This window comes from Poromitra crassiceps (genome assembly GCF_964638095.1).
Source record: "Poromitra crassiceps genome assembly, chromosome: 5".
NCBI lineage: Eukaryota > Metazoa > Chordata > Actinopteri > Beryciformes > Melamphaidae > Poromitra > Poromitra crassiceps.
In genome coordinates this window covers 52,745,041-52,807,540 of record NC_139642.1, presented here as the reverse complement: position 1 = coordinate 52,807,540, position 62,500 = coordinate 52,745,041, and the positions used below count along the sequence as shown (strand labels likewise).

The window sequence follows — 62,500 nt, the reverse complement described above, 5'->3', positions numbered from 1 at the left end:
CTTCAGTGTGCTACAGTGCTGTAGTGATGACGCAAAGCTACCTATGATGCAAAGCAACTAAACATACGTACGGTTAGAAAAGTGGGCTTGCTACTGAAAGGTCGCTGGTTTGAATCCCTGGATCATCTTGCCCAGTGTGAGCCTGTGGTCGTACTGGGCAACTCCCAGGTCTGAGTGCGTGTAATCCGTGTATCCATCCCTGCCTCTGTGCCTAATCGCCCAGGAGACTGCTGTAAACAAAGAGTTCTTTGTCAGGTTGCCTGGTTAAATACAATGATGACAAATACAATTTGCATAAGTGTTATAATGCACCGTAGTAACACAGAGGCAAAAGGGCTACCAAAGGCAAATTGATCAAAGAACATCTTTGCCAAATAGTCATAATAGTATTTTAATGTAACTCAAGAAACAATAAAATTAGCGCACAGCTTGCCGGTCTGTCTCGTAGGCCATATATCTTGTGCAGGCACAGATGTCCAGACAGACGCAAGCAATTAACATGCACGCACGTACGCTCAAAAAGTTAGTCTCACGCATAACTGCATTGCATAACCAATTTTTGCAATCACATGGTTGACTAACAGCAGTTCCTTATCCTAATTTATGAAATGCAAAATCAGTCATTAAACCATGTCTCTCAATGGATATTGAAAGTGTCTCCTGATCGTGAACAGCACATCAGCTTATCTGGGTTTTCTCTTTTGAAATCCCAAGGGAGCCCAGAGGGTGCCTGCTCAGTGTATCTTTTCCTCTAAATCAGCGCATAAAGCTCTATGCCAGCTTAACCTATAGCTGTTTTTAACACAGACCAACCGACTAGATTCTGGGGACTCGGCTTCAGGAGAGGTTTAGCAGAAACAACATGCTTATCAGAGTCCGCTTTGGCAGCACTCAGGGCTGTTTTTGTGAAAAATGTTGGACTCTTGACAGCTATAATCCTCACATTCAGCTCTATTGGCTAACTTCCCCCGCTCTGTGTGCGATTAAAATGTCTTCCTGAAGCACCTGACAGAGAGAGAACGGATCACTGCCAGGCAAAAGAGAAAGAGGGAAAGCTGATTACAAAACTAAAAATATCATATACACCTATTTTTCCGTATTTAGTTTATATTTTATAAATATTTTAATGATTTGATTTGCTTTGACTAGTTTCAAAAGTAAGATATGCAAACAAAGATCAAAGCATATAGAGTAAGGCCAAAATGGAGAGAAAACTGTTAGTCCTGAACTTGACAATCCCTGAGTGGAGAAATGATCCTGGTCTTTGGCTCTCGTCTTTGGTTGCTTGTTAAAGCAACAGAGGAGAGCCAGTCTAAATATAGGTTCTCTTTATTATACTTGACCTGGGGAATATAAATAAGCACATTCAAATGGGAGGCAGTAGGAAATGAGCGATAGATAGGTGTGTGTGTGTGTGTGTGTGTGTGTGTGTGTGTGTGTGTGTGTGTGCACGTGCACGCGCGCGTGTGTGTGCGTGCGTGTGTATGTGTGTGTGCGCGCGTGTGTGCGTGCATGTGTGTGCATGTGCGCGCACACGCATGTGTGTGCGTGCGTGTGCGTGTGTGTGTGTGGATATAGTGCAGACAGACAGATTGAAGGATATGGGGTCTTATCCCCTTGGGGAAGCCAACACCCATGAGAAGCCCTTCCACAGACAAAACAAGCTCTGTTGTGGAACAGATACAAAGTGTCCTGCATGCGTGAATCTTAAATCAATAAAGAAAAGAAGGGCCATGTTTGATGTTTTACTCAATTGGGCCATTATGTCATTATATAATGACACAACAAAGGAAGGAGGTATTATCGCACACGTTTTTCCAGTGGCCAGCTCTTAGGCAGTTTGGAATGGCTATTCATGGTTAACATTCCTTTGCGTTGCTGATTTTATTCAATTAACTGATTCTCGCCTTCGCGCAGCCAGCAGCCTCTTGGGGAATAACCGGACACGCCAGATGTTTTGTTACACAGAACCATCGTCGGGAACTCGTCCTCGGAAACTGTTCGGCAGGCACTTTCAAGAAATACTTGGCAGGTGATTGGATGAACGATCTGTCTATCACAGGCTAACTTCAACCACTTAGGACCGCCTCCTCCTTCCTCGGATGCTGATTGGTCTGCACCACTGGTGGAGTCGAGTCAAAAGCGTATCTGGCAGCATGGCCAGATGGATTTCTCGCGTGATCGTGATCTCTCTATCGGGACAAGGTTACTTGGGGACAAGGTTACTTGGGGACAGGTTAGAGAGACTTTCCTTCAATTAGAGACCCTGGATTTATGCCCCAGCGACAGCCAGCATCCACCCTGCTGAAGTGTCCTTGAGCAAGACACTGAATCCTGAACCCTGACCTCTGACCTCCCTGGAATGGGCAAGAGCGAAAAGAGAATTTCCTTACATTAAGTATTGCATTGTTTATTACTAGCTATAGATAGATGCCCAACTAATGTTACAACAGCAACAACAACCAACTTCACGATCAGTGTTGCACTTTTCAAAACAAATGTCACAGAAGCGATTTACAACATAGGGAAAGGTCAAATGTCCTCAAGTGCAAAGTAGAAGTGAAATAAATACAATCAAGGTGGATACAGGTTTAAATTATAAGAACCAAGAGGGCGACACAACTGTTGCCAAAAAACGTATTCTGAAGGAATGGAAGTCCTCCTCTTCACCTTGTTTTCAACTGTGGTTGGCGGACATGACCTCTGTTATACGGATGGAGAGACTTAGGTTCCTGAGGACCAATTCACTTAAAAGGTTTTCAACCATTTGGGAGCCGTTTCTAGCCTACCTCGATGAGGTTAGGGGTGACGGGTGACTCGCCCGGCAGGTCTCTCATGGACCCCTTGGTGTGGGATCTCAGGCACAATATCTCTCACCAGCACATAAGCACGTTATGCGGCTGGTAGTCCTACAGTACGTTGTAATGTTGAATTCCGATGATATATGTACCCTATGTTTTCTTCCCTCTCTGTGTCTGAGCGTGTTTCTTTGTCCTGTCTGTGCATTGTTATGAAAAATATAAAATAAAATATAAAAAAAACAAAAAACAAGAGGGAGTGTTACTCCATGCACTTGCACAACTTGGTTATATAGGTGTAGTGCCGGTAGAACGCGTTGGAACGGCGTTCCCATACTTCTCCAACGGGTGTTTTGTGTGTGTCAGTGTGTGTGTGCATGTCGAGCCAATAAAACGAGTGAAACTTGGCAACGTTGTCATTCGTCCTATATTTAAGGTGGGCTGAATTATTCACACAGCATCAACTCGCGGCTTGAAGAAAGAAGGAAACATTCCACCTTAACTATAAGGTGGGCTGAATGATTCACACAGCATCAACTCGCGGCTTGAAGAAAGAAGGAAACATTCCACCTTAACTATATTTAAGGTGGGCTGAATGATTCACACAGCATCAACTCGTGGCTTGAAGGAAAAGGAAACATTCCACCTTAACTAACTACAGCGCGGGGGAAACCTCAGTTTAATAAAAGCTATACTGAAACAGCTACTGGCTTTTTCAGCATCAAAATATTTTTTTCCCCCCCAGTAGCCTACCTCACTTTAACAAGTAAAGATGAAAAAGGCAGCCAAACATCCTTTCATTTTTCGGACAAGCTGTTAAAAAGGTACGTTTACAAGCATGAAGAAACTGTTAAAAGCGTGTTTCTTTTCAACGCGGTTGAATCAAAAGTTAGCGTTAATCACCCCATTGCAATTTGCATCCAGAAAATCACACAAGTTGCACAAGGCATTGATCATCATTTGGCACGGCGGCCGGCATTTTTTGAATTTTGTGGTGAATTAATTCACCACAAAATTCTGTGGAAATGTAGTGGGAGTAAAATTAATTCACCACAAAATTCAAAAAATGCCGGCCGCCGTGCCAAATGATGATCAATGCCTTGAGCAACTTGTGTGATCGCTGGTTGAGAGATTGTTTAGCTGTTTGTGTTGATAACTGACTCTGCTGAGTCTGCTCTGCTCTGCCCATATAGCCTACGTCTTTTAGTTTCAGAGCTGCAAATGTCATGGGCTACAGACACAATTAGTTAAGTCGTGTGTCAGTGACAGTGGTTTGCAGCACTTGAGGAATCCCTGAGTTTGCTCGTTTAATTCGTTGATATAAGCGATTTTAATTAATGAATAGGCTACGTGAACGTTAGCGTGTGTGCGTGCGCGGGGGGGGGGGCTTTGTTGGGACCTGTGCGTGTGCAGGTGTTCCCTATATAGGTGCGTTCCCCCACTTCTCTAGATAGCACTACACCTCTGCTTGGCTACATAGGGTAAACTAGTGTCCTAGTAGAGAGACAGTGGCGTCAGCGGAGGACCAAAATTCGCGACTCATTAGCCAATGAACAGCCAGGAAAGGGTCTCGCACTACTTTTGAATGCTAAAATAAAGACAATGTACAATTTGATTCAAGAAAAAAAAAACTTTCAAAGTACAACACAAACTGTCCATTTTGCTGCAACTCGACAGTGCTGCTTAATCCAGGACCTTACTTCCTGGAACTCTTGAGAGTAAAAAACGGGTCCATTGGAGTGAATGGAGATGTCGCGACTCTTCTATATACACGGCTCTGGGGTAAACTATCAAATCCTTCTTTACGGCGCCTGTCTTCTACTATCTTCAGTCAGTGTGGGCCAAAGTTTCCCATGCCCACCTGACATCATGCCAACCTGAGGCCTGGCTAAGTGGAAGATAAACAGCCCAGGCCGACATGGGAGGAGGAAACCATTTAGTTGCTAGCCTGAAAGCCCCTACATCGCTGCCACATCTGCACAAACAATACTTAGCTAGGCCGTGGAACCTGTTCTACTTAGAGGGAACTACTCACAGCAGGAAAAACTGTTTGGGCTTTTAGATGCATACTAGATTGAGGGGGAGCCTGATAAGTGGGCATGCGAAGACATTTTAAGTGGCAAATGATGAAGAAATACATGATAAGTTGCCATGAAAGAGATGTACTTTTGTTTTGTGCTGTGGTTTCACAAGAAGACGTGGAAACATGAAGGGGTGAAATGAGGACAATGTTAAGAGGTGGGCAGGAGCAATGAATGGCTCCTTTGGATTGGATTTCACCATAGTGCCAATCTGTCTGTTGGACCAGTCATACACCCTACACAAAACATAATGTCAATGTGTCTGTTGGACCAGTCATACACCCTACACAAAACATAATGTCAATGTGTCTGTTGGACCAGTCATACACCCTACACAAAACTGGGGGGTCAAATATTGGATTACAGCCCCCCACTTTTTTTCATTTTCCGTTTTTGCTCCAAGTGAAATGTTTTATGGTCACTCACTCACGATTCAGTAGGTCGCTGGTTGTCTTGGTTCCTGCCTTAAAACTCATTATATTTAAAGGATCTTTCTAAATGTCTATGGAGAAAATGAATGGGGAATTCTCTTCCGGGACTGGAGACGTCACGTGACTGTTGAGCTCTATAGTAAATGGAGAATTCACTGACGTTGTGAGAAGGACGTCACAGTATGTGAGAACCTAGGCTAGACTTTATAATAGCACGTCTGTTGCCTGCATGTTGTGTAGAGTTTTAATCCATTTGTTCGTTCAGCCAGACAATACAGTGACTAGAGAGTAGAACAATATTCAATAATGACCTTGCCTTTGGTCCCTTCTTTGATGCAACGCACGACACTATGTCTATGACATCATCAGTGGGTATGATGACATCATCAGTTGATGGATGGTGGATTGTGGGACTGTGAAATCACCGCCCTATTATATTAGTAAAAGATATTACATTAGGTGCTACAATTGGGTAATTACGTGATGTGGTTACACGATCCTACTGGTGGAAGTGCACGGTCACAATCTGGCCCTCTGGTGGTGAGGGGGAAAATGGTGACGCTCCCACTCATCAAAGTTGCCCATGCCTGATCTAACCTGTTCTTCCAGCCCAAAGTCAGTTTACACCTACCGCTCTTCTAAGAGCAGAAAGCTTTAACTGTAATATATTCCATTATTAGCCCCTGCCTCTATTATTCAACTTGCTCCCATATGACATTTTTTATAATTATTATTACAATCTTCCATTACATAGGGAAACCCTACCTGGGCCAAGCCTGGGATGGACCATCGCCCTCCAGCTTCATTAAAGGGAACTGCAGCCACTCAGCATGGCAGCGTTAAAGAACTCAGCAGGCAGCCTAGTAGGGAGGATTACAGGCAGTTGTTGTGGGGTGGGCGGGGGGGGGGGGGGGCATTGTGCATCAAGATAACAAGCAGCATCCCCCCTTAAAAATATTCATTAACAACTAGTGTTAATTAGCAGTTCCACCTGATGATGGAGGGGTGGAGCCAAAGTCACCTGCGCCCCAGCAGCCTGCAAGTTCAAAGCACAACTAAATAATCAGATGCACATATTGGGATCAGAACTGTGTTGACTTCAGTGCAACATTTGACCACTAATTATTTAACTAACAGCACTTGAAGAAATACATACAATTCTTTCAGCGTAATCTAATGGGATTATTTGATTACTTTCTTATAAGAAAAAGAAAGATACACAGCTGCTTGAAGTAATAGTCCATTTGTATTTAACCTTATACAAAGTCAGTTTGCGCTTGTCATTTAGCCTGTGTGCGTAATAACAAGAATAAGGCTTTGGTCTTCTCATGTCACATACCAAAATCGACATCATGGGCATTCAAAGAAGATCAAATAGTGCAAATTGTTTGACTAATCCCCAAATCTAAAAGTTTCCAATTTGGTGTAAAGCACAAATCTTTACAGATTATAAAGTCAAATCCCCAGAGGTTGGGACATTGATGAATGATGTATACGAAGCTTGCAGTAAGTGTGTTGATAAATAGACAGAATGTCTTACCTTGGTATTTTTAGCAGGAGAGCCTCAGGATTGCCTCTGGTCATCCAACACGTCCAACGCATCCAACACGTCCAACACCTCCAACACGTTCAACACCTCCAAAACGTTCAAAATGTTGCATATCAACGCAGCCTTTTCCCCAATCAGGCAAATCATGCATACCTGGCTTACAACAGGTCACATTCTGCTCTGCCTGGCTTAAGACACAAACACACACTCAAGCATGCATACACACACACACACACACACACACACACACACACACACTCAAGCATGCACGCACGCACGCACACACACACACATACACACACACACACACACACACACACACACAGCTTTAGCAAGGAGCATGGATCCTTGCCCTAATCCAAGACTCCTTGATGCATAATAAAGAGGGTGACAGAGTAAGAGAGTATACACACACACATGCACGCGCACACACACACACACACACACACACACACACACACACACACACACACACACACACACACACACAGATAAGTAATACGCAGTCACAAAAATGTTAGACAGGAACATTTAGACAGAGTAGGCAAAGGCAAGATATATGTTTATGTGTGTGTGAGAGAGACAGAGAGAGAGAGAGGCAGAGAGAGAGAGAAAGAGGGAGAGAAAGATTACTGAAGCAGTGTTTCAGTCTGTCTACCCATTTACAGCCACCTGCAACCCACTGGCCCAAAGGCACTTCTGCCAAGTAGGCCTACTACAGTCAGTCTACTTAGCCTCGCTGTGTGTGTGTGTGTGTGTGTGTGTGTGTGTGTGTGTGTGTGAGAGAGAGAGACAAAGGAGCAAGTAAGGGGCAGAGATGTAAAGGAGGGAGAACAACACAACATAGTCATTGCTGACATAACATAGGCTACTAACATTCCAATCAGCATTACTGGGTTAATCCTTGTTGCAACCCTCAAATCCACACATGCACGCGCATGCACACACACACACACACACACACACACACACACACACACACACAGCCAATAGCTATCTTAGTGAGGACCCTAACCCATATAAATCTTAACCCTAAGTAAAGCCAACTCTACCCTAACCCCTCGTTCACACCATACGCCAATCCCACGCTGAAGCTACGCAGCAGCGCTAGGGCAGTTTCATTTCGGCGTCCTTGTTAACAGGCGAGACCGTTCACACCAGCCGCACGCCACGCCACGCTGAAGCTACACTGCAGCGTTAGTTTTGGCTTCTGTTCTATTTTTCAAGCATGCAGCACGCTGCACCCGAGCTGCCAGGCATGAAGTCAATGAAGGCAAGTTGTGAGTGGGGGGAGGGCAGTCCGAGCGAGGTGCTGAGGAAAAGAGTGTGCTTCTGGTGTGACCGGTATAGCGTGGCACTCAGCTTCAGCGCTGCTTCTGAATAGCGCCTTGTGTGAACACAGGGTAACCCTTAAAACCAAGTATTAACCTTCAAACAGCCTTTGAAGGTGTGTGAGAAAGTGAGGACCAGCCAAAATGTCCTCACTTCCCAGGTATAAAACTTGAATTGGTCCTCACTACGATATCTGTACAAGCGCGCGCACACACACACACACACACACACACACACACACACACAAAGTGAAGAGTGGGGGAGGAGAGGGGAAAAGTGGAAAGGGAGAATGAGACCAGGTGTATGAACAGTCCTGAGGTTAACATCAGGCTAATTCCTCTTGTCAAACAGAAACAGCTGGACATGGAAACTATCATGAGACTCAACTCTGACGTCAGGACTTGGGAATGAGGTCAAACAGGTTCATAAATGAACCATTCTGCTTTATTCTGCATGATCCATACCTTGATAGGTGTTCTTTTTCCTTCACAGGCTGCAAGATAAGCATCGCAGATGATGGAATCACCCTTTGCTCTTAAAATCTGAAAGTAAACCATATTAGAATATAAAGTAGGATAATACAGTATGCCCTTACAGGAGTCCACTTATTTAGTCACTGTTGAGGAATTCAGAAATGTTTGGCTTACTTGACTTAAGCCCTTTGCTCCTCTAGGGAGCATAGGCCATTGATAAATGTCCTCTACCTCACTCGGTTGTTCTCTTCTCCAGCTGTTTGTGGGGCTCTTCAGGGCTTGTGTGTCGGGTGATGTTTGTGGCAGGTTTTCTGAGGATGGGTCCAATCCAACTCCACTTTCTCCTTCGAATTTGTCAAGTCAATGGGATCCTGGCTGGCTTGGTCCACATTGCTTAGCTTACTTTGTCTCTCCACCACATGTTTTAGTACTGTCCTGACTCTGAGGCAGGTGTTAGTGAATGCTTGCAGCCTGTTTGTTGTGTGTTTTGTTGTTCTCCATGTCTCTGATCCATACAGTATCACATGCTTCATGTGAAGATGTGTATTTTGGTGTTGATTGAGATGCTCTGAGCTCCAGACCTTCCTGAGCATGTTAAACACCAGCCTTATTGATCCTGTTTTTATCCCGGGATGTGTCACTCCGGTGGTGGTGTCCCCAACACTGAATGCTCAGTAGCCTACAGTATAACCTGATGGAGAAAATAATTATTATAGATAACTTTTTGGAACACCATTCCGTTCAGGTCCACGTTTTATTATTCTCGGTTGGAGTGGTCCAGTGGATACGTTAAGGCTAGCCGTGGCTAACAATTTAAGCTATAGCCTGGCTTAAAATTAAGCCAACCCTTCAGAATTCTACCTAAATGGTATGGGGGTTAACACATCCCCACACACACACACACACACACACACACAAGAAATATTCTCTACTCAGTAGTATTAGCAAATAGCCTAATCATCATAGGTGACTTCTTCAGCAGCTTGGCAATGAACTTGCTTGCTTTGACCAGGGCCTAAATCAGAATGTTGCCTTACAGTTCCTCAGTTCTGATTGGCTGAGCAATGTTGCCATATTGTAAACTACCAAACAAGCACACATATGAACAAAATAATTAAAATGTTAAAGGCCACAAGAAAATTGCCACTCATAGTGATTGACAGAAGAAACACATTTGCAGTCTTTCTGTTTTAATGGCCATAATTATAAAAGCAAAACAGCCTACTTATTCATCCTTGTTGTTATGGTAGGCCTTGAGTGTCAGCTAGCCTACAATCCAATCTGACGCTCTACTTAAATGAGAGCGTGGCTGTTCAAAGAAGCAGAGCATGCTCTTTCTGTATGAATTAGCTAGCAGCTAGCAGTTAGCTAACTGTTACACAGACAAACAGCACACTGTTCTCTCTCAGCTCCTCTCCTCCCTTCTCTTCCTCTGTTTTCAATCATTAAGCAGTTCATCATCATCTCTTGGCGCTCTGCTGCTCCGTCTTCTGAGAATGCGCTCTCCCGAGAGTGTAGTAGGCTACTCCGAATAGAACGCAGCGCTCTCAATTTACAAACGGTCCAGTTTGTGCCAGAGTGCGCTCTGGGCGCTCAGAGTGACATTTGAACACACCTAGACCTAGGCCTATAAAAAAAAAACATAATAATAAAAAAGGCCTACAAAGGGCATAGGTAGCCTAGGTCTAAATGATCATTCTAAAATAATAAAACAATGTGGCCATTTTGGTCTATTTTCCATATTTATTAATGTATTATTATTATTATCATCACCATCATCACTAGGCTACTTTGGAAATACAATACAATGATAAATGAGGAATTGCAATAGCCTAATTAATTTGTACAGGAGAGATAAAATGCCACAAACTTGTCTTGCCTGAAAATAATCTAAATCATGACAGGCAGAACTATATTGCTTGCACAAATTGTTGAATGCATTTCTCCTAACTATAGATTTTGGGGGATGTTCGAGGAGAATATACTTGCAAATTGTAATTGATGCGAGAAAGAAGGCCCTTGAGCATGAAGCATTTACTACACATACAAACTTATCAAAATGAATAGCCTAGGCCTACTTGAGAAACTAAATTACTCATTGTAGCCTACACTTTTCTAAAGGGCCTCAATGATTCAATAGCATTGAATGATTAGAATGATTCAATAATGAGAACATGGATCTATGCCAGTGTTTCCAGAGCAGGCATGGTTCAAGATCCAGGTCAAATAGTTCCTTTGGCCCAAGTAAGACTCTGATTTATAATAATTACCAAAGACAAATACGATAAGAAATCATTTCCTTCCCTCCTTATATTATGAAATAAAACAGGACATTTGCCAGCTAAGCTCTATTGATTGATTACTAAGCACTCCTGCCTCGAAATCTCACACCAATAAAAGAAAATACCATTCCTCTGAGAAAGGAATTCTAAGGAAACTGTTGGGCGTGTTATCAATCAACCTACCAATCTGTCATCAGTCAAATCCCAGAGCACCATCCACTTTAGCTATTGGACCAATCTGTCATCAGTCAAATCCCAGAGCACCATCCACTTTAGCTATTGGTTTGCCAATTTTTCCAAATTTCAATTCCACATTTTACAGTATGTCCCATCGCTCTCTGGGTCCCTCCTCACTGCTGTGGCAAATGTGCTATTCTCTTTAAATCTAGGAGCTGGCGACAGTTCCTCTGGAGGTGTCAGGAGACTGAGCCAACAACCTTTATCCTTCTTTGTATGTTAGATAGAGCACTGCAACCATTTGACAAACTATGGAAATTGGGGGGGGGGGGTACAAGAAGGGAGAGGGAGGAAGAGGAAGGCAGGCTGTAGCTGAAGGGAGAGTTAAGGGAAGAAGAGGAAGGCAGGCTGTAGCTGAAGGGAGAGTTAAGGGAAGAAGAGGAAGGCAGGCTGCAGCTGAAGGGAGAGTTAAGGGAGGAAGAGGAAGGCAGGCTGCAGCTGAAGAGACAAAGAAAATTGATAAAAATGGGTGGAAAGGGAAAATCCAATCCAAATATAGGCTTATCCAAATGTGTCTCCCTTTCATATCCGTCTGTGAGAGATATTTGGCTGGGGTATACAGAGAGCTATACAGCCTATAGCTCGACCATAGAATCATCACTCTGTATGGGACATAATGCTTGTACCCTGGCACGCACCGATCGACACCAGGAGTCCATGTCCACTCCCAGTCCTACTCATAGGCTGTTCACATTACAGGCAAATCTGATTTGCTGCTAAAGTCATTAATCATCATTATCTTGATTGGTTTCGCAAATCTGATTTGGGAGTGTGTCTACTCTGCACTGCCACAAATCTGATTTGGGCAAGTGTTCAAGTCAGATCTGTGTGTCCAAACCTCATTATGTGGCTTGGGACAAGTGACACAAATCAGACTTGGAGCATCCAGACCAATCTGGATAGAATCATTAATAGGTCATTAAAGTTCACAAATCAGATTTGGCCTCCTAGTCTGAACATGGCCTTAGGGGACATTGACACCAAAAGCGTTTTTTTTTCAGTCAGAACGCTATGAAAATCATATTAAGAGCGTTTCCATTGTGCACAAAACAGCACACGGAGCATTTTTTTTCTGCTCCGTTTTGTTTTCACCTGTAGTCACGTGCAGTAGGCCTACGGATCAGAACACAACGACCACAAGGACGGTAGCCAGCTAGTTTTGTCTGTTTGATGTTGTTCACTCACTGTCAACATGAAAGCCAGATTATTGCCAATTCTGGCAGCAGCGGAGGTTGAAAATCCCTCGGGAGGAGAAAAGCTAGGAGTGGAAATGACGAGCAGCGCGCTTTTGGTCTGAATGTCCCCTTAGTCTCCGTCGTGGGGCTGACGTCCGCTTCTGTACCTGATTGTCGTGGCATTGAACTGGGCCTTCTCGGTGTGAATGACTGGGATGCATAAAAAAAATGTCAAATGTGGCTTTCACTAGTGTGCAGTGTAGATATAGCCTTCACTGGCATTGCGTATGACATCACTGCTGATGTCATAACATCTCAGCTCTGATGTCATATTGCCATCTGGTTGGTTACGACCTCATCGGGTCAGAAACGTCACATGATGTCATAGGTCCCATTGTGACATCACTCTCAATAGGTCCAGGGATAGCTTCCAGGGAGCTGGCTGGAGCCAGAGGCCCAGAATATGCCCCTGGGGGTGGCCATCCAGTCCCGAATCAGCATTGGTGCAGAAACCTTTCTAACAAGTCTCACTTCTTTCTCTCTGCTCCTCTAAACACTTGTTGGCTGTGTGGAACATCGTATGTTTTCATACAGAACTGTCAATGACTTCTGTATGCATTGAAAAGAACTCAACAGATTGAAGCTATTTGAATGCACAGTACAACAGCTCATCATGGATTGGATTGCAGTTAAGAAAGCCAAGGGGGGTCAAAGTACTTTGAATTGCACCGTCACCCCCTATTAAAACATGAGGTTTGAACTCCTTTCCTTACTGCTTTTAGGGTTAGCCTGTCGTGAGGTGATACAAACAAGACATCTATGAAAACAGACGTGTGCACCCATGCCCATACGTACACATGCCCACTTACTGTCTGGCGGACCCTGGGCTGCCAGCAGCCAGAGGAAGGGATGGGGAGATGGTGTGTTATTGGAGATTCTGGAGTGTTATTCTAAGTGTAAATCACATCACACTGCCGTTCTGCTGGCGCCCAAGAGGAGAAACTGGTGAAAGAGTTGGGGGGCACAAAACAAGGACATGAACTCTAAGCAAACCTGACAAAAAGCTGAGCGCCGCACAGGAGAGCAGCTGCACTGATAAGCCTTTTATTTGTTCAGTATACAACTCACGTCTACAGCTCAGAGTCTAAGTTTGAGTGTTTACTCGCTTGCCTGTTTGTGTTGCTGCCTTTTAAATTCAACTGCCCACTTTGATTGGCCTCGTCCTCACAACACAAAAAGTGTCTTTGTTATGCAATAAAGTTAACTCACCTTTTAAATTAATTGGGCCCAGGTTCAGATTCAGTGACAAATGTCCATTTTATGGCACTATAAAATGTTGATGAAAGCAAGAATACACACAAATAAAGCAACTCTGCAGAAAAAAGTGCGAGAGTAGAAGCTCCAACCATGGCAAGAAATAAACAGAGACAAGAGATAAAGGTAGTCCAGTAAAAAAGAAAACAAAAACTTTATTATTTTATCTAGAAGAACAGGCTGTTTGGAAGGGGGGCGGGGGGGTATTGTTGGAGAGGTAAAAACCAACCACGGAATATGGCGGAGTCAAATAGACCAGGGGGTGCTTCTGGTTCTGAGACCTGGGATCCTGCAGTTATGCCAGCGCTCCCATTGGGTCCCAGGCGGGCAGTACCACGGGCTCCTGCTGCATCACGTCCAGGACGTCTTCGGAGAGGTACTTCTTGTCTACCACCACCTCGTACACGTACTCAGAGAACCAGTCGTCGGTCATGATCAGGTAGCCTGAAGAGATGGACAGGGGAGACGACAAACCAACAGTCAAGAGTACAGTATAGAGACCTAAATCACTGCATTGCCCACCGTGTGAGCATGCTCGCGCAGGACACAGGAACCTAAAGAAAATGGCACAATTTGGAAACCAATCAAATTCGGAGCTGTGGGACCACAGGGTCTGGTGCTTTTAGCACTTTTTGACCTGAGTGAGCTTAAGGTAGCATGAGAGATATATATATATATATATATATATATATATATATATATATATATATATATATATATATATATATATATATATATATATATATATATATATATCCCTCATGCTACCTCCATGCGGGAAAGATGTTTTGGAGTGACAGCTTTGCAAATCAAGCGTGAATTACCGGTAGGTATAAATTGAATCCAGGCACAATCAGCAGAAACGGAAATGGGACCTTCCCAAATGACTGAGTACAGCCTGTATTATACAACAGTATATAGAACAGATGAAAATGACTCCGGATGAGTTCACTGAAGCTGCTTCAGGCAATAGTGTGTAATCAGGCCCATTACAAATCCAACAATGATCAGGCTAATATTCCGGCTTGATGATGGCTGCCAGAAGTCGGTCTACTGAGCACTACAACAAATCTATATTTCATCTCTGGGTACAGTATTAGAATCTGCTATTTTTAAAAGATGACGATGACTTAAGTTAATAAATTAGTTTGATAAAGAAAAAACACAGATACTTTGAATCAATTGTTTTGGACATACTGCACATCATATTCTTAATATGATGAATAAACTTGTCGGACTAAATACACATGGTCATGTACACTCACTGAGCACTTTATTAGGAACACCTGTACACTTTCATATTCATGCAATTATCCATTCAGCCAATCATGTGGCAGCAGTGCAATGCATATGACCATGCAGATACAGGTCAGCAGCTTCAGGTCATGTTCACGTCAAACATCAGAAAGGGGGGGGGGGATGTGATCTCAGTGACTTTGACTGTGGCATGGCTTTTGGTGCCAGACGGGCTGCTTTGAATATTTCTGAAACTGCTGATCTCCTGGGTTCTTCACGCACAACAGTCTCTAGAGTTTACACACAGAATGGTGGAAAAACAAAAAAAACATCCAGTGAACGGCGGTTCTGCAGATGGAAACGTCTTGATGATGACAGAGGTCAGATGAGAATGACCAGACTGGTTGGAGCTGACAGAAAGTAACTCAGATACTGCGGTGAGCAGAAAACCATCTCAGAATGCCACACATTGAACCTTGAGGCGGATGCCACTGGTAGCCGGTTTACATTGAGCTAAAACAGTTAAACTTGATACTAGTAGTGCTCGGTGAGTGTATGTCTCGCACTCTGACCTACAGACGGTTTTCACAGAATTGTGTTGCTAGGAACCTAGGTTATGTCCCGTCAGTTATTGTACCAGCAAACACTGCTACAGCAAGTGAGCTGTGGGCAATTTAAAATGTTTATGTTGTCGAGTTAAAACGGTCTATAAGGAAAAGTTTCCCCATCTCAAATGGTGGGATTTTTTTATTTTATTTTTTGCCCCGCAAAAAGGAGTATGGTGGAGTATTACGTTTCTCCATTGAGACACAAGGATGCAGAAAAAAGGACAAATTCGGGGCATGACACCATCTCAGGGCATAAAACACACAATTTAAAATCACATCATCTCACTCATTAAAACCATCACCATACACACTCTTTCACCGAAGAGGGAGGAGTAGTGAGTGCTGCGAATAACATTTTAACCAAAAAATGGTCAAACACAATTTGTGTATGTACGCACACGCCTCCATTCCTGCAAAGCACTCTTTATCAGTGCTCTGGGCACTGAAGGCCATTGTTTCAGCAGACGGAGGGGAAGAAGGGCCGCCGCCCCTGGTGGTTCACACTACAGTGTAACCCCACCCTACAGCACGCATTCAACACGTCTGCCATCACCTCTGCACGCACACCCTGATAAGACTAACGGCGGGTTCACACACACGCCTAGAGCGACGCTTTAAGCAACGCTTTAAGCTACGCCTAGGCATATAGGCATTGCTTCATGCATGCTAGGCGCCTATTTGCGTTCACACAGGACGCCACACTGACGGCCGGTTCACACACACGCCTACGCCTATGCCTATGCCTACGCATATAGGCATTGCTTCATGCACGCCTGGCGCCTATTTTCGTTCACACAGGACGCCACGCTCTGCGCTACGCTGAACACATGAGCAGCGGTTTTTTTACACTTTTCAGATCTGATTTATAGCATGGGTGAGTCCTCTTTTTTATTGTAATGTGCAAGTGAGGATGTCTGTCTATTTCTTGGCCCGCTGTAATTGTTATTTTCCCTCGGGTAATCATGTGACTATGAGTCATCAACACCATGAGTGATACATGCATTGAGACAGGGGGGGTATATATACATCTGACAGAAAAGACGTTAATAGAGGAACACATGAAGGACAGCTCTCCTACTATGCACTCGTTAACTCGCGCTCCACCCTCCCTTTTGGGCAAACTCGGTAGAAAATATGGCCCAAGTCCATCAGAAACAACAGCCAGCTTGACAGTTCAGCGCGCCTAGACGCTGAAAAATAGAACAGACGCCTAAACGATAAATGCAGCGCAGCGTAGGCACAGCGCGAGCGTGGCTTCAGCACAGCGTGGCAGCGGTATGTGTGAACGCTCTCGTCTGTTAACAAGGACGCCTAAATTTTAGGCGTTGCTTAGGCGTTGCTTAAAGCGTCGCTCTAGGCGTGTGTGTGAACGTGGCGTAAACAGTGGGAGGACCCAGCACATACAATGTCTGGTTCTCAGTGTGTGTGTGTGCGTGCGTGCGTGCGTGCGTGTGTCTTAGACTTTATACAAATATGGACGTAGCCTCCGTGACATCACCCATAGAGACACTGCATGAAATAGGCCACGCCCATCACAGGGGAAATCGCTCCCATGGACCAGCGTCATTTTCCTTGAATTAAACATAGCTAAAAGCTGTTGTGTGGTGGGCTGCGCAGACAACAAATGTAAAAAATCACCAATTAAAGTTATTTTGTACTCCTGAGCAAAACAAGGAAGCCATTGAGAATTGGCGAGAAGAAAAATGTGGATCTAGCTGTCAAGGAAGTAAGTTGGAGTGTTCATCTTCGGTATATACAATCTTTGTGTGCAACACGCACCGTGCACGTGACATAGAGCGCCACGATTGGAGGGGGGGTTTCTGTTTTCCCCCGTCTTGGGCGTGGTTTCTGAATGACGACGCGTTACGCAGTGTCTCTATTGGTTTCTGGACTCCCAATTTGAAGCCTTGTGTTTCGCATTGTGACCGTCGCCATCTTGATTTTCTTGGAGCCAGTAGTGACTATTAATAGATAAGATGTTTTCATGGAATTGTGTTGCTAGGGAACAGTTTGGAACCCAGGTCATGTCCTGTCAGTTATTGTACTAGCAAACACTGCAACAGGAAGTAAGCTGGGGGCAATTTAGAATGTTTATGCTGTCGAATTGTAACAAGCCGTAGTCTGCTTTACTCTAAAGTGGACTATAATTGACTAAATGAACACCATACGTACAGCATTGAAGAAGACTTGAAACTAGCAATTAAGATCATAAACTCATTACTCTGGTAATAAATCAAATTAAGTGGGGCATTTTCCCCTTGACTTCTGGACAATCTGACTTCGGTAAAATTAGCTATTGTGACCCCCCTGCTCCTATTGGCTGCTAGTTTTGCTTGCCTGTGGGTTAACTGTGTGTTGCAGGTGGCTAGTAGGCAGAGTTGGGTTGTAGGTGTTTCCCAGTGGCCTATATACAGTGTAACAGCATGCACCATCTATACAACGTGAGACTCCTAGGAGATGGACTGACCTAGGAGACCACTGACCTTACAGACTACCACACCTCACAACCTTTTGATTATTCTTACTTGCCTTTGTGTTAACTATTTAGTAATTGTAACAATAAATGATTTACATTACTTTCACTCTCGGCATCTCTCCCGTTATTTGCCATGCTTTTCAAGCCGGTCATGACACTATTGTACCAGGCTCTAAATGTTTATTTGTGCTGTAAATTCAAGCATTCTAACATTGGGGTAAATGGGGAACGACTCCCGTTTGGAGCCAGCCTCAAGTGGCCATTTGAGAAACTGCAGTTTTTGGTACTTCTGTGTTGGCCTCATTTGTCAGAAGCAAAGGTTGGGGCATTGGTGTGTGAGTGTGTGTCACTGTGGCTAAATCTGGGGTTGACCTTAAACATAAGAAATAGGTGTTATCGGCACCCAATCTCTCTTTTTTTTGTGAGGGTGTGGGTCGCTTGCTGAATTAATGAATCAAAATGAAAGGGGTGTGTGTGTGTGTGTGTGTGTGTGTGTGTGTGTGTGTGTGTGTGTGTGTGTGTGTGTGTATGTGTGTGTGTGTGTGTGTGTTTGAAGTACAAAGACCAAAAGCTCTGTAGGAACAACACAGCTCAAATCTAATAATGTATTGACGAATATGGAAAGATGAAAGAGAACTGGGGGAGGGATGGAAGCCTTCCGTTTGTTTTGCCTCCGTTTGTGTAACAAACTTAGCCACCAGATCTTACAGCAAATAGAGAGGCAAAGTGACCGCCTACTTCCTGCTTCAGCACTGTACCAGAGATTTTCGTCCGCCATTTATTTTCCCATAGATGCTTATAAAAAAAGTTTTTACTTGATGAAGTAAAACTATTTTTATAAGCATTTTACTAAATGTCTATGGGAAAATAAATGGCGGACGAAAATCTCTGGTACAGTGCTGAAGCAGGAAGTAGGCGGTCACTTTGCCTCTCTATACACCCTCTTCTTTTTCCCCCTCTCTTTCTCTCCCCTCCCTCGGTCTCTGCTTTCCCCTTCTCTCGTGTCCAGTGTTGTTTAGACCAGAGCATCCCTCCCGCTGACAGGTTGACTTATCGATGACGTCACGACGACCGCAGGAACGTGCTGCAGCTCAAAACAATGTATCGGCTAGGGCGTGTCTGTGTCTGTGTGTGTGTCTGTGTGTGTGTGCGTGTTCTTCCAAGAACGCAACTGTTAGATGGCGTGTTGCCTGGTTCTCTGTGTGGCGTATTGTGTGTCTGTGTGCGCTCACATGTTCTTACGGGAACCCGCGTGTTGGGTGGCATGGTGGGTGTTTGTATGTGTGAGCGAGTGTCATTATTTGTCTTCAGGGATAGGCTGAGTCTGACTGTCCTCTGTTAGAACAGAGGGGAGTCAGTGAGAAGGAGAGTGTGGAGCAGCCATCTTGCTTTTCAACTTCACAGGCGATCATCCATCATTGTGGAGCTTTGACAGAGTCGTGAAACAAGCGAGCCAAGTGTAGAATATGAAAGGAGAAGTGAGACACAGCGAGTTTAACTGTACGTTGTTGTTTTTTGCTCGAGTTGAAAAATTTCAACTGGAGCGAAAGGCGATGAGGCGAAAATTCACGTCACTCGCATTGACTTTGTATGTAATCTTGTAGCACGAATTTGCAAAAATTGCCCCGGTGTGAACTCACAGTAACAAGGGTTTAACCATATTATCACCGGCCTACATTTTTTATTGTAGCCTAAAATTTACAGAATTTATTGACATCGATATAAAGACATTACAAATGATAGCATAGCTGCATGAGGACACAGCAGCATATGAAAGGAGAATTTAAACGAGCTTAAAGGGACAGAGGCATACTTAAAATAAAATAAAAAACTAATAAAGTTGTTCTCAATGCTGTGTACAGTCACTACCAAGCATTTCCTTCAATATGATCAACATTTGACTCTATACTCAAATCATGTTAGTAGAAAAAATAACGTGTCTCTCTCTCTCTCTCATGTCAAAAATCTCATAAAAGATATAGCTCAAACAGAATTCATGCCAAGTGTTAAGGAGGCCACCTCAAGGCTCGTAAATGTCCCCTCACAGTGAAAGGAGATTCATCAGAACCCACAGCTCACTATTTGTTTAACGCGGTGTAAAAGTCTGAGCTGTGCAGTGAGCGGCGCCATAACAGCGGCTGTGCTGGCTCTCGCAGACGCAGGGACTGAAAGTTAAAACTCTCACGAGAGATTCCTCTGGGGTAAGAAACGGATTTTGAGAGGCTTGAGGGGAGAAGTTAAGTCTTACAAACACACTTCTCCATTTCTTATGCCTCTGTGTTGTCTTTACATGATCATCTGTCCATCTCCTTGCCTCTCTCTTTCTTCTTTTTGGGTTATTTTTCTTCTACCAGTATCACTTTTGTATTTCTCTCTTCTCTCTCCATCTCGCTCTCTTCAGTCCCCTGACCGCTGTCTGTCTCTCTTTCCTCCCCTCTCCCTGTGTCTCTCAAAAACAAACAAAGCCCCCGGATCCCCAAGTCAAGTCCGCTCCTCCAACTTTTTGTTTTCAATAACTTTATTAATTTGGCCGTAGACGGATTTGAGGCCCTGGCCTTCCCCATCTGCCGGTGTTTATGGAATAAGATACGCATGAAACTTTTGATTTGGCTGAGGGGTTTTCACTTTGTTTTCCCAACAGTCACTTGACTGTGCGGGTTCTACAAAACACTGTGAGCGTCTGTGTGCATGTTGCAAGAGAATGCATGGCTGGCCTGATAATTCTCTCCTATAATCTGCAGTGGAATGCCAAGTTCAGAGATGGAGAGAGATGTAGAAAGAATGAGAGAAAGATGGAGAGATAGACACAGCATGAGAGAGAGATGGAGAGGTGAAGTGTATGGCATGAAGAGGTGGGGAGGAGGCCAGCAGAGGGGTCAGAGGAAGAGGAGCAACAGAGATGAAAGGGTATTAGCGGGGTAACAAGAGAACAGTGACGTCTGGGACAGAGGTGTATGGGGGTACCTGCTGTGTGCTGGAGCCTGTTGCATAAACAGAGACCAAGCTTGAACTAGGGCTGGGCGATATGGACCAAAAATCATATGTATTTGTACTGTAGGCTGAATGGTGATACATACACAACATATATATCTGTATTTCCTACAAAGTGGACTAAATGTTCAGCAAGTCAAAGCCAAATGTGAGATGTCACAAGAACCTTTATTAGAGCAAGACTGTGATCAAAATAAAATGCAAAAACAGGGTTTACTTCCCCGTTTTAAAATATTCAGCTGCTAGGCCTGGGCGATATGGACATAAAATATCACAATATATTTGACCATATACCAATCGATAATACTGTAGATCAATATTGCGACAATAATGTAGGGAGGACTATTGGTGCTTTATCAAAATATTTATACAATATGTATGCGTTGTGTTGTGGTGGGACTATGTTCTGTGCAGCGTCAACATGTAAAGAGCTGAATGATGTACTATGCAAAGAATTACAAACTGTGTCTGATTGGGTAGAGCAAAACAAATTGGTTCTGAACTTAAGTAAAACAAAGTGCATGGTAATTGGTTCCAGTAGAAGGCTTGCAAGAGACTCGTGCTTAAATCTATCTATGGGGGGAACCCCAATTGAACAAGTGAGGAAAATGAAGCTGCTTGGCATCATAATTGACAATCACTTGGCATGGTCTGACCATATTGATCATACAGCAGTAAAAATGGGGCAGGGTATTGCCATGACTAGAAAATGCTCACACTATGTTACATCGTCAATAAGGAATCAGGTGACACAGGCACTCGTCCTCTCTCACTTAGGGTACTGTATGGCTGTGTGGTCCAGCGCTGCACAAAAACACATTAAGAAACTCCAGCTCGCACAAAACAGAGCTGCAAGATTAGCTCTTCAGTGTTCTTTCAGAACCAATGTCAGAGAGATGCACCATCGGTTGTCATGGTTGACTGTTGAGGCAAAAATAATATCTAGTCTTGCTATGTTTACTCGAAATGCTATTGTCGATGGAAAACCAGAGTTTTTTTTTTAGAGCAAATGGTACAAACAGGTCTAAGGCATACTCATCATACTAGTCAGGTCAGTGTATGCTCTTACGACCTTCCAAAGCCTAGAACAAATCAACTCAAAAATGCAGTCATTTATAGAGCAACCAGTCTTTGGAATTCATTACCCACTCATATGAAACACATCAAAGGTAAATATCCATTTAAAAGATCTCTGAAACAGAAGCTATTGCATGAATTTACACAACAGGAATGATACTCGCACGATCAGCCATGCTTGTTGTGCCTCAATTCAATAATGTGTATTGATAACCTGCTTTAATGTAATGTGTATTACTATTTTTAAAACTTTTATGATGCTTGTATGTGTATTGTAAATGTCATGTTTTTATGTATTTGTATTTGTATGTAAATGTATTGTAATGTATATTTTATGTGGACCCCAGGAAGACTAGCAACCACTGTTGTGGAAGCTAATGGGGATCCGAATAAAGAAGTAAAGAAGAAGAAGTGGGTGTGTGTGTCTCATAAATAATCATCAGTAATGTGGATATAATGACTAAGTGGGTAAAGGCAAATAATACAGCTAGAGAGTCTGGTAAGTTCAGAAAATGACATCACTTTAATGCAGCCTTCTAAACCAGGAAAAGACAACACTTATGCGATATCACGACATAACGATATCCAAAATCTAAGATGATATCCAGTCTCATATCACAATATAATATCGATATATTGACCAACCCTAGCTTGAACTTAGTAAGACTCACTATCCACCTTATTTTTGTGAGGCTCCCGCTGTAAAATAATTCTGGGAGCAATATCCGGTCTAGAACGTGAGCAGCTGTGTTTACGCTGGCTTGACGCTCCCTGGATAGTACTCTGCACTGCAGCCCATGACTGCAGCGCGTGCCTCCTCGCATCGCATTTCCTTGTCGAACTCTGACGTTACAAGTTTGCTCGTCACAAAATAACACTCATTTTGGCAATGTAGCCTAATGATGTTATCTATCACATCCGCTAACATGTTGCTCGTTGAACAAGTCGGCATTTATCAGCTCAGCTGCACCGTTTACAGACGGGTACATCAGATGGGCTGTGTTGTGTCAAGCTAGACGTAACGGGGGAAGAGGACAGCAGAAGGAAGTAGCACCCGTGGTGCATCATGGCCGCCAAAAATAAGGTGGATAGGCATCTACATTTCCCCCCGTTTAATCAAAATTACTTACTGGTAGCTAACCCAAGACTGGTTTAGAATAGATTGCGAGTTCCATTCTGAATTTGAGGTAACAATAAATCAATAAAAGTAAGTAACACTCCGTATTCTGACTGCTAACAAAGCTCTCTGACTGGAAAATGCATCAATGTGTTGTTTCCATTGAAAATAGCAAGAGAAAAAAAGAAACCGAAAAACAGAAGTTCCCGGTAGATACAAAGCCTTGTTTTGTGCAATTAAGTCTTACATGACAGTGGTCTAAGCAGAGAATTATAGATGCGTCTATAACGGAGTTTACAGTATGCAACTGGTCCGTGGAGGCGCGCGCGCGTTGTGTGTACTGTCATGTAAGAGGAGGCAGCGAATTATAAATTCAACACGGGTGGAATCTCTCAGCCTAATCCTTAATTCAATAGACATAAACAGGAAGAGGACAGATTATTGCGGGACACGACGGTGTCACACGATACATTTTACAGATTGAATCCTGAAAAAAGAAGAGATCATATATTAGTGGTGTAAAAATGTGTGTCTCTGAGGTTTACCTTTATTTCCACGGTCGTCTCCCCAGGAGTTTTCCACCCTCCACTTCTCGAAACCTTCTTTCCCCTCCTGAGAGAGACAGAGAGAGAGAGACAGTGATGGAGGGATAAGAAGAAGAAAGAAAAATGTAAAGAGAGCAGAGAAAGTGTCCTGACAGCTGGGCTCACTTACAAGGGGGGAAATTGACAGTACTTTGAAAAAACTGCAGCCAATTAAGGCGGAGTAAACAGTCACACAGTGAGGCTTTGATGCAACAAACCCTGGGAAACTCTGAATGTGTGTGTCTGTCTGCGAGAGCATGTTGGCGTGCGTTTACTGGACACAGGCGTGCTAATCTAGAAGTGTGTATGCGTGCATGAACTGTATATGTGTGCGTACCTTATCCGTGATGGCGGTGAGGATCATGAACTGTATGTGTGTGTGCACCTTGTCCGTGACGGCGGTGAGGATCATGAACTATATGTGTGTGTGTACCTCATCCGTGACGGTGGTGACTATCTTGGACTGTATATGTGTGTGCACCTTGTCCGTGACGGTGGTGAGGATCATGAACTGTATATGTGTGTGTACCTCGTCCGTGACGGCGGTGAGGATCATGAACTGTATATGTGTGTGCACCTTGTCCGTGACGGCGGTGAGGATCATCAACTGTATATGTGTGTGTACCTCGTCCGTGACGGCGGTGAGGATCATGAACTGTATATGTACCTTGTCTGTGACGGCGGTGAGGATCATGAACTGTATATGTGTGTGCACCTTGTCCGTGACGGCGGTGAGGATCATGAACTGTATATGTGTGCGTACCTTGTCCGTGACGGCGGTGAGGATCATGAACTGTATATGTGTGCGTACCTTGTCCGTGACGGCGGTGAGGATCATGAACTGTATATGTGTGCGTACCTTGTCCGTGACGGCGGTGAGGATCATGAACTGTATATGTGTGCGTACCTCGTCCGTGACGGCGGTGAGGATCATGAACTGTATATGTGTGTGCACCTTGTCCGTGACGGCGGTGAGGATCATCAACTGTATATGTGTGTGTACCTCGTCCGTGACGGCGGTGAGGATCATGAACTGTATATGTACCTTGTCTGTGACGGCGGTGAGGATCATGAACTGTATATGTGTGTGCACCTTGTCCGTGACGGCGGTGAGGATCATGAACTGTATATGTGTGCGTACCTTGTCCGTGACGGCGGTGAGGATCATGAACTGTATATGTGTGCGTACCTTGTCCGTGACGGCGGTGAGGATCATGAACTGTATATGTGTGCGTACCTTGTCCGTGACGGCGGTGAGGATCATGAACTGTATATGTGTGCGTACCTTGTCCGTGACGGCGGTGAGGATCATGAACTGTATATGTGTGCGTACCTTGTCCGTGACGGCGGTGAGGATCATGAACTGTATATGTGTGTGTGCACCTTGTCCGTGACGGCGGTGAGGATCATGGACTGTATATGTGTGCGTACCTTGTCCGTGACGGCGGTGAGGATCATGAACTGTATATGTGTGCGTACCTTGTCCGTGACGGCGGTGAGGATCATGAACTGTATATGTGTGTGCACCTTGTCCGTGACGGCGGTGAGGATCATCAACTGTATATGTGTGTGTACCTCGTCCGTGACGGCGGTGAGGATCATGAACTGTATATGTACCTTGTCTGTGACGGCGGTGAGGATCATGAACTGTATATGTGTGTGCACCTTGTCCGTGACGGCGGTGAGGATCATGAACTGTATATGTGTGCGTACCTTGTCCGTGACGGCGGTGAGGATCATGAACTGTATATGTGTGCGTACCTTGTCCGTGACGGCGGTGAGGATCATGAACTGTATATGTGTGCGTACCTTGTCCGTGACGGCGGTGAGGATCATGAACTGTATATGTGTGCGTACCTTGTCCGTGACGGCGGTGAGGATCATGAACTGTATATGTGTGCGTACCTTGTCCGTGACGGCGGTGAGGATCATGAACTGTATATGTGTGTGTGCACCTTGTCCGTGACGGCGGTGAGGATCATGGACTGTATATGTGTGCGTACCTTGTCCGTGACGGCGGTGAGGATCATGAACTGTATATGTGTGCGTACCTTGTCCGTGACGGCGGTGAGGATCATGAACTGTATATGTGTGTGCACCTTGTCCGTGACGGCGGTGAGGATCATGAACTGTATATGTGTGCGTACCTTGTCCGTGACGGCGGTGAGGATCATGAACTGTATATGTGTGCGTACCTTGTCCGTGACGGCGGTGAGGATCATGGACTGTATATGTGTGCGTACCTTGTCCGTGACGGCGATGAGGATCATGAACTGTATATGTGTGTGCACCTTGTCCGTGACGGCGGTGAGGATCATGAACTGTATATGTGTGCGTACCTTGTCCGTGACAGCGGCGAGGATCATGGCGTGGGTCATGAGAGAGTCTCCGTATATCAGCCTCTCTGCCTTCGAAAGGTTCTTGACCGAAACTCCAAACACTAGCTCATGGTTGAACCTGCGCACAACCACACACACACAGAATAAAAATAAAAACACATTACATTGACTCCTGAAAAAATAAGTTATCAAACTCTGCACTTTATTTATCTGCCCAACCATTTATAGAGGAAAGGTAAAGAACACTGTACTGTGTAATTATAATTTAGCAGGTGGTCATCCTGATTAAAAATCCCAAGTTTCCAACCATCCTACAACATGGCCCAAATGTCTTTCAGCTGGAAAAGCGGTCAGGCAGAACCGTCTGAAGGCTGAACTGCTTGGGCAAAAGATGAGCTCACCTCATTACGTCAGCTTTGAGCAGAACCGTGGGAACTGAGATGAAGGAGGTCCATTAAGACTCAACGTCATACATACCAATTATAATCTTCACATAATTGGCACGAGAACAGGGTCTGTCTGAGAGATGAGCTTCGACAGAAATTGTACAAGACATTTGGCAGCACATCAGTTTGGGTCAGTGGGCCAGTTTAGGCATGGCGCCAGCGACTCAGACTGGATGCTGTGGCGCTTGAACTTTTCCCCTGGGGAGCAAGCAACACTTGATGAAGATAGCCGAGATCTGGTCTCGTCATGTGATGCCTGTTTTACCCACGCATGCATGCGGAGCAAACAGCTTGGGAGGCAACAGCACCAAATAGAGCTGGGCCAACTGACTGGAAGATTTAGATACCGTAGTCACTCCTCATTTTAGATGGCTGTTCAGCCTGCTGGCGGCCTTCTCTGATGTTCCACTCTAATGTTGTGAAGCACAGCATGTGAACTGTTTGGATAACAATGTGTTGCATTTCATTCCATCTGTTCTACTTTTTCTTCTTCAACCACCTCTTTGTGCAGGACCTCACTCTATTCAGATTTCCCTTATTTCTATTCAAACGGAATTGTGATTTTGTAGATGTTTGCCCATCCATCCCACCCGGTTACTTTTTCCATTCACCTGGCAGCTGTCTCACACGAGAAGGTGCTCTTTGGCAGATGATATATATTAGCCAGGAGGATATGAAAAAGCAAGTTAATTAATGGGATTATTAGGTCAATTTAAAGGATTTTGGTGTCTGCAAAAGTAAGTGACAGCACTTCCACCGTTTTTGTAGAATGAGCCAAGATCGTTTTCTCAGCTACAGTGGTAAACAAACCATTATGATGTCACAGTGAAGTTGACATCTGAACTTTGGATATAAAATGTCATCACTTAATTGTATCTATTACGACATTTGTGCACAATTTTGTCGTAATTAACACATGGCCAAAAAAGTATTTTGTGAGGACACTTGACTTTGACCACTAAATTGTACCGGTAATCAGTTCATCCTTGAGTCCAAGTGGACATTTGTGCCAGATGTAATGAAATGACATAAAAAAACTAGCTAGTTTTTAAATCATGTTCTGGATTTAGAACTTGCCAATGCAATAAAGAAATTTTAATTATGTTCACTCGCTGAGTGCCTTGGTTTCTCATATCCTCCTGGCAGAATATTATGATTATTTGCATACAAAGTAAAACATTAAAACCTTATCTGATGATGGGGATTGTGTGTGTGAACTGTACTCACACATTCATATCATTGATGCCCAGCTTGCCGTGGAAATGTTTCCCGACGTCACAGCCGAACCACACAGCCTAAGAGGGAGAAAAATAGTATGTAGCTTCAGAACAAGTAGCTCTTGACATTATTTAAACATGCTGGAACGCTCATGTCCACATACACATTTACCCCAATTACCCCCCAACCTACCTCTCCCTCCTTGATGGAGTCAGCCGCAGCCTTTTTGAGCAGATGGATGGGCTGGTTGTTGTACAGTGTGCTGCGGCCTGCGACCATGTTCCCCAGGAACTCAACACTGTACAGCTTTCCATAGGGGTTCTGGGGTCGAGGGTCATTCACAAGGCATATCTGAGGATATAGAGTTATAATACTAGATCAGACACTGTACAACTTTCATAGGGAATCTGAGGCCGAGCCTCTACATAGCAGTGACTAACAGCAAGTCTGTTATCGACATGGCATTTCTATGCATGCATGGTGTGTATATATGTCTGTGGGTATATGGGGCCACATACCTTGTCCTGGATGTCGTAGAGGGGTTTGACATGCTTGCTGTAGAACTCCTGTGGGGTGAGGGGTCCCATGCGATTGAAGTTCTTGTCCTTGTCTCTGTACTCCCAGGAGATGGTCTCCGGAGGACTGCCCAGACACACACTGGCCACCCGGAACACCTGCACACAGAACACACAGTTTACACATACAAACATTACCTTTTTTGGACAACCTAACATCCATCCACATGTGCTGTGGCAGAGGGTGAATAATAATTAGATACAAAATAAAACTTTGTTTGCCGTTTGCAACTAATGAACGTGACCCTGAGCATAGTTTACTCCCGTGAGGATTAAGAACACTCTTTTCGCTCTTTTCTGACCTCGATAATTGCCAGTTGTGTTTACATGCGTGTTTATTTACATAAGAAAAAACTGTGGTGAGACACGTTTAGCTGTCATTTCTGCCTGCGCTGCTTCTGTCTCTCTCTGCTCTTGCATGCAAAACACACATACACACACGAACAAACAAACACACACGAACAAACAAACAAAACAAGGCTGTTTTTCAATTCTAAATTGTGACCTACTTTATGAACATGAACTAGTTCATGTTAATCTGTGTGAGCTGAACTTTGAGCTAGCACTTGTGAAGTGTAAACTTGCACAACACTGCCCATTGTAGTGGAACTCAAAATTACTAATGTAAACAAACCTTTCCAAGAGAAAAAATCTATGTAAAACTTAATAGCAATTGCATAACTTATCAGAACTTACGTATCATAAACTCAATCCAATAAATCACAACATAAACAAAGCTATCATTGGACCAACTTCAGATGTTGTCGTCACTGGTCGGATGACGATCTTCTGCATGTTTTTTTTTTTTTTGTGGCGGGTGATGTACGGAGGAACCCCCTGGGGGGTACGGGGAGAACATGCAAACTCCACACAGAAAGGCCCTTTCGACGAGATAGCCCACCTGGGCAGTGGGCACTGAGGATATGGGGGGGTCACAACTCCAGCGCCACAGCGTCCCAGGTGAGAATCGAACCCAGGACCTTCGAGCTGTGAGGCGACAGCGCTTACCACTGCACCACCGTACCCCGTACCCCCCAGACTATGGCTCTAATCAGAAGATACATGTATGTGACCTTCAATGACATCGCTTCACCTCTACTGTACTATATGACATCACTTCGCCTCTACTGAAGTGATGTCATAGAAAGCTCTCTACAGTAGAGGTGAAGCGATGTCATAGAAGGCTCTCTATGACATCGCTTCACCTCTACTCTACAATTGAAGGAAGAGAGTTCTAGTACTACTACTCGCTTGCCTGGTGGGAGTTTGTCTGGGGAAGTTTGCAAATCCAATTTTCCACTCATATTCTTAGATGTCCTTTGGCCTCATCCCTCCAGCCTAATGTCTGTCCCTGCCTCCACTCATCCATCACTGCCTGGGCCTTTCTACTCCGGTCCAACGTTCCCTGCAGTTTTTCCTCAAACATCTCGACAGTGCATCCCTCCTCCTCATCTATTCATATCCCTCCGTTTCCCCATTTGCACCCCACACCCTTCTCCCCTCCCTCCTGCCCGCCCGCCCGCCATGTGTGCCTTCCTGTGGTGCTGAAGTTCAGACCGAGTTCCTGTGGGCTAAACCGGCTTGTTTGGACTGGGTCTACTCTGAACCGGGCCCTACTAACCTCCGATACAGCTATCTCAGGAATGTACCCCTCGCTTTTCACCTCTCCTATCTTCTCCTCTCCTCGCCCAGAACTCAACGGTATAGAACTGCAGTTACTTTTCCTATCAAACACAATTAAGAAGGGCTGAGAAACTGAGAGGACATCAGCAAAGTCCACTGTTAGTGGTAGATAACAGGAGTGTGGCTAGACGGTTTTTATTTATTTATATCGTTTATTTGATAGGGACAATGCAAGTTAACATAGTAATCCATTGGTTTGAGAAAAGGTACTGTAGATGCACACATAAGGTAGTCCTACAGTAGTACAGTGGGCACTAACTGTACTACAGGAGTGTTGTTCCTACTATGTGTGGACGGCGACACGTCACACACACACTCAAACACTTTAATTGACTTTCTACTGAAATTCAACTCCTGGCTAATATCGTCATATAATCACAATACGACTCCACTGAAAGAGGATGAATGAAAACATTGAATTATTGCCCAGCCCTACGCTGATGCACGCTCACCCGTACATGCAGTCACACACACCCGCATGAAATGAAGGCATCTGAACAAACCTCTCATCGCCCCCAAAATCACCTTCCTCAGTCTGAATCCAAACATTTGATTTAGACTGCCCTGTGGGCAAGACCCCGTGCCAAGGTGGCCATCCTCCCCTCATCTGGTCTGTGTTTGCCCAGATGCCCTCGGCACACCGACAACCCACCTCTCTTAGCCCTTGACCCCCCCACCCTTGCTCTTCATTCCTGCTCTTTGTCTCTCTCTCCTCTCTCTGCTGCCTTTGAACGGCCACCGTCTTCTCCACCTCTCCCTCTTCTCTTTCCAGACGCCCTGAGTCTTAGACATGATGAGTATAGCCCTTAACGCCAGTCCACCCCTGCGGCCACTCCTCCCTCTGCAGGTTAAATAAACTCATGTCAGGGCAAGGCTGGGCTGACAAGAGCTGGTCAGGGAGCACCGGCCGCAGTGACGTCAGAACAAAATCAATATTGAAACACCTGCGCGTCCTCGCTGACAGACAGACAAGACTGACGGGGACGGAGGGACAGAGACAGACGGAAGGAGAGAAGGCGAGAGGGATCAGAGAGAGGTGGAAAGAACACACACTAACGCTAGAGCCCGACCGATAATTGCTCGACCGATATTATCAGCCGATATTATCACAGATATATTGGTAAGATATGTTGTCCAATATGTGCTGATATTTTTATTTTTTATATAGGCAGCATTTTATGTATATTTGATCTTTTTCTTCAAGTTATAGATATTTGTTGTATAAGCACAATCTTCATCAAAACTGGCCATTTTCAGCATGTAGGTTGCTAGCTAACGTTGTTGTTGGGATTTATCCGATTTTCCTAAAAAATGGTCAAAGCCAATGACAGAGCTTATACCCGCAGCCTGCTTCCAGTGAGTCAGACTATATCCATATTGAATTTCTTTACTCCCTAATATCGGTATTGATCGGCCCCAAAAACCCAGTACCGGTCAGGCCCTAAAACACAGGGAACCTGAAAGAAACATAATTGATAAACTGACTTAATTCTGCTTAGAAATGCCACACCCACCATATGGGTGGCAGTGAAACAACAAAGAGAGACTGGATTGACTCCCAAAACTCTGCTCTCTATTACTTCGCATTGATTCCCCATTAAAAAAATCTCCAAATGAGTTCTAATTACATCCTGTAAAATGCTGCTTCTTTTTTAAACAAACATACATTTGCCAATTGCCAATAACTTCAATAATATTACCCAGCAAGGCTTAAAGTACCGACAGCCATAGCAAGAGCAGCTGTCACATTTCTCAAAGAGCAGATCGCTCAGTTTGAAATCAAACTGAACGCCTCAGTCTTTCTTTCTGCTTCTCCTTTTTCTCTCTTCAAGCCTCAATGTTTCTCTTTCTCCATCCCCCTCTCCTCTCTTTCAGGAAAGGGACAGTCACCATTCAGGTTAGACTCGCACATCATGCACATCATGTGTGTGTGTGCGAGTGTGCCGTGTGTGTGTGTGTCAGACAGTGTGTGTTTTTAGAGTCCTGACCTCTCAGACGTGTGTGTGTTTATCAGCTGACATTGACTTTTTACAAGTGATGTGAATGTATCCAAATAGAACAGCCAGTGATTCCCAAAGTGTGAGCCGTTACTCACGGGTGGGCCGTGGAGGTACTGCAGGTGGTCCGCGAATACCTGCCAACACTCCCGACTTTCAACAGTCTCCCTATTTTCAACCCTTTCTCGTTACTCTCTTTCAGAGGGTGTAGCGGGCTTACGTAGTTCTAAAGCCAGAGCAAAGTTTCCATTGGTACCAAACATGTTAGCATGTTGGGAAGGATGTTAAATAACGCTCCAAAAAGGCGACATTTTGGCAAAGGCAAAACTATTTCAAATGGGTGCATTGACCTCTCATTTCTAGATACAATATCCGAGAGAAATGGGTTATATGGGTACTACACACAAGTTCATTTTTCACAGCCTAATATTGGCAGGTATGGCTCATAATATGGCTAAATAAAAAGTTTAAAATTTTCAATTTTGTAATTAAATGACCATGAAATAATTATGATTAAATATGTGTATTAAAAAGTAATCAAAACTAATGAAACAAAGCAATGGGATTTACATTACGTGCTCAAATGACATGTGTTTATGATATAGGTAGCATTATATAAAGTATGTAGCATTCTTAAGTTTGGGAATGGCTGCAATAGAGAATTTCTTTGGAGCAGACAACTTAAAGATCTGCCCAAATTCTCAATGTAGTGGGGTTGCATTCAATTCACTCAATTGGAATTTCTTGAAAATTCAACACTGAAAAACCCCTGGCATGAAAAGTTTGGCATTATCCACTCTATTAACACATTGACTGCCAGCCGTTTTTTTTGTTGCTGTAGGTAGCTTCTGCCAGGCCGTTTTTTGAGGATTCTGGCTCATTTTAAAAGAGCCGAGGATTCTTTTCTGCTTGGAGTTTGTGAACACAAAGTTCAGAAAAGTACTAATAGAATGTGTGCTTTCTCTGTCTAAAAGAGTTAGTTTGTAGAGTTAGTAGTTATGTAGATATTAGCCGTTGAGTACAGCATGGTTTCAGCTGTCTGAGAGTGAAAGCTGAGATAATCGCAGTTTTGTGAAATTCAATCAAACAGGCAGAACAGTCACTTTAACCATTTATTTTTGGCATCAGTGAGAGATCAGACATCCAAACAATATAGTTCTGAACACCCTCTCCTTCAACTCCTCCCTCCGTGGGCGTGTCTAGTGGCTTTCAGCCTGCGTTTGTCACAAGCGAGTGCTCTGCTGCTGCTGCAGCGAGTTCGAGCAGCCTCCCTCCCTGGCAGCGAGTTTGAGCAGCCTCCCTCCCTGGCAGCGAGTGTGGATAGGTCTCACTCGTCTCTTGGGTTTGAGAGCCCCGATGAAGCCCCGTGCGACTCTAGGCTTATGCAAATTTGCAATCCCCCGTGTGCTGCTGCTGGCGCGGCCCGAGAGCGGCGAGTCTGGTGACTGATGACTGTAAAATCGGCAAGCCATTTCCTTGAGAATGGAGGAAGCAGCCGCGGGAGGCGGCTGCTTTTGGTTGACTTTCTCTCTGTCGGGAGGGCACCGTCGCCACCTAGCTGGTCGGTAAAATAGATTATACACATTCAATACTTCCAATATCTCCATAGGAGACGCGGGGGGCATTGATCCACGTAGCACCGTCAAAAAAAAAAAAATGATTTTTTTTTGACGTATTAATACGTCAATGGCAGTGAACCGCTGGATTTTTTTTGACGTATATATACGTCAGTGGCAGTCAACGTGTTAAAAATGACTGATAATGAATACCGATCATACTTGCACTAGCTGCAAAGTCAACTGGGCCCAAGCCTGCAGGGTAGACTTACAATTTGTGCAGAACAGTCAACATAAGGATTTGATTCATGTTTAGACTGTCATTTCCGAGGCCGTCACATTTTTAACTTAATAACATCTCAACTGTAAACAGGTGGCAGGGTCCAGCTGTTCCTGATGGTTGCTTTTCATTGACATTGGCAACAGGCAGCTTTCTGGCCACCCCATCTGTCTAGCAGAAGGTCTATATTAAGACCCCTTATCTGAGCTCTGCTCGGGGGGGGGGGGGGGGGTCACCTGTTATTGACAATAACAGGAAGCAAAGAGGGAGACAAGACGGCGGTACGAGGAGGGGATATTACATCCCCGCTCGCTGTACAGTTATGAGTGTGTGTGTGTGTGTGTGTGTGCGCGCAATCTGTGCATATATACCCACATGTTTATCACACATACACACACAAATAATTAACTGTGCTTTTAAAGAAACTCCAGTTTCAGAAACTCTATAGGGTACCGAGCCATAGAGACACTGCATGAAATAGGCCATGCCCATCACGGGGGAAAAGCTCCGTTCATTTCCACACACCAGCGTGATTTTCCTTGAATTAAACACAGCTAAAAGCTGTTGTGTGGTGGGGCCGCGCAGACAACAAATGTAAAAAAATCGCCAGTTAAAAGTTTTTTTGTACTCCTGAGCAAAACAAGGAAGCCATTGAGAATTGGCGAGAAGAAAAATTTGGATCTAACTGTCAAGGAAGTAAGTTGGAGTGTTCATCTTCCGTATATACAATCTTTTTGTGCAACACGCAACCATGCATGCGACATAGGAGAACGCCAGGATTGAAGGGGGGGGGTTTCTGTTTTCCCCCGTCTTGGGCGTAGCTTCTGAATGATGACGCGTTATGCAGTGTCTCTATAGATGGTACTACCCATGATTTTCCAATGCTGTGCCAAGGGTGTACAGACAGCCAACCTGCCACATGCTGAAGCTGGGCCAGGTGGGGGTGACCGAGCTTACAATTAGTTCCTGCAGAGATAACCAGTACGTCTATAGAAGACTGCTAGTAGTTAGCGTTATTCTACTAGCATTATGTCTGTAGACCTCTGTTAGCATTTAGGCTAGTGGACGTAGCAAGTTTTGCGTGTCTTACCATGAACATTAAGCCGACTTACTGCACGCTATGGAGCGCTAGCCAAGGCTAATGTTTGATAGCATCTGTGCTCCACTGTTGACGGTCAGTCATCCTTGTCGGCATGTCATGTTTACTTGTTTTCCGCTACCCAAACAAACAAAACTAATCACGTGATGTTAGGAGTGAAACTAAGCAAAACGAGACAATACAGCAACAATTGAGAAGATATTCCGAGACAGGAAAGTAAACAAGAAATGTTCCTCCCTCCTTCAAAGACTACTGCCAAGGTGCCCATGAGCAAGGCACTTGACCTTCAACTGCTCAGCTCCAAAGCAGCCAATGGTACAAGATTGTTACCAAAATGTACACTTTAACGTACACTGAAAGTACAAAATATTAGGGACATCTTCCTGAGATTGTGTTGCATCTCAATCATCTCAAAGTGTCAAAATCCTTCTCCAACTCGTCTGCTTCTCATCTACATCTCCTCTGGTATATATTGAATAAGGGAAATCAATAAAGGCCAATGGCTTCCACTAGGGATAGTCCGATACCGAGTATCGAATCGGACCATCCCTAGCTTCCACCTGGACTCTCCTCATCATCGGTGTAAAAACAGTAAGTTATTTGATACCTACCCTTACCTGTTACAAACGCTGAGTTGAAACAAAGCATGCACCTCACTGCTACTCTGAATGGAGTTCAGAACCATTGTCTAGAGAAGCTGGACTTGTGAGTGTAAGCAAATGACACCATGCAAACAGTTTGGCTAAAAGTGAACTCAAGTTTTGATTGAATCTTTCATGTTTCGTAAACACAGCACACATGTGGTCATTGTTCAACGATAACAAACGGCGCACAATTCAAGAAATGTGAGCAGACGCATTAAAGGCAAAGCAGTCCGCCTGAGCAATGAGCTTTGGACAAAATTGATCGCTGCAGTCTCTTAACAATGATACACAAGATACAGAAACCCACCCACATCGAACTAATGGACTGAGCCAATGGCCATTAGTGAGCCTATACTCTCTAGAATCACATTGAGCAAGTCCCTCTGTGAGTTGACGGCTGTCTCGTGAATTAGCCTCATCTTAAGAATCACTCCCTGTATGTTTCGGAGCCAAGACCAGAGCTGCACATGGCGTTTCTGCTTCCATGACGCAATGGAGCACGGAGGGCTACAGTTGCAGCATGAGGGATACCATCTGTGTGTGTGTACGTTGAGCGCTGTACGTTACCAGCCAATGTCCCTCCCTTCATGTGTGTGTGTGTGTGTGTGTTTGTGTTTGTGTGTGTGTGTGTGTGTGTTTGTGTGTGTTGTGTACGTGTCTATGTAAGTGAGAGGAGAGGACCAGGGACACACCGCAGATGCGTCATGAAAGAGAAAACCTGTCTTAGTTTGAAACGTAACAAACGAGGCCTCTCTGTCTCTAGTCTCTGCACCACAGCATATGGATGCTGTCATCCTAACAGGCTCTATGAAGACAACCTGTCAGTGACTAGTATAGACACTGCATGAAATAGGCCACGCCCATCACGGGGGAAAGCGCTCCATTCACTCCCATACACCAGCGTCATTTTCCTTGAATTAAACATAGCTAAAAGCTGTTGTGTGGTGGGGCTGCGCAGACAACAAATGTAAAAAAATCACCAATTAACTGAATTGGCGAGAAGAAAAATGTGGATCTAGCTGTCAAAGAAGTAAGTTGGAGTGTTCATCTTCCGTATATATGATCTTTGTGTGCAACTCGCGACCATGCACGTGACATAGGAGAACGCCAGGATTGGGGGATTGGGGGGGGGGTTTGTTTCCCCCCGTTTTGGGCGCGGTTTCTGAACGATGACGCGCTCCGCAGTGTCTCTATGCTGAACTAGTGCAGGCACAGGTCACAATGGGTTAATAAGCTTCTTTTGCAACGGCGTTTTCTAGGTAAATTGAGATGCGCTTGGTTTGTAGCCAACGTGCAACAACGGATAGATTCCAAACACGCAAAGGCATTCATTCAAATCAAGCGCACCCCGGGTACAGTAAGTGGAAGCAGAGACGTGGGTTGACCCCGGGCTGCCTGTCGTGGGGAGTGTGTGTGGGACTGGCCTGATGAAGACCAGGGCACAGACACAGGAGGGGGGTGGACTGCATCACCTCCACACACACCAAAGTGGGAGTGACACTGGCACTTTGATCCCGGGAAACAACACGAGTGTACGCAGGGATGCAAAACACACATGTGAACACGTAGAGAGGCTACAGCACGTTTAAAAGTCTACGCAGAGCTACTGCGTAGGCCTGTCCGCACGCAGTCCTACTGTTATATGTGACCACAAACACATAGGTCTGCACACACGGACAAAAGCACATGGACAAATTGACGTTGGAAAGGAAAGTCCACGTGCACAATGCATGCAAGCAGTACCTTCAAGTGCTTTGCTGAAAGAGTACTGTAATAGCAAAATGCCAGTACTACACACTGCCGGGCGATATGGACCAAAAAGCATAATCTCTGTATTTTTAGACTGAATGGCGATACATACTACAGAATATATATCTTGGTAGATTCTATGAAGCGGGCTACAGTAACTGTTCAGTTGTAATTTCGCAGCCACGTGTGAGATGTCACAAGCATTTTCATTCAAACAAGACAAGAAGAAAGGGTTTCTTTCCCCTGACTATTGGTGCTTTCACAAAGTATTTACACAATGAGATTGTTGATATATAATCAATAGTAATGTGGATATAATGACTCAGCGGCTAAAGGCAAATATTAGAACAGCTAGAACAGTCTGGTAAGTTCAGAAAACGACATCAGAAACCAGGAAAAGACAACACTTATGCCATATCATATTAGGATATCCAAGACGATATCCAGTCTCACAAAATCAATATGATATATTGCAAGTTTACTGTTTCGACTGGTGGTGATCTCATTTTCGAGCGACATTCCTCCCATGTACACTGTACGACACAGCGAGGACGACATATTGATTCTTGTAATCACGATTCATTGCCAGTGGCGACAACGCGTCCCTGAACAAATGTTGCTCAGACTACTAACGGCACTGCCCTGGTTGTTCTTTTAGACGTGGCCAAACGCTCCATCACCACTGGCCGTGGCAGAGTTGTGTTTCGCAAAACAAACCACTTCCAGGTGGACAAACACACACACTGACAGCCCTCTCTACCCCCCCACCCTGCCCTGCGTGCAGCGGGCCCAAACGTTACTGTTGCACAACCCACGCTCGCGTGTGTGTGTGTGTGTGTGTGTGTGTGTGTGTGTGTGACTGTGTGTGTGTGTGTGTATGGTGACGGGCGGCTGGACATCCATGCTGGAGGCGCTGTGAGATACAGGGTTGTTTAAACAAGCAGCCACCCACAGCCACACAATGCAATGAAACCGCTCCCAAACAAAGGCTGCTTAACCAGACCCCCCTTTACTGTGTGTCGAGGTCTCAATAGGAGACTGATTGACTGACTGGCCCCACACATGCATGTGCACGCTCATAGACACAAACAGGTAGCATGCATACAGCCGCGTGCGCACACACACACACACACACACACACACACACACAGACACACACACACACACACAGTGTAAGTTGGCAGAGCCACAAACACACACATAGCAGACGAGGCACATGATCTTATTATGCTGCACGCATGCATGAGCTTGCACAGAGAAGGCCACTGTACATGCGTTAACAATAACACACGTGTTATTGTGTGCGTTTCAGCGAGTGCGTCTATACATCGCGGGTTGTAACGATACAATACGCATATTCGTATTGAAGCGTTTAGCTACGAGGCTTTAGGTTCAATACACGTTGCAAACGCGTATGCCTCCTATAATGTTTGATGTTTCTATTTTTCCCTACCTGAGTGCGAGCATAGCAATTTCCCCTCGGGGGCATCAATAAAGATATTCTGATTCTGAAACCGAAATAATCTTTCACTGCTGAACAACAGTGCAAGTCTTCTACAAAGATATAATGGTCAACTAAAACGGAGACTAAAAAGACAGAGGCCAACGGCGTTAAAGAAAAACATTGTCGTAAATTGAAAAAAAAAAAAAAAAAACTAGACTGCAAAGATAATCAAATAAATAAGTAAAATAAATGAACAAATTTTTTTTTTTTGACCAATGACATTTCTCTGGCATTTTTACTTTTTTGCTGTATTGAAAAGTAAGACCACTGTGTCATATCGAACCGGAGCGTGAGTTTTGTGACACCCCTGCTATACACGGACACACTTTTCTCTTCTGCGCTCTCTTCTATATTATATTACTGTTTTGGATGCAAAGCTGTGCCACGTCACATGCTCTGTGATAAGCATCTTGTTTATGGAACGGCCAGCTTTGTATTCAGATTTGTGAGATGTTTGACTGTGACTGCGTTTACATGGACGTGAGTATCCCGGGTTATGAGGCTTATGCTGGTTTTGATCATATTCGGGATATGGCGTTTACATGGGACACAGAGAAAACTGGTTATTCATATACCTGTGAATACATGGTAAGTAATATCCCGGTTACTGATTACTGTATGCTATTTGCGCTGGCGCCTGTGATCTTTACAACACCCCGGCATCATTATTATTTTGTTTGATTTTTATTTTCGCTTGTATTGGGTGTTTGACATCATTCACCTTTTTTGTGGCAAGACTGTGTGGGATTCTCTTGGATTCTCTCTTCACGGTGGTCTGTCTTGCTTCTTTCTTTCATTTTAGTCACAACACCTTTGTCCTGTAGTCTGTAGACTACAGACTTGAATAGGTCAGCATTTCCATGCATTCTCCTATCTAAGCTGCCAAGTATATTTTAACATTTAAAACTCTGTTTCCTCATCGCTCCAGAAGTGAGACTTGGCTGAAGCCGCGCCTGCGCAGGTGGTCGGCTACAGTCAGAGGCCAGGATCATATGTATACATGCAGTAGTATCCCGGTTTCTTTTGGAGTACTCCAGCTAGCATCAAGAGCAGTGTTTCCCCTACCATTCTACAGGCCTTAGATTTTTTTTCCTGCTCTCCTCAAAATTTCAATAAACCTTTATGGTATATTATTACAGTACAACAATACTAGTGTTGACAGTAATAGAAGATGCCAAATCATTCAAAACAATAAGCATTTTGCTTTTAGGAGCATTGTACCAGCGTGCAGCGCTGTTCCAAAATGTGTCAACGTGTGTCGTTGCCTGGGAAACGCACATCCCATAATACAACTGTTCGCATCACATCCCATAATAGTATGATGACACTTGGGATGCCATTGTGAACATAGATGCGAACAGGTTAGCTAAAAGTTTAGCGTCGCCAGCGAGGGCGCCCACCGGTGCGGTCGGGGTACGTTTCGAAATCCCTCCAGGCCTGAAAATGTTTCTAGGGGAAACGCTGAAGAGGTTTCTCAAAACCGGGATAAGGGCTTATCCAGGTTTCTGAAATCAGGATATGACATTTACATGCACAAACACAAAGACTGGATACTCCAAAACCCAGACATTAACCAGAATACTCATGTCGATTTCTGTGATGATGTGTACACAATATTTGATTAATTTCTTTCACCAGAAGTGACACAGCTAGGCACACACACATATGCACAAATGTACATATACTACTACACACTTGCATGAAAATCACACACACAATACAGCATCCCATGCTGTCATCAGTGGATTGTCAGCAGTGTGTACCGTACAGTATATCATTACCGTCAATATTTGTCAACCCACGCATTGTTATGCAACTTTACCTCAAAGAGACACGTTTGTCGTTTGTGTATAAGAAATAAAAAAAAACGAACTACAACAGTACTCACAATATATTCAAACATGTATATATAAAATAGGTTGATTTTGGAATTGAGAGACATTATGTACATATTTTGCAGCCTATCCTGCTAGGGGGGAATTGACTGTAAAATAATAATGTGTAATCAATATGTATTCAGTTACTGTGAAATGGACCTGAATATGAACAAATAGGAAACTATCCATCTCACAACTAAAATGCATAACACGACAGTGAATGTATATTTAGGCCCAATATCACTGCCAATGAATTACTTATAGTGTCTTTGTACGATACTGTACTGTAGAGGCGCAGGAACTATGACCATGATTTATAATACCCATAAATGATCATGTCATCCTTTTCAATGCAGTACTTCATAGTACTGTGCCATCCCTCTCCACAGCTGAAACGGCACTATAAGCCCCACTGCCTGAATGACAGCCATGTTGAATGTGTAATAAGAGTACTGAATGTCTAATAGTTGCGTTATATTTAATAGTCTGCTGTCTGTCTTAAGTGCAACATTATCTGTAAGGTTCTGTTGCTCCTGTGCCATATGTGCCAGTACATACTGTGTTACTGTGTGATATACTGGTCTATCTCTGTACCACTGCCACCAATTCATTGCCAAGTATTATTAGACAGCCCCCTCTTCTGGCGAAAACGGAACAATGTGACAATGTAAAAAATAAAAATGGGGGGGGGGGGGGGGGGGGCATAAACTGACTACCGTAATTTATGTTTATTCTGTGTGTGTGTGTGTGTGTGTGTGTGTGTGTGTGTGTGTGTGTGTGTGTGTGTGTGTGTGTGTGTGTGTGCGTGTGCGTGTATGCGTGCTACAGTAGTGTCAGTCTCACCTCCTCTATCATGGTGTCCATGGCATCAGACAGTTCAGCTTTAGTGGAGTCGCTGGCCACCATGTTCCTCAGTCGTAGACAGTATTCTCTCAGCTGGGGGCACAGTGAAACCAACACAGTCAGCACTTCCCTATCCATCACGTGACAGTAATGACTGGAGAGTGAGGGATGTGTGCAGACGCACCTTGTTATTGAGAATGTCGTTCATTCTGCGCGAGGCCTCGGAGCTGTGCGCCTCTGGGAAGCATTTCTTTGGGATGACGCCATACTTTTCTGGAGACAGGGCAGCATAAAACAATGTTTTTTTTTTACGCCGGTCAGACAATTCTAATGTTCTCCAGCAGGCGGTTTTTGGTGTTGTTATACGGAAACAGCTCTGTAATTAATTAAGGAACTGACAGGGGTTATTAGATTCGACATGAACTATTTGTCATTTTGATTCTGCAAAAAACAACAACAACAACAATCTTTTAAAGCCCTGACATGTGCGGGAAGGCAAAAATGGGATGAGGATGGAAACTGACCAATGAGGTTCACCAGCATGTCCCACTGTCCTCCGTCATTGGTTGGATTGGAAAGCAGGAACTGGACCAGGCGGCCGTCCACTGGCTCTTTCCTCTGGGCTGTCTCCACACAGGCCTGCAGGTAGTAGTAACAACGCTCGACCTGAAGAGAGGAACACAACAGAGAGATATGGTGAGAGAGAGAGAGAGAGAGAGAGAGAGATTGAGAGACAGGCACACAGTAGGCTCTTTCACACCGGCCTTGAAAGCCGAAAAATGCACGGAAAATAGGATTAGCGCCTCCGATGTGAAAGTCGTGAACGCGCTTTGGTGGACAATTGTTTTACGCCTTTTGTCCCGCGACGGGAGGTAGTAACAGCGCCGGGTTACCTGGCAACCCGCCTCCACTTGAAAGGTCGTCGCAGCGAGCCGGAAAAGGTGCGAATGGTCTGCTCATTCATAAAAAAAATTACAGGGGAAATCACCTCATGTATCAAGAAAGTGCACGAGTGAAAGTAAAAAAAAGTAGCCTATACAATCATGACTGCAGGGACGCCAGGAGGAATGCTCCGTGCGGTTAGGCTTTATGCTCAAACTATGTTGACATTAGTAGGTAGGCTACAATTAACGGATATAATAATAAGCTTCAGAGGGCTATAGCTGTCTGTGGCGAGTTGGTGAGGTTATTCCCTCTCGAAATCAGCTCTGTGCATTCCCTTACAAAAACTACTAACGTTAAGTAGTCATGTGCATTTATAGCCTATACTATTCCCCCGACGAACGTTATGCAGACTGCAGCTGTTTGATATGCGGGCGGTCGTGTATCGTTCCAATTTTAGTAGGACACCATATCGATCTGCCCGCCCACCATGCGAGTGCACCTATCCTCCCTGCTCAGCGGACTAGGAGGGAAGTCTTGTTGAATGAATTCGTTCATCATACAGTAGCCTAGGCTACACTAACCTATGAAAATATACATTTGGGCTAGGAGGAGCAGGAAATCCCTCCGCTCGCCTTTCAATCCGGGAGCAGGGGATTTCACCTGAAAGTACACGCTAGCAGCACGGTAATGTGGCCGTGCTGCTTGGCTCTGTGTGAAAGCAATTTCTGTGGCGAGGCGGCTGGCTTTACGGGACTCCTAAACGGCAATTTTTGCGCGATCTGTGTGTGAAAGAGCCTAGTGTGAGAGGGAGAGACAGACAGACAGACAGACAGAGAGACAGAGACAGAGAGAGACTAGCAAGTGATAATGTAATAACTGACTGGCCTAGATGGGAACATCGTGTTTGGGTGGCTAGTTACACAAACAAACTTATAAAAGGCAGATCATATTTTTCCAGTGCTGGTTTTGTCTGATGGCTCACCATTTTGCCATCATTACATCATACAACAACCCTGACAAGTCTGTATGCTTGAGGTAAAACATTCAATCAATATACATTAATTCCTTGGTTTAGGAACCGACTAAGTCAAACTGATGTTGTCGTGTATTTGTGATGACAATGCATTGGTGATGTGTTGTGGTTAGCCACCAACAACAAGCTAACATAATTAATGCGCTTCTGGGTGAGCATGCAGAAGTGCATAGAAGCTTAGACTGTCATTTTTCTGAGATGTATAGTTTAAACCTCATGTTATAGCTCCCCATCTAGATGGCATTACAAGGTATTGTGAAATGACCAACATTTAATTATATACCAATGCCAGATTCAACTTTGTGTGAATGCTTTTCTTGTAGGACGCCTCAATGGGTGTGGAGTCTATTAACCAAAATAGATGTTGAGAGATAATATTCTGTTCTAGGGAAGCCTGTTCTAAATATTCCCGCACTAACCTACCTAACCATATACCAATTATAATGTGGCAAGTGACATGTTGAATGCACTACAAAACAGCACGTTTAATAAATATAATGCAAATCTACACAAAAAAATATAATCAAAGACAAAATATACATTGTATTCACCTTATGTAGAAGAGGCAGTCTGGCGTGAGAGACTAACAGGAAGTGTAAACACAATCGAAAGTTCTGATTGTGTTTACATTTCCTATGACTCATAAACCTAGTCTGACTCGTATGTGAGTCCAACTAGGTTTATAACTAGGTATACTGCAGCCAAGGAGACATGATGAGTGAGGTAAGGGGTGGATAGTAATGATCAGGTGGGTGGCTCTATTAAAACTTACCTTGTCCCAGAAAAAGAGATAGGACTGACTGAACTCAAACTCTTCTATGTTAAACTTCTTCATGAAGGGAAGTCGCATGACATTGAGGCACGAGAAGATCCAACATCTCCCTGGAAATAAAAAGAACACATTAGCTGAATTTTCTAGAAACACACAGGCCCCTTCCTATACAGGAAGGGGCAGAGCCGGCTCTATTTCCTGAGGAGGCTGGGGTCCTTCAACATCTGCAAGAAACTCCTGCAGATTTCCTATGAATCTGTGGTCGCTAGGGTCCTCTTTTATGCTGTGGTGTGCTGGGGAGGCAATGTCAAAGTGAGAGACGCGATGCGGCTGGACAAGCTGATCAGGCGAGCGGGCTCCGTGATCGGTGGAGAGATGGACTCTCTGGTGAAGGTGGCGGAGAGAAGGTCTCTCAACAAACTGCTGTCCATCATGGACAATGACAGTCACCCACTACACACCACCATAATAAGCCAGAGGAGCTTGTTCAGTGGCAGGCTGCTGTCACTGAGCTGCTCTACAGACAGACTAAAGAAATCATTTGTCCCCAGAGCCGTTCCACTTTTGAACTCTTCCCAGCGGGGGAAGCGAGGTCATGTGTATGCCTTCCCTCTGTTGTCTCTGCTGCGTGTGTTGTTGTTGTTGTTTTTTAGCCCTGCCTGTTTTTATTTATTATGTTCTCTATTAGGCACTCGGTCACTTTAGGTTCTGGCTTTTGCACACGGCCTGTTAGTATCTTTTTATATATTTTTTTACTGTGTTTTTCTAATTTGTCTGTGTGTTTTTATTGACTGTATGTGAGCTGCTGGTACATGAATTTCCTTCGGGATCAATAAAGTATCTACCTACCTACCCACCTACGTGTTAGCAGGTACGTTTCTACAGGCAGGAGTAGTGCCATGTGAAGATTTGACCAAAATAAGATCACCATTGGTTGAAAACCATAACATTCTCTCTTACAAAGTGGTACCGTACTTGTTAAAGAACAGTCGGTAACCCAAATGTTTGGTTGACAAAATGTTAACATTGGGGGAATCATCTTTAATGTAGAGATATCCAAAGACAATCATCAAGTAATTATTTCCCCCCCAAAATGCATACTTAATATTTTGGAATACACCTTCTTATATGATACCATCTATGAGAGATGACAGGACCAGGCTACATTTTAACACTGCCTGCATTGTCATTCAACAGTACCAGTGTACAGTATTCTGGACAATCTCCAGTGCTCTATGGAGTCATGCTTAGTGTGACTGGGTGTTTCTCATACTGTTGAATGAGGGCAATTTGTATAGCTGGAGCCCATAATTATCCCACAAAAGGCATTTTTCTTCTGCTGGTTCTTTTTCTGCCTTCACTGATGACTGATCTGAAGCCCAGAGCAAGCTAAATAGGTTTTAAATCTCACAAATTACTGAACCGAAACAACAGCAATCAGCCAGATGGTGGCAGCACCTTCAAACTCCTGAACCATGTGGCTGACAGAATCTAATTATTGTCCTCCTGATTTCTTGGCTCAAGACGAATCAAAACTGGATTTAACCTGATCACTTACCTGAGTTTTTCTGGTTGGTGATGGGCTTGCCCTCTGTGGGGACGGAGTGCTGGAAGATGTGCACCGTGTCCTGGACCGTCTGCCGGTGCAGACACACCTCCAGCGGGTCGATGGAGGTGGACACATTCTGGGCTAGCAGGTAGCGTGGCTCGGCCCGCAGCCGCTTGTTAAAGGTGGCTACCTTCTCCTGACTCAAACCTGGAAGAGCAGCTGGGGGGAGACAATAACAGAGTGAGAGACAGAGAAGGCCAGAGGGACAGAAGATAGAAGCCAGACAGGTAACATATTTGAGGGCTTTCAAAGCTAGACTCAGGCAGAAGACTATAACAATAGGACACTTCCTATGTTCAGACAACTGACTGAGGAATTTCCCAATGTACGGTACTGATTCCCTCGAGTCTCCTGTGCACTTTAGGCCTACAGTATATACTTCCCGCTTAAGATCTGATTTATGAGCACTACTCTGTTCAGATGTCACATTAATGCCTGGAAAATGGCAGATCAATAGTCATAAACTAACAACAGAACCTTTCTTGATGAATACTACAACTGTCTGGTGGCGGGTGGGTGGGTGCATCCTTCCTTGCTGCCATCTACTGTATACAGAGATCATTGGGAGGAATAGCCTATAAATGTCCAGTCCAATTACAGATGAATCATCTTGGTTGGATTGGAGCTCTGATGAAGTATAGACTTGGGGTGGGAGGGACAAAGGAAGCAAAGACGCTTGCCAACAGCAGTACTATAACTGGGCCTAGGGAGGGAGCCTAGGCTGACCAAAGATGGCTGGTATCAGTCATCTCTGTCTCCATCAATGAAAGGAACACACTGGAAAGCTTGTCCAATCCAACTACATGAGGGAGAGTAGGGAGGTCCATATACACTTTGACAGATTCAGCATTGGTGTGGTTTGTAATTCCCTCAGAGCAATTAAACATTGGGCGGGATATTGCCTAGTCATGCATGCTGCCTACAGCTTGGCCCCTCTCTCTCGTCTCCATTATATTGTTTTCCACTGACACAAAGATGAAATGCACTGGCCACACACACATTAGCACAGTGTCACGCATCATTAACTATCTAGCCCATATTCTCTGGAAAACAAACAAAAAAAAAAAGGCTTGCATGGCTGATGCCAGCATGGCTGATGCCAGCATGACACTGTTTTGCTTGTGGCGCAACGGTTGAATTGATGATTGCGGCTATAATCTGAATAATCTGAAGTGGAGTACAACTTCACAACAACAGCAGCAGCAGGAGACACACATGGCATGTGTGCACAGTGACTGCACACACTCACTCACTCTCTCACACTATAGGTGTATTGTAGGCAGCAAACAGCCAGTTGGTTGGTTGTTTATCTCTCTTTCATGCTCTCTTCCTCAAAAACATGTGAAGGCATGAATGGTGAGGACAGACAGCGTCACACTATGTTTTCTATGGCATGGGGCCAAGCACAGGTAGCAAGGATGACTTGCATATACAGTGGTGGTTATGCAACTGGTTAATTATACAAATCCCTGTTCCATGTGCATGTCGTCAACTGAAGTCCAGTTAGCCTGAAGCCAAGTGAAGACCAAGTAGACTATCAACTGTGACTGACTAAAGCACAATCCGAGCAAAATTCATAACTATGAGATGCAAACGACAGACTCCATTGTCTGACATTTATCACTGCTAAAAAAAAGAAAGAATGTGGTGGTGGGGGGGGGGGGGCGGTCTGGCAAATTGATAATTTCATCTAATAAAAAATCTTCATTGTAACAAAATGAAAGAAATCACTCAAGATGAATCACTTTCATTTCAAGAGTTTGGCAGCCTGGAAGAGGAATTTCCAACTCCATTCTTCACTAGGCTGCAATGCAATGTATTCCCAATTAGTTGCTAGCGTTATATACCTCTGCTCATAATAGCCCTTAGCCAAAGAGCAAACGTGTATATTAGCGGACTATCTTTCCTGCTGGGAATATCGCCATTATGCTGGCAAGCTATTGGCATGAACTGTCAAGCTAGCTGCTGAAATGACGGGCAAGTCATGCTAGCAAGCCGCTAACGCGAAAGCTAACCTAGCCCGTTAGCTGGGCAGCTCTCTCAGCTGTCAGCTATCACCAAATACAGGATGTGCTTAGCTTGCCCGGCTAAACAAAGGACCATGAATGGAACAAGGGAAAATGACACTCAACGTACCAATGTCCATGTTTCCTAGAGGGTTGGCGAGCGTTTTCTATTTTCCTGACAAGTCACCGGCTCTTTGTTTATCTCATTCGCCCACAGTCAGTCAGTCAGAAAGGGAGAGACTAGTGACCGTGTCCGTGTCAAGCTAGGGAGCGAGCCGTTTCCGGTTCTACTTTTCAAGGTAAAACGCTTAGCTACATGTGTTGCAACGATTTTTTTGGAGTAATGCAAAAGTTCCAAAGTGAAAATAATACTAAGCATTAAACAATACAAAGACGAATCTCTAAAAAATGAAATACATTTACTTTGTTCTGACACAGTTTGTCACGCCTTCTACCCTTTTTCTGAAAGTGACAAAAGTTAAAGTTTTATTTTGAAGGCAAGCTGTCGTTAGGATTCTGGGCGGAAACTTTAGATTGTTACACTTTCCAAATGAACTACCGGCAAATAACAATCGGCATAATCCATGAAACTTTCTGCCCTTGTTCAGTCCGCATAATGGAGAAGTCATAACTGCTGACGTAATTATTAAGGGGTCGTTTGGCTCAAAGAACATCTGATGTTCTCAAAGGTTTTCATCGCACAATGGACCCCCCATTTGATCAAATTCAGTCTGAGGGGCTCCCATATGGAGGAAGAGTTTGTTTGTTTGTTTGTTTGTTTGTTTTTCTGATTTAGAATTGAATTGCACAACTGTCTCTACCCTGCACTGTCCTGTGGGGAGATAATTCGTTTAACAGTTATATAATGAAAAATATCTTCATTTGGCTGTAGACTTCACCAACTATAACATAGACCCCCTGACCACAAAGTATTTTATTTGGGGGGGGGGGGGGTTAGAGGGGGACCAATGAACACAAATTTGCATCAGCAATATAACAAAAAAGAATTAGCCTACAGGTAGGCCTAAACATGTACGAATACAACACTCATACATTCACAACCCCCAACCAACCCACCCCCACAAACCATTTATAACAATGAGCACAATTATGATTTCAGATGAGCAAATAATGCAGTCCTACAAATAGACAGTGAAGAAATAGAACCAGGTTGTTCCAATCACATGGGGCTTTGAATTGGAAGGCCCTACACCCAATTTCCTTGAACATTTTCAGAACGAAAAGTGAAGGATATTGAGCATGTCTAAGTGGGTATGCGGAACTCTATGGAACTAGATACTGTTTTAGATCAGATGGATAGTTGAAGTAAATATTTAAAAAAATAAATGGCAGTCATACAAACCGCTTATGTTAGCAAAACCTAAATGACATTTATAACTATAGCCTACTGCCAGGATAATATTTCCATGCAGCTGTATATTATGCAAAAACTCCCCTGCTTGTCTGAGGCTGGTGTATGCTCTTGTTTCTTTAGCAGGGTGAACGCAGTAATGTCCTCCCGAGTGGCAAACAGGAAGGTGGACAGGCATTTCATAATTAATAGCTAATTGATGTAGGCTACATCAATGACCTACAAAATTGTGTCTCAAAGAAAAAAACATGGACATTAAAAAAGAGGAAACATATGTTTACTCTAAATGTGTTTGTAGAGGCTGTGCTTCATGGTGCATTATACTGCCATGAAATTGGTCCCCTCCCTGTTGAGAAGTTTATAGTCCCACTCAGGAACTCATTGCTGCGTTTTGAAATGGTTTTGTCCTTTCCTGTAATTTTGTGTGTGTGTGTGTGTGTGTGTGTGTGTGTGTGTGTGTGTGTGTGTGTGTGTGTGTGTGTGTGTGTGTGTGTGTGTGTGTGTGTGTGTGTGTGTGTGTGTGTGTGTGTGTGTGTGTGTGTGTGTGTGTGTGTGTGTGTGTGTGTGTGTGTGTGTGTGTGTGTGTGTGTGTGTGTGTGTGTGTGTGTGTGTGTGTGTGTGTGTGTGTGTGTGTGTGTGTGTGTGTGTGTAATTGCATGTGTCACTTCCTTCCTTGCCCCCGTCTGGACTGGAGCTGCCAGAGCAAAGCTTTTCACTTTGTACAGAGGTGGAAAAGAACGTGAGAGAAAAGGGTTTGGAAAGAAACGGAGCCGCTTGAACAATAGCTTCATACGAACAAGCAGTGGAGTTTCCCAAAGCTGCTGTTCGATGTCCTGACAACTAAAGTCATGGCAAAGAAAGGCTTAAACTGCATGGACTGTCTGGAGGAAGTGAAATGAGAGAACAGTGATGAAAATCAGCCAGCAGTGGACTGAGGACAGACATGCACGGGTACCTCCTCATTACCTTCAGCTGCCTCTGCATTCTGCCTGGTAAGTCGAAAATTAAGTAGCCTATATAAAAACGCTCATGATTTCAGTTCATGATTTTGATGACAAATCAAATTAAAAATTGTATTAATCCCACCCAAAAACATTCCCTTAGAACTTTATTTTGTGGGAAATTGTGGAAAGCTGAAACAAACAGAAAGCATTTTTTTTTTAAATAATCAAGACAACTGGCTTATAAAGGGTTAAAATTCTGAAAATGAATAAACATTTGGGTATGTATGATGTGGTCTGAAGGTATAAGGTTTGGCAACAACAACAAAAAAATCACTGGTTTATGGTTAACATAATAAGTGACCAAAAATGGTCACAAATTAAGTCAACCTGGGGATAGGCGATTATTAATTAACCCATCATGGGGGTTCAATCCTTCAACTCTCACTTAAATATGTGCTACAGTAGTGTGCAAAGTTCCATGTAAAAATAAATTGTACTATTTGTCTAAGTTGGGTTGCTACACTGTAAGGAGCTAGAATGTACATTCATGCAACTTTGTTCTACTTTTGAATTCACCTTTGGTGTAGTCAAAATTATACTGTGAATGTAGACAATGTTGCTGAACAGCCTTGCATCAACCCATCTTGGTATATTGTATTGTATCGGGTGAATGTGAAAGTTTACCTGGTGATTAAACTGTAATCTAATGTAATTATTAAGATGATTCAGATGAATGAACCGACACAACAAGAAGCAGCATGGCTATAATGGATCTGTGGGGGCTTTTTTCCTTTTTACTTCTTCTAACCACATTATTATTAGACAGCTACAGTTTGGACAGTGATTTTAGGAGAGAAAAAGACAGACATAACAGGAATATCTGACACTTTAAGTTAACTCTTGTTTGTTATATGCCATATTATCTTTATCTCATGGTCAAAGGATTCAAAAGTGCCTAATCGACATTTATTGTCCTGTAAGTTGAAGAAAGTGGATGGCCACATCAAAACACTATTCATTTCAGGTCTTTTAGTTAACATACATTTTCGACAGTAATCTCTGGTGAGTTTTCCTTTCATTTAATCATATTTCAAAAATTAGGTGTCAAGACAATAAGTTGTTGTTCCTCTTTCAGGTTTCCATGCTGAAGAATGCTCGCAGACGGTGCTGGCAAGGCGTGATGCAGTTTATGTACCAGAGGGGGGCAGCCTGTCACTGTCCTGTGTGGTCCAACACTGTGACGACAACAAGTGGACCTGGGTGTGGGTCTGGAGTCAGTCATCAGAGAACAAGTTCAATGACTTCAACCCCAATCGGAGGCACCGCCTTTCCAGTGTTGCTCTCTCGCCCAATCAAACCCGTCTGTTTTTAAAATTCCTGAGAGCCAACCAATCAGACGAAGGTTCATACGCATGCAAGGTCATATGGGGTCAAGGGTCAAACGACATGGGACACATGGTGTATGTGAACATCACCGCAGCAGGTACTTATATAGATTTATATGACCAGAATGTGTTTGTCTGTGAAGAATACAGAATAATAGTGAATAAATAATAAGTTGGATTGAGTTTTCTTTTACCTTTCAAAAAGAAAGTCTGATTTGTGTGTGTGCGCGCGCACGCGTGTGTGTGTGTGTGTGTGTGTGTGTGTGTGTGTGTGCATATCCTCTCTCAAAAGCCACAGCCGTCCCCTCTGAGAGGAGAGGAGTGCTGCACAGGGTTTTGGTGTGTGTGGGTGCCTCTCTTTGTTTCCCAGTCGTTCTGGCACTGGCTCGTTGTCTGAGTTCAGAGGTCAAGCCTCGGCCGCTTCCCAGGACCCTGTCCACAAATCCCCGGCAGCCCGGGGCCTCATACAGAGCCCCACCCCGCCTGGCCCCGCAGCCTCCACCCCGCCGGCCTGTACCACAACACCATAATAACCCTTCTACTCCTACAGGTATCTCTCGAACTCTCTTCCTTCTGTGTCTATCTGTCTGGAAACATCTCATTCATCTACTGCTGATTTGCATTTGATTTGGCGTGCACAATATTAGCTTTGTTACTTGTGGCATTGTAGGAAGGGCACTGCTCCTTGTAATGATTCTTTTTATTTCTTTATTTTTTGCCATTTTACAGCTACCCCCAAGCCCAAGCTGAATAAAGAGGTGGGTCTACTCTGTGCCTTGTGGATATCCTGTCCCGGGATAGGATGCCCTTTGCAGTGGCCTTAATGCTGTGTGTTTCCCCTGGATGGCGTTGGATGCATGGGGTCCCGCCCTAAAGCAAATTTCAACTCAACGTGAATTATGGATCGTGACTCTTACTATTTTCCAAAGGTACATGCTTCTTAAGACTAACTAGTTCTCCATTGTGTTGCAGCTGGTCGTCTACGCAGCTCTCTCCCAGGATGCTCTGGGGCAACAGCGAGCTGACAGAGAGCCTGCCCAGGTCACGGTCTACTCATCCCTCAGGTTTACTTGACTGTAAGCGAGGCACGCTGGAGGAAAAATGTCTCTGCTGAAGATACATGATGTGATGGTTATACGATGGGATACTGACTGATCGTCGATGGAGAAATTAATCAGTTTGTTTGAAAGTGACTGAATAGCACCTCTAGGCTAAGTTCCCTGGATTCAATGTGTTCCTTGAGGAGACTTGTACAGGATGGACACTTGGTGTTATGGAGCATCAAAGGCGGGCCGCTCTACAGCTCTGGACATTCCCTGAGGAATGTGATGAAATCAGAGGACACATTCTACACACAATTCATGTATTATACAGAAGAAAGAAGTTACCAGAGTAGATTTTCCTGCCCGCAGTGCATCGGTTGCCCACTAGGACCTATTGCCAGGATGTCATGTCACCCCCAACCCCCCTCCCCGGATCAGTCAGGAGGGAGAGCAGCTTCAGGAGGATCCTCAGCCCCCACACATTAAAGAGGAACAGGAGGAACTCTGGATCAGTCAGGAGGGAGAGCAGCTTCAAAGGCTGGAGGAGGCCCATATCACCCAGTTCCCAGCAGCTCAACTGAACAGATGAAAACAGAAGCTGGTGGAGAGGATTGTGGAGCATCAGAACCAGCCAGGAACATATGTCTTATATCCAGCTAGTAATTCATGACCAACTAGTCATGACAAGACTTCAGACTCTTCTGAGACTGAAGACAGTGATGATGAATGGATGGAAACTAGTGAACCTCAGTCAGGGGTACGGTGGCGCAGTCGGTAGCGCTGTCGCCTCACAGCTAGAAGGTCCTGAGTTCGATTCTCGCCTGGGACGCTGGAGTTGTGACCCCCCCTTATCCTCAGTGCCTACTGCCAAGGTGGGCTATCTCATCGAAAGGGCCTTTCTGTGTTGAGTTTGCATGTTCTCCCCGTACCCCCCAGGGGGTTCCTCCGTACATAATCCCCCACTAAAAACATGCAGAAGATCGTCATCCGACCAGTGACGACAACATCTGAAGTTGGTCCAATGATGGTCCCTGGGCGCTGGAAAGAAAAAGCGACCACTGCTCCTGGCCTGCCCCCTGGAGGAAAGGACAAGTCTGGATGGGTCAAATGCAGAGGACATATTTCACCGGCCACCGGCAGCATGAGTGTGTGTTGTGGCCGCATGCATGTGTTGTAGTGTTCGTGTGACAATAAAGACGGGCTTCCGTCTGAAAACGTGTTTTATACTCGCAGAAAAACAGTGAAGTTCTTGGGAAGAAATACTTCAGCTGCTCAGTTTGTGGTAAACATTTTGGTCGTAAAGGAGACTTGACGAGACACATGATAGTCCACACAGGAGAGACACAATTTATTTGTTCAGTCTGTGGTGAAGGTTTTTTCGTCTAAAAGCAAACTTGAAGACACATGATGATAATCCACACAGGAGAGAAACGATTTAATTGCTCAGTCTGTGGTAAAGGTTTTGGTCACAAAGGAACCTTGAAGTCACACAATATAGTGCTATCTGTGGTGGAGGGGGATTTGACTGTTGCAAATATGCAAGTATGTACTGTGTGTGTGTGTGTGTGTGTGTATATTTTATATATATATATATTATATACACACACACATATATATATATACAGTATTATATACACACACACACACACACACACACACACACATATATATATTGAGCAATTTGTTTTTATACATTTTTTATTAACAAAGCCTGTTTTGATTTTTCTCTCTTGCTCTGCTGTCTTCTTTCCTTGGCTCCTCTTATATTTGATTTATTGAAACCTCTCCCAACTCTAAGACACATCTACCTTTCTTAGCCTATACAAAATTCTAGAAGTCTGTGTGATATAAAAATATAGATGAAGATTTCGGGAAGGAAAGAGAAAATTGTATATATTGTGTATAGTGACGTAATTTAAAGGTGTCAAAATTATATACTGTATCAATGCAAGTGTTTATAATTAAATTCCTTCTATCCCTAAATAAATAAATACTAATGTTTTTAGATTTTACTGATAATGATCCTCCTGCGTCAAATCATGTAGTCCAATAAACAGCATCAGTTTTGAGTGTGTATGTATATAAAGTATGAGAAAATGATCACTGGATTGAACTGTAAGCATTCATCTTAAAAAGCAATCAACTCTGTTCTCAACTGATTGTGTTGTGACCTGAATTTGATTGTGGCAACTGTTTTGCTCCACTTCTACCAGGCATGTGTACATTAATGCTGTACCTGCAATAATAGCCAGAATTATGAGATAAACTTAAATTAATGAATGTCCTGTACAAGAAAAAACACATAAATGACACAAAATACAACATTTTATTTCAGAATAAATTCTCAGTGGCACATTACATAACGAAATATACATATACATGTCTAGACTTCTTTTAAATTAATATATTTCCTTTAATAATTTTACTTTATTAATTAGCACACTCTGCAGTTACATTTTTTACATGACATCAATGCAAAATAAGATATAATTTAATAAATTAAGCATATTAACAGAGAGAAGGCTGCAGGGCGTTTAGGCAGTAGCCGCTACAAACTAAAAGACATCTAACTCCCTGCTTCTGTCCTTATCACATCCTTCCCTGCTTCCCTTCCTCGAGGTCTTCACTGACCTACAATAACAGAACAGGGTCTAGTCCAGTTGCATCAAATCCGTACTCCTCAAGTTCTTCCTGGCCAGTTTAGCTTCCTGGGTTTTGAGTTTCACAGACGGAAATTTACTCAGTAGGAAGCCATCCTCCCATTGACAGGAATGGTTCGCTATACAGTTACAGTACACACACATTCTCCCAAAGACCTAACAGTTTCGTTATTTGGTCACATAGGAAAGACATGGTTTCTCTTCAAACTTGTCCTTGCTGAATGCGCCGGCACCACCATGTCCCGCTAACTCCTGCCCGTACAGCTCGCAGGCTAATGTAAAAGGTATAGTTGAGGACTCGAGTACAACCATGTTGTGCTTGTTAGCAACTGTCTTGACGATTTACTTCTACGAGGCTTTGAAATAACAATTCACAACGCATAAAATCAAAGTTACAAAATAAGCTCAAAGTTCACATTCAAAAGTATTTTGGCCGGTTTTGACGGTGTGGTTTCATTTAAACCTGAACATTATCTTTCAAGTCCACTTCATCGATTCATAATGCTGGGGTCATGAAAACTTTTGAACCCTCAAAACGTCATGTTCAAAAGTCCCACCGAACATAAACACAGAGACACTTAAAGCTAGCGAGCTTCAATGGGAGGTATCATTAGGTGAAATGTTTTCAGTAAGTGCAACATCTATTCTCAGCAAATGTTGATCGGCTACCCACAACTGTGCTGTAACCAGATCCAGAGGATTCTCCAGCCGTTCTCTCACACAGTGAGAGAGATGGACAGAGAGACGGACAGACAGAAAGAGAGAGAGACAGAAAGAGAGAGAGATAGAGAGAGCATCAATGGTGAAAGGGTTTTCCATAGATTGTAAGGCGCAGCTTTGGCTAAAATAAGCTTATGGCAAAATGTGATGCCAGTGTCCCCCGCTGTGCCCCACTGTGAGCTACTTTCCACTAACTCAGCACTTGGGTCGGGGGATTTGAACTCCCCCCTCACAGATACAGAGAGACAGACTGCTGTTTACTGTATATGCACTGACTGAATTTGAGCAGTAGGTGTTTTAGAGTGCAGCAAGACAACGCAGCTGCTAACAAGGTTACAAAAGCATCGGAAAATCAAAGACGTGACCTAGAAAAGGCTACTTCCTGTCCAAAGGAGCGATCCAGCTTCTGCATTGGAAAATGGAAACACCCAGCGTCCACTTCCGAAGCGTTGCTGCTACTGTACACGTGTCTGTGTCTGTGCGTGTGGCTATGTGTGCGTGTGTGTCCTTTTTCTAGGCGTTACAGAAACTGTTCCCAGACGTACCATACAAGGGCAAAGGCAAAAGGGAACGTGTCCTGATATTTGTCGAAGTGATTACGGTTTTGATGTCCTTTCCACAGAGTGCTACATAAAGTGTAACAGTTCAGCCATATTCTCATCTTACCATACTTCTAAGTCTCATGTCACCGTACCTCCGCATTATACAAGATGCTTGTGGGGGATGGGGGGTGGGTAGCTTAGGTAGAGTCTAGCTCCGCCCACAGTCACAGTATTACAACCATGCCGGGTCTTTCATGTGAAGCAAACATGGTCACTAACCACTGAAACGCAGCAACTTGCTAATATCAGCAAGGTATTTATTGACTTATTTCTGCAGATAGATTGGTTAAAATGACGCTCGGGCAGATTCTCCTTCGCGTCTCCTTACTATACACTCACAGTATCGTCAGTTTGTTTCTAGTATGCGTGAGGACTCTGGTGCAGTCAGTCATCTTTTCACACGGTCCTTGGCTTAGTGAGGTGGTTCTACAGTGATTTCGTCTTGGTGTTGTGGTTTCTGTTGTTGTTGTTGTTGTTCTTTTCTCCCCCTTGCAGCTCCGTCAAGCCTGTGTTGTCCATCGTGTCGGTCTATATTTCCATCCCACGAAGCTACTCAGACTGAAAGAGACAAGAGCAAACAGGGAAGCCGCTTAGAGGAGACTGTCACTCACGCCTCTCAACTTTGGTCCTTCACCCGCCCAGGCACAGCACTAGCTCAGCTGTTTCACTCACACTACAGTATTCACCTTATGTAGCCACGCCCATTTGACCCGGGTTGTGTGGTTGTGTCACGACTTCCGGCAAAAAAAAAGAAAAAGGCCGGCTGCTCCAATATCATCTAACTCTGAATTAATTAATAATTTAGCCAATTGTATGTAACATACCAAATAAAAGCAAACGGCAATGTCTAAGAATGCAACGCCATGTAACTGGCTCGTTAATTCTCGCATTCAAGGGAATTACGTTAACGTCTGCGGGTATAGACGTAAGTGGCTCGCACTGCGCTCGGTTGAGAGAAAACCATCTGAAGCTTTCTTTGTTGGAGTCCAGGTATGTTTTACAAGAAAGTGCTCGTCATTGTCGACGATAACGTTATCTGACCTGGCTAACAGTGGATACTCCGCTTGCTTGCTGTGTACCGAGCTCAAAGTAGTAGGCTACGTTCTTTGTTTTACCCCCTGCACTGTCCGCTACAAAAACAATTTTCTTCTTCTGACGTTCTTTTGTATTTCGCGCCGTGACCAGCGGAAGTATTAACACGACCCGGAAGAATTTGGCCCACCCCCGCGTATGAACATAAGTGCTCAGTGCATAGTGCTCAATTGGCATTTTTACCTCCACCAAGGAGGTTCTGTTTTCAGTGGCATTTGTCTGTCTGTCTGTCTGTCTGTCTGTCTGTCTGTCTGTCTGCCTGCCTGCTGTCTGTCTGTCTGTCTGTCTGTCTGTCTGTTAGCAGGATTATGGAAAAACTACTGGGCTGATTTTCATGAAACTTGGTGGAAGGGTGTAGCATTGGCCAAGGAAGAACCCAACACATTTTGAAGCAGATCTGATCTGACTCACAAAGTTTACATATCACAGCAGACCGGACTACTTGCCTTGTCGAAGGTCTGCGCTCTCCGAGTACCCTTCTAGTTATACACGTATTACTGCTCTCAGCATTTTGCCAAGTCTGCCATAACAAGCTACAGTATGACTTTGAAAGCAACAGTGAAAGTCATTTTCTTTATAGTTGCTTATGTTTGCAATAAAGAACAAAAACAATAAAGAGCTTAAGCAAGCGGTCAGGATCTCATTGTCCCAAAACCACGTTCCTCCACTGCCAGAAGGGGGAGACAAACTACAAAAGTTAGGCACTCCAGCTTTAACAGTGCTTTCTAACTTTGTAACTGGCTGCTGTGGTGGATGAGTTGAGTTGCCTCCCCCTCCCTCCCCTAATATGTGAAGCGCTTTGAGTATCTAGAAAGGCACTATATAAATCCAACCAATTATTATTATTAAAATGTGCTAACCAGACAGGCAACCCCCCCCCCCCCCAAACAAAAATATTCACATTTGTTTGTCAAATAAAAAATTATGACTTATTTGCAAATATATATAGCGCTCTATTGCCATGGAGGATTGATAGCAGCTCAAGTGCTATTGCAGCAGTCCAGTCCCTGGGCTGACAAATGCTGAATGACAGCGCATGCTGTGCGAGCATCGTCTCAGGCTGGGGAGGAGGGGCGGCCTTTTTTAAATCTCAGCTTTGACAGACGACTAAGAGCTTCCATAAGAGTGATTCAGTTTTAATACGCGATACATTCTGAACACAATTAACACACCCTAAGCACCGCCCACCCCAACACCAACCCCAGAAAACAGTCAAAACAGCAAAATGACAATACTTAGATTGAATGGATGAATGGAAACTAATGTTTACAACTTTTAGATGCTTACATGCACACAATACCCATACATGTACTATACATAGTGACAAGGCTTTTGTGGATTTTGGTTGCCAGGGTCTTTTAATACTTGAGACTTACAGTTGTGGGTGAGTGGCTCATTTTGTCAAAGCGGAACTTCAAGTTTGACCTTGGAGACGTCTTGCTCTTCCCATCTGGACAATACAGGAGGAGGAAGTCAGACCAAAAGCCAGTGATGTCTGGTATGGATCACTTGCAGTTAATAACATATGAAGGCTACAGTATGTGTCATGGGCCTCATGGCTGACGAACAATTGTCTATATATTGTCTATAGCCACTGTAAAACAGGAAGTTGTATGTTTCTGAGTCTTCTTGCTTTCAAAAAGTTCACCTTTCCGTCCACACACACATGGAAACAATAAAGTAAAACAAACACGAGCAAACAAAAAACCAGCAGCAAGCAGGTCAAAAGACCTGTAGCGCTTCCTCGTCTGAACTAACAAGCCCTTTCCACTTGGTCCTGTCTAGATAGATTAGATACACACGCAATCAAAAAATCATCATTATTCTGTAGGGGACCAGAGTGGCTCTAACACTGTGTACGTGCGCTTGTGTGTGTGTGTGTGTCTGAGTGCGTGTTTACCTGTCGGACTGCGGCACATGATGAGAGGTGTACCCGATGCCTGGCTGTCAACACTGAGGGCGGGGCTAAAGACCATGGGCGAGGCTGTAGAGAGGTGGCTGGCCTGGGGGAAGGAGAGGAGAGGAGAGGAGAGGAGAGGAGAGGAGAGGAGAGGAGAGGAGGGGAGAGGAGAGGAGAGGAGAGGAGAAAGCTCTTAGTTTAGCTGAGTTCTCTGACTCAGCATGAACATTATTAACTATACTGCATCTGTGCAGAATGATCCTGGCTAAATACTGATAGCATAGTAGGACCGATATGACTGACAACACGTTGTCACAAAAGACAAAGTGAGAGCGACATGCTGCCGTCTGATACACAGCAAGTGACAGGAGCTGTGATCGTTAGCGCTGTCCTGACATTCAACACTCTCTGCCAGATTACTCACACTTCTGGGTAATTACAGACTGTTGGTTCCATCTATGGATGCTTTGACGTCTGATACAACAAACGTCTGATACAACAAACTCATGCTTACCATTGAAGGAACAGTTCACCCCAAAATGAAAATTCTGACATCATCTACTCACCCTGATGCCAGTTGAAACACAGGTGACGGTTATCCATAAAACACACAGGGAGATCAGCCAGCACAAATCCATAGCAGCCATCTCCAAAACAACTGAAGTCAGCAGGGATCTGTTCTTCACAGTTCCAAAATGACCTACAGTATATTTATACCATCACTTGGTGCAAATCTGAACCACAGCTGATTGATTTGGAACAAATAATGGTGTATAGGTCTTTCTATTCACAGTGTGATTGTTTGGCTGTTTTAATTGTTTTGGAACTCTAAAGATACTGTAGGTCCCCGTTGACTTGGGTTGTTTTGTAGAAGGTGTGTTATATGGACAAACACATTTCACCTGTTTCACTTGGCATGCGGCTGAGCTGCCAAATGAAAGATGATGACAGAAGTTTCATTTTCTGGGTGATTTTTTTAAGGATGTGTTCTGGTTTGTAGCCATGCCATTTCCCCTCCTCCCCTCTCGCCTGTCGAGGCTCGCTCTCACTGTGAGACCGGCTTTACCTTTTGCAACGTGAGTAATGGCAGAAGTAGGAGGTTATTTACTAGGCTTTTTGGTGTGAATTTGAATTGCTGACTATTTAGGGTCATTTCTGTAGTGCTGCTGAGCCAGCAGTGCAAATGCTTCTTTTGTCCACAGCAACTTGTGGTTGGGTTTTACTAAACAATTCCTTCTCCTTGCTAAATCTCTGCTTCATGCAGTATGGCACTATGCATAGTTTATGTATGTTGCTTGAGTGTTTGTTGCACTGTACTCACTGTGTCCAGTTCCTCCAGAGCCTCTGTGTCTGCCGTGGTGCTGCTGAAGCTACTGGTGCTGGACGAGGAGCGAGAGATGTTGAGCCTGCCGCCGCTGCACTCCTTCAGCTTGACGAACGGCCTGCAGAGCAGACAGGGAAGAGTTGGAGCAACGTGCTGGGGCTTTGGCTGCTTAATACCTCTGAGTGGAATAGAGGCAATCACAATGCTGTTTCCAACGTAACGTCCGGCTAGACAACGCCTGCGTCACGTACATACAATTTAATGGAGCAGAGCAAACGGGGCGGGGTGAACAACTGAGATGAAGAGAAAATGCTTCAGTCTACAATTCAGGCTTGATGCTTTCATATCTCATTAATTAACACACTTTCACTAAGGTTCGTTTAGAGACCTAATTTGCCTGTTGGGCCACAGAATAAAAACAATCACAGCTTGAGTTCACCCAAAACTAGCAGTTAGTCCGACCGACGGTGAGATGTTACAGTTGGGGATATTTGGTTTATCAACACAGGACATAAAATAAGCACAACCAGACGTCAGATAGGTATTAGATAATATGTATAGGCATTTTACTGTGTCTGCAAACCAGGGATATGTAGAACATCAACCTACATTGGAAACAAAACGTCGGCAAAATCCGTTTCATTCGACGTCTCTGCAAACTTACAATCTAAATCTAAATTTGAAGCAAAACAGCGGTTCATTTGAAAACCTCTTTGGTTGTTTAGGCAAGTAAAACAACTTGACTAAGGTTAGGGTTACGGTTTGGGTTAGGCCTACATAAGAAAAACATGAAATGTGACTTACAGTTGAAATGTAGACTTTGGAAACACTGCGACCATGACCGGGGATCGAACACGGCCCTCTGATGTGTTTACACCCTCCATCCACCCCGGCCAGTGTGGCCACCTCACTATTTCAATAGCAGACTCTATGGCGTGTAGAACACCATATTTTGGTTCAGAGATGTTCATATTCTACACATCCGTGGATTGCAGAAACGCCGGCATTTTATTCTGGTGATCAGGCTGTATTAAATCAGTGTCATCTTTTGATTGTGCCTGTATTGCCCCGCCCCCCCAACTCAGTTTCCTTTACTTTATAGATTTGGTCTCACCTCTCTTTGTTGGGGCAGATCTCAGGCGAGCTGGGATTGGACAACGTCTCTGACCTCACTTCCTGGGACAGCGGGAAGAACTCCAGGGGCTTTTGGTCACTGCAGACAAAAGAAACACACCTTACCACAACTCTCCGTTTTCATCCAGCTACATGGAGTGTTTCTCTGCATGGATACCATTGGTGAGCAGGCAGCAGGTTGAACCAGACATACTGTAGTGACCAACCTGCGTGTGTGTCTGTCCGAGGGGCTTTCTGTGCTGGAGTGGAGGCGAGGGAAGAGGCCTGAGCGCCGTTTCACCGGGCTCTTCAGAGGAGACTTGGCTGACAACGCAGGGGGCTGAGGATCACAGATCAGAGGAGAAGAACGCCTTTTAATGATGGGAAATGGAGATGTTTTAGAAATGTAAAATGACGGCATTTTATTCTGGCAAGTGGGTTGGAAAGAACTTTTTCGAGAATGGATATC

At 44.2% G+C, this 62,500-nt stretch overlaps 2 protein-coding genes across 5 annotated transcripts in view; both read right to left on the bottom strand.

The window, feature by feature from the left end:
* Positions 1 to 13,802: 13,802 nt before the first annotated feature.
* Positions 13,803 to 48,125, bottom strand: blmh (bleomycin hydrolase). The gene is made up of 12 exons (XM_083637438.1): positions 48,007 to 48,125; positions 45,820 to 46,029; positions 44,262 to 44,371; positions 42,096 to 42,237; positions 41,756 to 41,844; positions 41,572 to 41,664; positions 28,283 to 28,438; positions 27,957 to 28,115; positions 27,774 to 27,841; positions 26,101 to 26,218; positions 23,723 to 23,789; positions 13,803 to 14,116 (listed from the first exon to the last, which is right to left on the bottom strand). Exons 1-12 carry the CDS (start codon positions 48,014 to 48,016, stop codon positions 13,968 to 13,970), a joined length of 1,371 nt encoding a protein of 456 aa, XP_083493564.1. The 5' UTR covers positions 48,017 to 48,125; the 3' UTR covers positions 13,803 to 13,967.
* Positions 48,126 to 54,975: 6,850 nt separating this feature from the next.
* Positions 54,976 to 62,500, bottom strand: part of rap1gap2a (RAP1 GTPase activating protein 2a) — a gene marked incomplete at its 5' end in the record, with an annotated part of 118,599 nt that continues 111,074 nt past the window's right edge. For all 4 annotated transcript variants that reach the window (XM_083637548.1, XM_083637547.1, XM_083637549.1 and 1 more), the window contains 6 exons: positions 54,976 to 57,160; positions 59,071 to 59,144; positions 59,595 to 59,697; positions 60,916 to 61,036; positions 62,033 to 62,131; positions 62,259 to 62,371. In XM_083637548.1, coding sequence (XP_083493674.1) covers positions 57,152 to 57,160; positions 59,071 to 59,144; positions 59,595 to 59,697; positions 60,916 to 61,036; positions 62,033 to 62,131; positions 62,259 to 62,371 — 519 coding nt within the window. In that variant the 3' untranslated portion in view covers positions 54,976 to 57,151. The remainder of the gene's footprint in view (positions 57,161 to 59,070; positions 59,145 to 59,594; positions 59,698 to 60,915; positions 61,037 to 62,032; positions 62,132 to 62,258; positions 62,372 to 62,500) is intronic.

Excerpts from the sequence above, each read along its gene's own strand:
- blmh (XM_083637438.1), bottom strand. Across the intron at positions 27,842-27,956 it reads ACTCCATCAAGGAGGGAGAG|GCTGTGTGGTTCGGCTGTGA; the intron begins GTAGGTTGGGGG and ends TCTCCCTCTTAG. Across the intron at positions 26,219-27,773 it reads GGCATCAATGATATGAATGT|GTTCAACCATGAGCTAGTGT; the intron begins GTGAGTACAGTT and ends GGTTGTGCGCAG.